Raw genomic sequence first — 72,089 nt, 5'->3', positions numbered from 1 at the left:
ATGCATTTGCTTTCTCTTGCACTAAAAAAAGTTGTTTTTTGACTTCCCACCTTCTCCTCTTTTTTTGAACAAGTGCTTTGTATGTGTGTGAATGTTCCAAGTAACCTTCCTTGTCTTTGCTTGCATCCAACCTTAGCAAGTGTTTTTGAGCTTGACTACATTCCATGTCGAACCATTTCTTCTTGGTGCTACCTTTCTTAGATCTTTTGCAAGACATGTGTTTCATCGAAAAGAATTCCCTCACACAAGATCAAATTACTTCTTTGAAAACTTTCCACTTGCATTCTAATGTTGGGCTCTCTTGATGCTCTGTCATGCTTAACATTTGGTCCACCATATCAGCATATATAAGTGCTCGTTTGAAGTCTAGACGTAGGTAGAATGATTCACATCATGATTGGAGGATACATGCTCGAGTCTTTTACCACACTTGAGATCAATACATAGCATCCTATGATCCGATTCCAGATTCCATTCACCAAGTGTAAAGTTTTGTATGCATTCTAGAGTGGCTTCCGAAAACAACATATAGTCAATCACACTATTACCATTGTGCTTTCTACATGTAAAGTCATTGGTGCCTTGCCATAAAGATACACCATTTTCAATGAGCATTCTAATACTATTGCACATATGTAGAAGTGACTTTCCATAGTGATCCAATTCTTTTGCATCATTAGAACTTCGATTATACATGTATGAGTCATCCATTCTTCTTGAGACATGCGGCATGTCAACTTGTTGTGTATCATGTTGTAGCGTATTTGTGCGAGCATTCATGTCTCCAAAGAAAATGACTTCACCTTGGCCCTTGTAATGAGCAATGTCTTCCTCTAGTTCAAGAAAGGGCAGATCTCTAACCATATCCAAGCGAGCATAGAAGTTGGAGTCATAGTGAGGAATGTAGCAACCAACCACAAACATAACTTGACCATTGGGTGGGTTGATTTTCAACCATAAGTAGCGTTTATACTTATCTTCTTTGAGAATAGAAACATCTTTCAAACCCTTTTTGATCATACATGCTACGCCTCCTTGGCCTCTATGTTGCTTTGCATTTTTGGTCCACATCAAAGAATACACATCATATTTGTCAAATCCAAGAATTCGTTGCGCATCATGCTCCCATGTTTTGACAAGAAGTACCACATTGGAGTCATTGGTAAGCTCATCAATGCCAATTCCCACATTCCATGGATAGCCGTTACACTTCCAAAAGCTTATTCGCAAGCATGAGTTGGTCTCATAGATCATGTGTCCCTATTTGTTGGGTGGACTTGCATCCTCCTCAAGTGACTTTTCTTCTTGAGATGACACCTTGACCTTCTTGGTTCTTTCCTCATATGCTTTGTGACATACATTTTGTTGCATAAGAGTGCAATCCTCATATACATTACAACCCGTTCTATTGAGGTAGATCCAACTATTGTCAAGGATGATCTTTCTCTTCACCTCATCAGCCATGGTACATACAATGGTTCTTTCTCCCGAGTGAGGGAATCCTTGTTTTCCAACTCGATGTGCACCATAAGCCATGATTCCAGACATGCCAAAGTGTGTAGCAAAAAACTCTTCTATAGCAACCGCAAGAGATTGGAGAGAGAGAGAGAGAGAGAGAGAGAGAGAGGGAGGGAGGGAAAGAGAGAAAGAAAGAAAGAAAGAGAAAGAGGGAGAGAGATGGAGATAGAGAACTAGATAGAGAGAGAGAGAGAGAGAGAGAGAGAGAGAGAGAGAGGGAGAGGGAGAGAGAGAAAAACAGGGAGATAAAATAAAGAAAGTGGGAGAGAGAGAGAGAGAGAGAGGGAGAGAGAGGGAAAGAGAGAGAAAAAATAAAGAAAGAGAGAGAGAGAGAGAGAGAGAGAGAGAGAGAGTTAATTGGTGGACCTCTAACACCTCTGCCTTTTATGCTTTGTTGCTACCAAAACCAGATATTTTTGTGAGATGTAACTCACAATGGTCCCTTCATCGGGATGCATATTGGTGGAAAAAAACTCTAGCTGGTGTATGGTTGATTCCTAACCAGTTTAAATTCAAATTTATTTTGTGGAGAGTTCTCACAAGTGTATTGGCCACTACCATGAATCTAAAGAAAAAGGGTATTACCTCTAGGAAATGCATCAGATGCTCTTGTCCTAAACTACTAGGAACGTATTCCAATCATGCAAGCCTATCATGGAATGGTGGAAATGGGCAAAATGGATGTGGTATGATGCTTGGGGGATCTCCATATCTAGGTATCAAATGACTTTTTTCAAGCTCCAAATCTCAAAAGATCGAGCACTTGAGTTTGCATTACAGTCCTTTAGAGTATGGTTCTTATGGTTTGTATGGAATATGAGAAAGCAATGTACATTTGATTGGAGCCAGAGTGTCAATCATACAGTTTCCCTGTTTGTCATTGTGATGGAAGATGCTCTCTCTTTAGCAGATCAAGCCTTCAGAGATAGAGCGGTATGGATCATACAAAAGTTGTCAGTGTGACAACAGGTTGTAAGTTACTATAATATAAAGAGCAAGCTTTCCCAAAGAGAGAGAGAGAGAGAGAGAGAGAGAGAGAAATAGATAGAGGGAGGGATAGAGATAGAGAAAGAGAGAGAGAGAGAGAGAGAGAGAGAGAGATAGCCAGTAGTAGAACCTCACCGTAGACTACTTATCACATTACATTGGCCAACAATCAGTTTCAGCCCTCAGAATGGCCTAGTGTTTTTAGTTTTCAACCCTAAGCAGCTGGCATTTTTGCAGATCTCAGCCCTTGCACGCCTTGGCATTGTATTCTTTGTACCCAGACATTGTTTTTTTTTGTACCCAGACATTGTATTGGATCCACCATGATTGTGTTAGTTTGATCTCATAGATCATTTTGGCCTTTTGAAGATGTTTAATAGAAAATTCGCCTCCCTTGTCCAATACGTACCTCCCATGAAGAATTCACTCGACAACCTTTTAGAAAACCCAAAACCTCTCCCTTTTAACCTACCCCTACTCAACCTCCCCCTCTTGTATTTCTCTCTTTTTAACCACTCCAAAAAACCCCTCCCCCTCTCCCTCCTCTACCAATCCTTTCTGTCTACCCTCTCTTCTCCAAACCCCCAACTATCCTCTAATTTCACCTCATCCTAGCACCTCCCACGTACCTCAATCTAAACCTCTTCACAATATAGCTTGCCCAAAGCCTCCAAACACTTGCAGTGGAGGAGGTTGAACTAGGGAAGGAGCGCCCTACAACTTGGGTCCACTTGCTCTTTTCTCAACCTCCTCTTTTCTCTCACATTTGGACCCCTCCTCCATGTACTTTCCCTCTCCTCTCCCACCCTTCCCCTTCGGGTAAAAAACGTTGTATTGGCTTCTTCTCACCAACCCTCACCTCTTTAAAGTTTTGGTATTAAAAAATATCTCTGCCTTCTCTTGTGAACACAAAGTCACCAAACTCTCTTCTCACAATCTCTCAAAATGTTCCCTCTCCTCCGTCGAGCAAAAATTTCTTGGTCTTGGCCTCAACTATATTCCTCCCTCTCCTCCACCCCCTAAAATCTTACTCTAACCTAAAAAGATCAATCCAACTTAAATTTTTCTTTAAAAATGCTTCCCCCGTGTCTCCTCTCTCTCTTTATCTATCGCTAATCCCTCATGGAATCCTCCCTCTCCTTCCTCTACTCTTAACCTAGCCTTCAGGCATATTTTCACCTTCCTTAAACCCCTTCTCTCTCTTGCCCCCTCCCCCCCTTTCACTCAAAACCATTCTTATTTGAAACCATATCCTCCTTAAAAAATGACCTTAGTATTATTATCAAGTCGGCCGATAAGAACCTTGGACTGGTAATCCTCTCGAGGGCATGGTATAACAATGAAGCACTTCTCCACCTATCAGACCCCCTTACCTACTCCTCAGTATTTTCTCCTCCCCTATCTTTTGTATCTTCCCTCCTCGTCTCCATTGTATCAAATTACCCCCTTCTCCCCTTAAATGAATGAATCTTTATTCTCTCCTCCTATCTTGATAAACCCAAACCCAAGCCATGCCCTTTCTTTCTCCTACCTAAGATCCACAAACCCTCCCTTGTAGGTCGCCATTTTCTCCTACAAAGGATACGTTTTTGGAAAATGTTTCTAAATGGCTCGATGCACAAATCTACACCGTTCTCTTATCTAAAACCCAACACCTTAAAGACTCCCACTCCCTTATCTTGGCCCTAACCACCACCCCCTTTCCTCCCCACATTATTTTGTTTACTTTCGACGTGGAACCCCTCTATCCAAGCATTCCCATACAAGAAGGTCTTTTGGGTCTCAAAATCACCATCCATGACATCTTCCCCTCGCCCAAAGTCCACTTTATCCTATCCCTAACCTCTCTTATCCTGTCCCTAGCCTCTCTTATCCTAAACCATCACTACATTTCTTTTAATGGAGATTGTTGGCACCAAATCAAAGGAACGACAATGGGTTCTAACTTTGTCGTTGTCTACGCTTGCCTTTTTCTTTGTGCCTTAGAAGAAGGCATGAATCTCCTCTCCTCTCCCTCTCTTCTCTATTTTGAAAGATTTGTAGATGACGCTTTTGGCATTTGGGATGGCCCTTCTTCAAGTTTGAGCAAGCTTCTTCAAAGCTATGGGTACCCTCTCCAAGATCATATCAAGATCTCTTCCATCATCTCCGTTCAAGAGGCGGTTATTTTAGACATCCATTTTTTCAAAGGATCCTCTTTTTTCACCCATGGAATACTTGATTCTAAGTGTCATCAAACAAGTCTCAATTCTATGTGTCCCTTGGCAGTCCTGGCACCCTACATACCAAAAGATTTCCTTCATTCTTTTAGAACTTGAAAGATACATCATTCGAGAAAGCTCTATTTCGGGTTTTATCACTATCCAAAACCTCTTCTTTGCTAGGCGAAGGTCAAAAGGTTACCCACCCTCTCTTTTGAAGGTTTACGTACGCTTCATTTTTTATAACTCTAGATCTTCTCTCCTTCAAAGAATCCAAAAAACCAAACCGCCACCTACCATTGTTAAAATTCCCTTCTCACCTCTCACCCGCACACTCAAACTCTCCCTCTCCATTAACAAACCTCTCTCTAGGCTTTTTAAAGCTAATCCCGAGCTTGCACACCTTCCAAAACCAATTGTGTGTTGGCTTAATGCACCAAACCTTGGCTCCCTTCTCTCGAAAAAACCCAGTCATACCTAGTGTTTCCCTCCCCTCCCCCCCTCCCCCCCTCTCTCTCCATCTCCCTCCTTTTCCCCTCTTTTTTTTGCTAAGATCTACCCCCCATATATTTCTCCTCTTAGAGTTTCTCCCAACCTTCGTACCTTACAAAACCTCATTAACTTTAACTAGCCTCCAATTTTGTAATCCTTTAAGAACTCTCTCTCTCTCTCTCTCTCTCCCCCCCCCCCCCCCCCCCCTCCCTTTTTTTAGTACCTCCTAAGAATTTGGGGAGTAACAACTTTAAAACTAGCCCTATCCTCCCTTGAATACAGTACTCTTTACAGGTTTTTGAACCATGCCCTCCTAATTACATCCTCTCCTTCTACCAATTTTTTGCACCACTCATGAGCTAATCTAGCGAAACGCGTTTGGTGTAAAATTGGTGTTTACTATCACCCTACCCCCCACCTTCCAAAAACCTCTTTCCCCATTTCTCTCTCTCTCTCCTTTTTGCAAGTCTCGCTCGCTATGATTTTTGATGAATTAAACTTGTTTTAGAGGAACCTCACAATTCCCTATATGATGTCCAGCATAGCGCTTGTTACTTTTCCTTCTTTCCGTTTTTTTCCTCCCTTATTGGCGAGAACCCACCTCTATGTATCGATTACCTCTTCTTAATTAAACCCCTCTTTCCTAGGCTTTTAAGGGCTTTTTACGGCTTTGACCGCTTTGCCCTGCATTATTGGCAACGACTACATTCTTTCCCATCTTGCGTTCTCCCATGTGCACCCCCTACCCAATCATATCGTTTTGCTGAATACCTCTCTCTCTATCCTGCTTGCCATCTCCCCAATGCTCGAGCACTTGTTTTACTGCCTGTTTTACTACCCGCCTACTCCCCCAACGCTCGTGTGCCTTATTGTTCATCACAGGCCTTACTGTGTGCATGCCTGCCATCTGCCGCATTATTCGCAGTGCATTATTGCTATACTGCTAGCACACGCCATCGCCTCCATCACTCATTGTTTTACTGCTCGCCTTCTCCCCCTTTGCTTTATGCCTCAGCATCTAAGGACCTCTCCACACCGGCCTACTACATAGGTGGCCTACTACAAAGGTGGTCTACTACAAAGGAGGTCTACTGACGGCTAGGACCGCGGCACCGACCTATTACAAGATTATTCTGCACGCGACTAGGACCCACTCTATAACAATGGCTAGCAATCGCTTCATTCTTCTTTATGTCATCCACTGCAACTGCAGTCACGCCCTCCACAAAACCTATCTCTCCACTAAGGCGGTCAACAGAGGATTTTGTGCCTGCTTCTTAAGCTGGTTTCTTAAGCCTCACCCCCTAGATCCAAATTCTGGAAGGCATGACAGAGGTAGCCCTCTGTCTAGATGCTCTCTGAAGATGCTTGAGGCTGCGGCACCTCTACAGTCCCGCTTGGAACAGTCACAAAACTTGTCTCTCCACTAAGGAAGGCAGGGCAGGGGTAGCCCTCTATCTTGACGCTCTCTATCAATGCTTGAGGCCACGAAAACTCTGCAGTCCTGTTGGTGCGTCCATGGTCAGCAACCCCCTAAGTGTTCATGATCTGCATCCCCCTAAGCCTAGATGCTGGGACTTCAATGCTTCAAAAGTCTCAATGTCGGCAGCTCTCCGCACTCTCAATGACTCTCGCTGGCGCTTACGACCAAGACAGAGATTACGACTCCGGCATTGGCGGCTACCTTCTCGACTTGATGGCTAGCATCTTGACTAAGTGCTTACTTCACTGAAGGCATTCATCTCAATGTTTCTTCTAATTCCACCACAGAAGCCATATTGTGCATCGGTTACAGTTAGGTTGGTTTCTTAATACCCCCCACTCCCACCTGAAACTCGCGTATTGGGTACCCGGGGTATGGAAACCCCTCCCCCACCCTCTCCCACTACCTTAGCCCCTATTCCCACTACGATGGTAATCAAAGGGGCTTCCGGTGCTCCACCCGCGAGTCTTCCCTCCACCATCTTTGTAGCTAACTCTACAAACCCTCCAAACCTCCAATCATCTTCTTTCGCCCCCGACTACATCTCACATTACACCAGGCTTGTGTGTATGTGTGTGTGTGTGTGTGTGTGTGTGTGTGTGTGTGTGTGTGTGTGTGTGTGTGTGTGTGTGTGTGTGTGTGTGTGTGTGTGTGTGTGTGTGTGTGTGTGTGTGTGTGTGCGTGTGCGTGCGCGTGCGTGCGTGTGTGCGTGTGTTCTAGTAACAATATAGCATAAACACCAAAGAATCCTTTCAAATTACAAAAGACACTAGAAACTATGTCAATGAAAAGGTGGTATAATTCCCATTCATATTACAGAAAATTCTTTATACACAAGTACAAGAGAATCAAGAGCTTGAAGATATATAAATCTGCCATCTTCAAGCCAAGGAACTTTGAGAACCATAGTTGGGAAGGTAACCCTCACCTACACCCATGTAAACAACACAACTTTTAGTTAGCATTGGCATTGTATACAGGTGATGCATGGGTATCCACATGCTATAGATGTCACCCAACTAGATTGCTTTCAACGATAAATAATTAGAAACTTAGAGCTAATCATATATTCTAAGATGGTTTCGTTTACAAGGGGGGGGAAATTTTGGAGCCCCATTTGCTTTGCAAGCTCTCATGAGATAAGGCCGAAGACTAGTTTTATGAGGCAGTTTAGCTTCGAAGTGGGCCACATATACCTATTTTTTGACTTTACAATGTTTGGCATTGATTGCCACTATTTTTTCTGGATCAGTGACAATGCTCATACGTGCAGTGAATCTATACTTTGGAGTCACCTGTAACATAAACAGATATTAGTAAGTAATTCCTACACTTCCTTAGACGGAGTCAAAAATCACATGTAAGGTAGTAAGTACGAGTGCTAATCCCCTAAATCATAATACATATAGATGGGATATTCCATAGTTGCTCATTAGTTCAAAAAGCTAGGGGAGAGTGCCGCCAAGGCCCCTAACATCAATGCAATAAGCGACCATTGATGGCCTCATGAGCATCCCATTTACAACCGTATCTACCATATTCCACAACCCTTCATAACCATATTCGGCCACAATCAATCTTAACCCTGTTCACAACCAACCTTTCATGGCCAATTTGAGCAATTTTGCAAAAGCTTCTATATCCACAACACTAAAACGTCATAGACCTTATCTGAGCAAGAATGGTAAGCTCAATAACAAACCCAGAGGCACATCATCAGCATCATAATCGTCGTGATGACCCTAATAGAGTATACTAGGCTGCATGTCTTACACCCCACAAATAGGTCAACCCTATCATATAGGTTCATTCACCAAGTATTAACAAGAACTTATATCATTCCATTTTAGCTAAAAAAGAAATTCAAGGCAACAATTATCCAGTATTTGAAAGAGGATACCACCTTTTAATGTTTTTTTTAAACATGCCTATGAAAAGACCGTAGATATGCATTGACAGATATCCCTAAACTCAAAAAGGAATTACAAAACCAAAGCCGAAGAAAAAAGGGTGCTCATATACATGCTTATGATAAGTCGCTGATAAATTTGAAAGCATTTCCTAAAACCATAAGGCAAGTAAAAAAAACTAGTGTCATAGCTATATAAGGTTCAGTAGAAGTTACCATTCGTGTACATATTCCGGCATATGCACGAGGAATATTACCATAACAACACGTCCAAACAATTCGGACAGTAATCCATGTCAATGCCATAAGTCACCTGATATTGAGTCGGAGCAGCTAACTCCACAATAGCCTGCTTATCCTTGCCTTTTGCCATGGAGCCGACAACTTAATGCTACACCCTTTGCAGGTAAAACCCTCACAATCCCAATGTACAGAGAACTACTCACAAGTACACACACACACCGCAGAAGCACATAGTACCAATTCTAAGTGAGCATGGAAGCTCACCTTTTCTAGGGTTTGGAGCTAGTGGCCACATTCCTCCAGAGCAGTATGGTGGGCCCAGCATCAAGAGGTACAAGATACAGTAGCACCTCCTTGTACAGAGAGAGGGGGGGGAAGAGAGAGAGAGAGAGAGAGAGAGAGAGAGAGAGAGAGAGAGAGAGAGAGAGAGAGAGAGCCCTTAGAGTGCATTGTAGCATAGACCCATGAGTGGGGAGCCACCGTGATATTAAGCAAAAGAGGATATGGTATACAGAGCCAGGAAACCCACCAAATGCTCATAACCCCATTTAACTACTAAGGGTTATATACCATTAAGGTACCACCCACTAATATCCTTTTAGGATTTTTTAGTGAATTCAAGCCATTATTCACCAAAGGTTCTCCAGTCCAACAGTCCTTAGCTAATTATACTAAGAAAATAGCAACATGCCACTCCTATAAACTGGAAGGAATTTGTACTTTGTAACTAGCCGTGTGTGTGTGTGTGTGTGTGTGTGTGTGTGTACGCACGCGTATGTGCACGCGCGTGCAAACCGAGCAGTTATGGTTCGATCTTGTGCACAAATAATTGGAGAGTTCTTTTCTAGTGGGGTTGCTTAAAGAAGCTATGTAAAGTCTTGATTGTTTCTTTGTGTTTAACTATCTCCTATATATGCATGAAATGTGAGATACATATTATTTCCCAATAATAATAAAAATTTCATTTTGCCATGGATAGCCCTACATTGTAATATCTTGTGACATTGGGGATGTGCAGGCCAATGGAAATCTCCCAAGCTCAACATCCCAGTGCAAGAGAACTTCTGTATTGTAGCAAAATATTTCAATGTTGTTCATGGCCTCTTGATTGATAGAGTGACCCCAAACTAGTGAGGTGGGACAAAATCACAGATGTGCAGTAGTTCATTGTATTCAAAGAGCTGAAGGATTGCAGCAAATATCACAATAAATGCAGTTCTATACATCATGATATGTTTATGGACTCTTTATCAATGCATGCATATCTTGTCAAATGCCATAACAATGAAGCAATTGTGGAAGAGAAGCACTGACGTGAGAATGGAGATGCAGGTCCCTCTACTTCAAAGAGGGTTACAAGAGCTGCAGAAAGAAAGGATCTTGGACCTTCTTACGAGGCTTCACGAAAGGTACCTCCTTCTCTTGAGGTTCCTATGGAGAAAGCATCTACAAGAAATAAGAAAGATCAAGGAAAAGGAAAAGCAAAAGCAAAAGGCCCTATGTATAGACTACAATTTGACATTGAAGCTGCCACAAACTTAAAACAAGTATTGGAGGAAAGGATTTTGAATAGTAAAGTTGAGTTTACCTTGGGCAAAGTTCTTGGCATAGCTAAACGCAATTTTCATGAAGATATTATAGATATCATAAAAAGAAAGAGGCAAACTCTTACTGAGTCTATTCCTCCACAATCCCAAGGTGAAAGAGAATCATCGAAGGCACAAGGGATACATGTACAAGAGAGTGAATTTGATGATAGTGTGGTAGGATGCTACCGCTCTTCTAGAAGAGATATACATGCTAGATTTGTGGATGATGATGATGAAGATGAAGACCCCTATAAAATCCACTAGTCCAAAATTCATTGGGCAAGAGCTACAACTAAAACTTTAGTCAAGGTGGGTGATCTTGAGGAGCGATATGTTGCATTGATAGATCATGGCTCCAAAATCAATCTTATGTCCAAGAGTCGTTACATGAAGTGCAAGTGGTCGACAGATACAAACCATGGGTGGATGATTAGAGCTGCAAATAGCCTCTTATCCCCGGTCAAGGGAGTTGGAAAGATTGTAATCACTACTTTGAATGGCAATTCTTTCACACTTTTTGATTCACTGTATATACTTGGGATCAAAAAGAACCTTTTGTTAGTATTTGTGCTTGCTAGACTTGGTCTTTTTGTGAAATTTCTGGATGATAGATGTATAGTACATGATCTCCATTTTGGTGATGAATTTGTTGTATCTGGCATTTTATCTCATGGGCTGTATAAGCTCACTTTGTAAGACAAGTGTGGACAGAATTTTGCACATGTAGTTGTGGATTAAAAGGCTATTTCAATGCTAAACTTTGGCATGCATGTTTTGGGCATCTGAATTCTGCCAGTTTGGTGCATTTGCAAAAATTTGATATGGTTGTTTCTTTGCTGCCTCTTGAAGCACCCTATGAAGCATGTTTGTGAAAGATTGCAGCTTGTGCATAGTGATGTTAGTACCTTTACTTCATGACTTTCATTGATGATTACTCTAGGCATGCATGGGTGTATCCACTTAAATCTAAATCAAAAGTATTTATGTCCTTCAAGCAATTTTTGTCTATGGCTGAAAATATCTCTAAATGTACTATGGGCATTCAAATCAATGGGAGGAGCATATGTCCCATGAGTTTAATGCATATTTGGCTAGTCGTGGGATAAAACACCAATGTACATTACCATATACACCTTTGAAAATGGTGTTCCTGAATGGAAAAATAGGTCACTTACAAAAATGTCACTATGTATAGTCAAAATTCAAGCTTTGCCACGTTTGTTTTGGCTTGAGGCTATCACGTGTGCCACTTCTTAACATGTTTCCTATGAAAGCTTTGATGAGAATGAGCAAGCTAGAGGTATGCCAAAATGGCTAGTACATACTTTGCATAACAATAAATTGGATTCACCTTATCTAGTCGTACTCATTCAAGTTCTTGCCCTACAAATTATGCATCAGATTATGCTTTGGTTGTTTTTAGCTTATGTGATAAGAAGAACCTCTATCTTTTGATGAAGCACAGAATTCTAAAAAATGGGATGGTTACCATGCAATCAGAATATGACGCACTTATAAAAAAAATGACACATGTACTTTATGTGACTTGCCTCCTAGAAAAAATTCCATTGGTCACATGGGTTTACAAGTTGAAACGTAAGCCGGATGGTGAGATTGATCGCTATAAGGCTTGACTTGTTGCAAAAGGTTATGCACAACAGAAAGGCATAGATTATGAAGAGACTTTCACTCCCACTTGTCGTATGACTATTGTGCACTTTCTATGTGCATTGATAGCTCATTTTGGATGGGATGTACATCAATAGATAAAGTTACTGCTTTCTTGAATGGTGACATATTTGAGGAAGTCTATGTAACACAGCATCGCAGTTTTGTCATAAAAGGACAAGAAGATAAAATGTGCAAATGTAAGAAATCTTTGTATGGGTTGAAGAAATCTCCTCATGTTTGGTATGAGAAAGCTGATACTCATTTGGTTAAACAAGGCTTTTGTAACAGTCCAACAGAAAGCACTTCATATGTAAAACATGAGAAGTGATGTATTTCTCATCATTGTTCTATTGTGGATGATTTGTTGATCACTGGACCTAATGAGAAACATATTGTTGAATTTAAGGCTGATTTGAATGCTACTTTCAAAATGAAATATTGGATGCCTTATTCATGTATGCAACACGAGGCCTGATATTCAGCTTGCAGTCTCACAAGTCAACAAAATTATGCATAGCCCAGGGTCTAAACATTGGCAGACTATCAAGAGAAATTTTTTGCTACTTGAGTGGCACTTTGCATCTTGAGTTGTTTTATCCCAAGGGGGGATCATGTTTTACATGCTTTTTTGGACTCAAATTGGGTTGGTTGTTTCAACACACGAGTGTCCACAAGTGGTTTTTGTTTCATGCTTGGTAGTTCATGAATTATCATGGTTAAGCAAGAAGAAACCTACTATGGCAACTTCCAATTGTGAGACTGAGTATCTAGGACAGTCTTCATAGCTATGATTGGGTGTGTATGGCTCAGACTCATTATGGCCAGTTTGGGTGTTGGACAGAATGCTACCAACATCATCTACATTGATAGAGCGCATTGGCAGTTGCTATGGTTGAGTGTGTATGGCTCAGACGCATTATGGCCAATTTGGGTATTGGACAGAACACTACCAACATCATCTACACTGATAGTCAAAGTGCATTGGCAGTTGTGAGGAACCCAATTTTTCAAGCTCGCACAAAGCACATTGAGGTTCATTATCACTATGTTCGGGAGAGACTCTTAGCAAGAGGGATTACTCTCTCTCTCTCTCTCTCTCTCTCTCTCTCTCTCTCTCTCTCTCTCTCTCTCTCTCTCTCTCTCTCTCTCTCTCTCTCTCATAAAAGAAGAGGCACTAGAAATATCGCTAGTGCCTCGTTTTTTTTTTCAATGGCTCCCCCCATCCCCCCCCCCTCTCTCTCTCTCTCTCTCTCTCTCTCTCTCTCTCTCTCTCTCTCTCTCTCTCTCTCTCTGCCCCCCAGCACACCGCCCCTCGATTTCCTCCAATCCTAGAGAGAAATGAGACAAAATGTTATATCAAACAAAATGGAATTGAATGTTACATTAAGAATTTTCAAAAGGCCAAAATAACCTATGAGACCAAATTGATGCAATCTTGGTGGACCGAATCCAATGTTCGGGTGCAAAATAAAATGAGAGAGAGAGAGAGAGAGAGAGAGAGAGAGAGAGAGAGAGAGAGAGAGGCGGGGGGGGGAGCTCCCCCTACACTCCCTCCCTTGAACTCCCCCTACACTCCCTCCCTTTTCCTCTTTATAAAAAACAACACTCCACTCTCTCCCTCTCACAATCTTCAGCTTTCAGACTTTTACACAGACATTGTATCAGATTCATCATTTGTAAACTCTTTTGTCTCATAGGTCACTTTGGCATTTTGAAGACGTTAATATATAATTTCATCTCTCTCTCTCTCTCTCTCTCTCTCTCTCTCTCTCTCTCTCTCTCTCTCTCTCTTTTCCCTCTCCTTCCCCTTATTCCTCTTCTTCCTCCTAATCCCCCCTCCCCCCCCTTGCTTCTCTTTCTCTCTCTCTCCCCCTCTCTCCCTCTTTTACAAAAAATGAGAGGCACTAGCAATACCGCATGGTGGAGAGAGATGGAAAGGGGGGGGGGGGGGGGGGGGGAGGAGAGAGAGAGAGAGAGAGAGAGAGAGAGAGAGAGAGAGGTGGGGGGGTGGGGAGCCACATGGGGTGTAACTCACTTTGGGATGGGAGGGAAGGCAAGGGCGGGATGGTGGGGGCATAGAGAGAGAGAGAGAGAGAGAGAGAGAGAGAGAGAGAGAGAGAGAGAGAGAGAGAGAGAGAGAGAGAGAGATTATAGAGTGAGGGGGACAGATAGAGGAAGTAGAAAGTGGGAGAAGAGGAGGACCTTAAGGAAGGGAGGGCGGTTGCTAGAGGAGGAGATGGAGGAATGGAGAGCGGTTAGAGGAGTAGATGGAGAGAGGAGGTGGAGGAGAGGGAGGATGTTGGAGAAGGAGGAGCAAGGGAAGAGGAGGAAGCGCATGGGCGACAACAGGAGGAAGGGGAGGTAGGGAGAGCGGCCCTCAAAAAAAAAAGGTTACTTCGTTGAGCTCGCTCGAATACCTAACTCCCTCACTAGGAGTTTTTTTCCCCCTTGCATTGTATATACGCCCATCACTCTTGGGCTAACTTATCTTTCCATTGCACACTAAGTCATACTACTCCCTGTTATGTGCGTTGAGCTTCTTCGTCTTCTCCAAGTTGTGTGTGTTTTCTTGCAACCCTATTTCCAACAATTTTACACCTTTTTTTTTTGAAATAATTGAGCAAAACTATCCAAATACCACAATAGGCATTACAGCCTACCTAATTGTTCAAAGTGGTTTCCATTGCAAGAAGAATTCGCGGGTTTGAGAGGTCATTGGTATGTCAAGAAAAATGCATATAGAATGTGGACAAAGGAACTCCCAGCTAATTATACATGTGGTGGACACCAAGAATGTAGTCTCGGTTGATAAAGCAATAGTTTTCAAGTGTGTGTGGGAGAGAGAGAGAGAGAGAGAGAGAGAGAGAGAGTAGGTTTTATTTATTAGCGCATTGCAATGATGGTACTAATGCAAGGAAGGTGAGCTTTTGAGTGTGCGCAGAGTTTCTTTTCGCTAGGCTCTATATATCTACAGTATCATTTTAGAATGCATGCAATTAGTGCATTAAATCCCAAGCATATGGTTTTAAGTGCCATAATTTTTACGGCTGCTCAACGTGTACCAGCTCCCCTTTGGGGTCTACATTAGGGGATCATTCAAACATTATGTATTTGAAGGGTATCACTTTTTTATTGAGCCGTCCAAAGTTCATTTTGTGAATTATGTTCATCCAATTCACGCTCACAAAAGTTCTTGGTGACTATAGCAGCTATCCCTTCCTTTGTATAGGAAATATTAAGTTCTCTTCGAGTAACAATGGAAGTGTGCTCTTAAATGGGATACGTTAGATCCAAATCCTATAGGACACGGCGGGTTATTAACTGTGAATTATCATATATTGAGCTACAATTATTTCCATAGATTAGGGGATTTTTTTGCTTAACTTTAAATACTTTAAAGTAGTCAAGATACCAACTTCATTGGAGCAGTAAAAAAATGTATTATGATTAAAAATCCTGCGAGAAGATTACATTTCCAAGATCAAAAATAGCAATCATTTTCAACATAGGCCTTATGGATAGACCATGAAAGCTAAAAAAATATATAATAGATTTTGCATTTCTAGCAGAGCCAGTCTATGTATAGCATCCTTGTCCAAGTCACCACATTCAAAGAAGTACACCAATCATCTTTTCATACACTGTCCAAGGACGTGATATTGTTGGCGGACTTCGTGTTTGCTAATACAACATAGTTTTGCATCACATAATGGGTGTCAATAGTCTTGTTAGAACTATCATGAGAAGATTCAGTATGTATGTATGTATGGGACTCATTTGTATATCCATGATACTAATGAGAAAATTCAATGGTTTTACTCCTCATGTACGGATTCAGAGTCAACGAATGTAAGATGTGTGTGGGTGTGTGGGTATGTTGTGTTACAAGGCTTTGTAATCCAATAGGAGTTTTAAGGCATTCTGAGCCAGTATTGAACAATGTTTCTATGAACATTGCACTCTAATTGGAGTTTTAAGGCTTTTGAGATAGTATTAAGCAATGCTTCTACGAATATTTTTCTCCGATAGTAGTTTCAAGTCTTATTGAACCACTATTCTAGTACATGTTTTTTCACATGTTTTCAATTAAGTTAAATCCTTTTTGAATGAAAGTCAAATTGGTACATCCTAAAATCGATCATGTCAACAAAAAAAAATGATTGTGTGTAGGAATCTCATCACAGACAAATTCCACATCATCTATCACTCACCTTGATATATATCAAAACTAGAATGCACTTGCCATTCTTACTTTGAAGTACAAAATATTGAAATACAAAAGAAGTTTTTTACTTACTGTCTGGAGATAAGGAGTCATGCGTCTTTTGAACATGAGAAATTGTTCTTTTGTGAATAAGTGATATAATTATAGAAACAACACACACATCAAGGCACAATGGTAACTTAAGTTTCTTATTGGCACAATGATACCTATTAAACATATTCAAAACTCATATCTTTTTACATGGATGCATGTGAGAGTGCTATCCTTTCTTAAACCTCTTTACAATGCTCTTTGATATTGAAGATGAAGATGAACGGCATCTACTTTTGTAATTTTAAGTTCTTGATATATATGAAAAGTGAAATGCACCTGCCACTCTTACTTTGAAGTACACAATTTTGAATAACAAGCAAAGTTTGTATTCATTAACTTGAGGTTCGGAGTCATGTGTCTTTCAAAGATGGGAAAGTGTTCTTTTGTGGATAACTGATATAATTGTATAAAAACCACACATATAAAGACACAAGTTTCTTGAGTTAGCTGAAATAATGATTTTTTACACTTCATCACAGAGCGATGTCTATGTCCACCATCAAAAAATCCTCTAAAGAGGTCAAGAACTTTAAATTATAAAAGTAGATGTCATTGATCTTCATCTTCAATACCAAAACAACAATTTTCCTAAGCAGGTTAAACAAAGGATACAACTCTCACTTAGATCATGTAAACAAAAAATCAAGCGATTAGTTTTGAGTACGTTTAAGCTATTTGGTTGTTATCCATGTCAAACTTAAAAACACTTAAGACTAACTAGTATCTTAAGCAATACAAGCTTTTGTGATCTAAAGTATTAGGTGAAAAACCTTTATTTACGATAAGCCATTAACTGGCAATGACTCGTGACTTCCTTTTGATACATTTTCATGTTCCAATTTTTTTTCAAGTATCCTTTGCATTTCATCTTTTTTAGACATATAGACCCACAAAAACGTTTTGTGATAGTAAGAAAGTAGACATTTTTTTTGGCTTATTAGACCCACAACCCTCATATCCTTATTCAAAAAAAACATAGTTCTATTGTCTAGAACTTTTGAGTTTATCAAATGATACACATGTATGTACGACACTTTGTTTATATGTGTTTTTTGGTGTACATGCCATTATTGCATGGGTGTTACACGAATATTAAATATATGTATGAGTGTGTGTGTGTGTGTTAGGGCTGTACGGATGTCTTTGCAATTTTCGTTGGTTGCTAATGTGGCACTGTACAAAGTTCCACGATATACACTGGCAGCTTTTGGGGTGCCAGTTTTGGACAAAACGCTTTTGAAACTTGAAGCTTTTCATGTATTGCTTTTGGTGCTTTGCATTTTGGGGCATCCCTTGTAAGAATAAAAGAGCCCTTGGGGTCTCACTCTGTAGAATATCTGGACGCAGAGTCTAAGAGCAGAGGTCCCTCGGGAGTTGTACTTTGCAATGATTAATGATAAAGAAATACCGAAGGGGCGCCAAACTTTCAGGCCAATACCTTTCGGCACGGAACTACGTTGGGCCGTGTCGACACTCTCTCTCTCTCTCTCTCTCTCTCTCTATTAAAGTTCAGTGACTTTGAAGTTTTTGTTTGTGTGTTGCTATTGATTTGACTCTTGGAGTGTCCAAGCTTGTTATTACAGGAGAGACTTTATTCCATCTGGATGACATGTGACAAAGGAGCAAAGTGACTCCCCTCTTGTGCAGTCCCATCTGCACCAAATTCAACCCTGCCGATTCATGGGATCTCTCGGAATAGTCGAAGCTAGAACAAAAATCTCAAGGTAAAGTTCCAATATATGAGGAGTATATTCTAGGTTTTCCTCCTCCATCCACTTCGCATCCAATGTCGGATAGTTCTTGACTAACAAACATCGTTCACTTTACCTCTCTCTTCCCTTTCCTCGTGAGCCAGTATTCTAGAACAAGAATCTCCTTGCTCTCTTCCACTTCGGGTTGCTCCTCATGCTCCCTGTTGATTGGCACCTCACCCTTGATTTCAATAGACTCACATGAAAAGCATTGTGAATCTTCCAAGTATGTAGCAACTTCAGACTGTAGGATACATTATGTATCTTCTCTTTAATCTAGAAAGGGCCATAGTGTTGCATTTAGCTTTGGAAAAAGCCGCTCGTTTCCCTTTCATTTCTTAGACGTGCCTTCTCAAACCATAAGAGCACCAAATCATCTTCCTTCAGCTACAAGTTGCGTCGATTCTTGTCGGTTGCCTTCTTATGCCGTGCTTGAGACTTCGCAAGAGCCTCGCGAACCTTGGCAAAAGCAATGTTCAAATCTCTCATATACTAATCCGCTTCAAAAGTCTTATCTTGGGTTAGAGGAATTTTTTGATCTACCAGCTCATTCCCTTTTCCTTTCTTTCCTTGTGCCCTAGCACCTGTGGGTAGCTTCACTAGCTTCCCCTATCCATTGGCACATTTAACTCAACATCAGAGATGCACTATTATATGATCCCTTTCTTTGGAATCCTTTGATGAACTTGCATCTCATTATTTTAGTTCGTTGGAACCTTCGGATATGGTACCATCTGATTTTTCCAAAATCCTATGATGAGTTGTCACTCGGTTCACGTGATTCATTCTCTTCAATCTGGCGGACTCTTGCCTTGTTGAGGTGGATATTATCCTGTTCATAAGATAAGTCAATGAGTCGGCATGCATTTTGAATCGTTCCTTAGCATGTCCCATAAGTCTCTGAATGGAGTCAGAGTTCTAGTTCCGACAATAGTCTGAAATCTCTTTTGGAAACCAAAGCAAAACTGCTCAATCTGGTCTCTTTGGTAAATAAGTATTCCAAAACCTATGGTAGTAGTCAATTACCTCAAAATGGTGCCTTCCCCATCAAAGAATGAACTAGGCAAACCCCACCAAGGGCAAGTACTTTTTCCATTAAGTCTTTTGATCCGAAATATAAGACTTTAACAAATCCAAAACCACTGAATTGGCTATCTCAAGTTGCCCATCTGTCTGCGAGTAAAATGAGAACGAGAATTGCAACCGCGTGCCAAATTCTCCCAGATTGCTCTCCAAAACAAGCCAATAAAGCGTGGATCTTTGTCCAAAGTAATGGACTTGGGTATGCCATGTAATCGAAAAACCTCCTAGAAATACTTTCGCCAAATGATCGGGCTAAACTGTCTTCTTTATTGGAATGAAGTGGGCATGTTTACTGAGCAACTACGAACAAACTCGTCCACGTCTTTTTTGAGCCCCGGCAATAAAAGTAACGCCGCGATGGCGAGAAAAAGGTTCACACTGGCACTTTGTTAAAACCTTTGAGTCCTTCAAAGGCTGTATAACACACAAAATCGTTTTTGTGTATCAAATAGTCGTCCCATATATGGAATAGCCTACATATGTCTCTCCACTCGTTATCCTGTGAAAAATAGCTACAAAATTTGGATCGGTTGCATACCGATCTACCAGATCCTCGAAGCTTCGATGATGTATCACGAAAATAGCCATAACCAAGGGCTTTCTAGACAACGCATCTGCCACTGAATTTTTATGTCCCTGAACATGGACTATCTAGAAATAGAACTGTGACAGGATGTTAGCCAACCTCATCTGCTTTTTCAAAATTTGCTTCTTCGCACTTAAATTCTGATGGGTTGTGAAGACAATAAAGACGGACTCTCCTTTCAGTTTTACATCAAGTACAATCTCTTTGCCCTTCTCATTCTTCAAGATGGCTTTCCTTGCCCTATAATCGACCATGACACTGTCCTTGTGGAATCAAGGGATTGCTAGGAGGACGTCACACCCTTCCAAAGGCATGAAAAAGTCCTCGTGCCCGAAATACCCCTAACAATGCAAACATAGTTTGCCAATGGCAGGTGTAATGGCAACATGCCGTCCAAGTGCCGCTAGAACAGCCTCGACCGGTGGGCCCATTTCCTTGGGCGTAATTCCAAATCAAGCCGCCAATTCAGTTGAAGTTGGTCTTGGCTTCTCCATCAAAGAAGATAAGGGTTTCTTGCTCTCACACTTCGGCCCATGCTCTGCAAAGTTTGCTATTTTCATTCATCTGACCAGGGTCAACAGTCCCCACAAAGTCTGGTACCATTCCTGCTTTTGTCTTTCCTTTTCTTTCGCGCTTGGCTGTTGTTGTGTAAATCTCTCGCTTATCTTCTCATGGTCCTCTCGTTCATCTTCTTTTCAAGAGTTATGTCCAGCTCTTTCTCCAAGTACAAGTTTCGCTTTTATACACTCGTCTGTCCTTTCGCTTTTATACACTCGTCTGTCCTTTCAGCTTTCCTCCTGACCTGATAAGAGAATCAATGGCCTGGTGCCATCTCAAGTAAATCTCATCAATTGGGTAATTCTTTAGGTGTTTCGCAAATCTCAGGTCTCTGGAGTACTGGATCAATCTTTTCACACACGTGTCAACCTGCAATTGACACTTGTACTCCGCTCTAACAAACTTCTTTGCCGAAAATTTGCCCCAAATCTTCATTCTTTTCTTCAATTCCCACATCAGATTTCAGCTTTTCTTTGCCTACCCACCAGAGGTGTTATCTCTGTCGAATTTTCCATGAGAACCCATGTGTAATATGGGGTTCTTTATGGCTTATGCCCTGTAAGACAAAGCGAGGAAGACATGCAGAGCTCTGATAGCATTGTAGCAGCTTGGATGCTCCAAGCGAGAAGTCAATACCAACACACAAATAGATAGGGTGCACACATGCACTAGAAATGGAGCGACAACCGGTGTCAATTCTCCCTAGATCCACCACTAAACTAGACTGTAGCTCATTGCTTCTCCATCGTGCAACTGCCGCTTTAAACGATAAGTCCAAGCCCTTTCCTTGCCGCTTGCTTCGGTTGTAAGGCGGTGGGCACGATCTAAAGAGTATGCGGGGTTGAATAGCACGCTGAAAAGACTCCATCGATCATCACAGGCTCGTTGCGGTTGCATGTGCATTGGTTTTGACCCGGTGGCAGAGAGGTCTGTATGCAGTCGCCAACGCATGTGCGCAAGAACTAGAATACCAGTCGATGTAGATTCTCTGATTTTCCACCGGTCAAAGCATGTGCACACACTAAGAAACTTCAAAATCAATGAACTTTGAGAGAGAGAGAGAGAGAGAGAGAGAGAGAGAGAGAGAGAGAGAGAGACGGCCCAACGTAGTTCTGGCCCAAAGGTATTCCTTTCGATACTTCTTTATCAAAGTACAACTCCCAAGGAACCTTGCTCTCAGACTCTGCGTCTAGATGCTCTTCAGAGTGAGGCCCTAAGGGCTCTTTTTTTCTTACAAGGGATGCCCCAAAAAGCAGAGCCCCAAAAGCAATACATGAAAAGCTTCAAGTTTCAAAAGCGTCTAGTCAAAACTAGCGCCTCAAAAGCTATCAACACATATCACAAGATTCCATACAGTGCCACATTAGCAACCAACAAAAATTGCAAACATCCATACAACCCTGCCACATCAACACGTCTCACCATTCTTTGGTCCTTGCTTTATTTGTAGGGTTCTTGTGTCCCTTGGGCCCCATCAGGCTGGCTCAAGTTGGAACAACTCATAAGTTTCTTTCAGATTTGTTTGACTAGACATTGCCTCGTCATCATCTTGTGACAAATATCAAAGCTTTTGAGAAAGTTTTGTTTGATTTTACCTTAATAATGGCCCTTGAAAAATACTAAGTTTATATCAAAATATCTATTTGTAACTTTTTTCAATTCCCTGTACGCCTTGAGCACAAATCCTTAAAAGGTTTTGCTGACATTTTCTATGGTTCATGAGAACAAGAATTTACATAAGAGTTACTTTTAGCCACTAAAGTGGCTTATGTTCACACAAACCTAATGTTAAGGGTTAATGAGTCAACCCTTCTTAAGTGAGTCAAATTGATACTCTTAAAACAATAGTGACTCTATGTAAGAATCCCATCACAGATAGATTCTACACCACTTTAACACCTGCCTACACCGCCGTAAATCACTTTACAAGAAAACGGCCAAGGAAAGGTAGTAAAGATGCCTATAATGAATATTGGTTACCATTCCTGAAGCTTGGACGAGTTAATCACCTTGAAAGAACCCAAATTCTTAACAAGAAAACTGCATTCAAAAGTCAACATAGAGTGAAGATTATGTAATTCGAGGAAACATTCAATCATCTACATTCATTACATCCAGCAAAACCAATGTTTCATCTTTATAGAACAAAAACCAGATTTTCCAAGTCCCAAAAAAAAACATTGCACCTACTAACATCACAATTGTCCGAGCAGATAAGAGACTGGCCAGGCCAAAAATGGTGATAATTCTACTATGTTAGGGATACGGCGTCCCAGCCCAAGGCTACCATCAATCAAAAAACGAGAACCAACGGAACCATCGATCCAAGCACAAGACTCAGCGTCTTGTGCCCATGAGATAAGAATACAAGCATTTGTGAGAGAAGATAACAAGAACTCGCGTCTGGATATTGGAGCCTTGCGGAGTTTCTACATTAATCTTTCTTCAATGAAGTAAAAGATCAGAACTACATGAGCACAAGCCCGTGTAGGCCAAGGATGTAGCAAAAGACTGGCAAGTTAAATATGGCAAGTCAATAGGCTTAGTAGGACTTGAACCTACAATATTACCATTATGAGCGGTACGTTTCAACCAATTAAACTAAAAGCCCACTATTGGCCCTCTCAGGTAATGGAGTCAATAAATTTGTTAAGGCAAAAGAACAAACACCTTAACATGATCCGTGATACCAACTATGCAACCCCAAACAATGACCTGGTTAAGGAGTCAATAGATTTGTTAAGGCAAAAGAACAAACACCTTAACATGATCCGTGATACCAACTATGCAACCCCCCCCAAACTAACGCAACGGTCGCTAAGCAGTGCCGTGAAAGACTTGAAGAGTGGTCAGTAGACATCTAAGAAGGGAAGTCATTAATATTTGACAATGAAAACTTGAAATTATCGTTGGGTAAGTTCCAACCCACACGAAAGGCATAACGATCTAAGCGCTGTCTCAGAGAAAGACTTAGTGAAATGGACATGTCTGTAAGAATGCGGACTACCCGCACCTAGACAAAAAGACCCGCTTCACTGTTCCCTGCAGTTGGCTTCGGGCTCTTCTTACGCAGCTCGGATAAAAGGCAAAAAAACCAGCTTCTTTTTTTACGCTTTTATAAACAAAAGAAGTCGTCACACGATTCACTATTGTCTTTACTGATACAAGATGTGTTTCGACTTTTCCTGTTTACAGTCAAGTCCCAAAAGCTGCCATCAATTTGCCACTACCAAAACAAAAGCTCAAAAGACACCATGCTGTTCGAACAATTTTCATTAGATTCTTTGCAAAATAAAGATGTATATATACATACATATATACATACATATATATACTTACATACATATAGATACATACATACATAGTCCCACACCTGCATAATCTGTCTCTCCCACCCCCTCTTTGTTACCTTCAAAACACACAGGCTTATATAATAGTAAATGTAAACTTTTTTGTTTAAAAAATGTTCAATATCAGCCTCAAAAGGGCCGCTTCCAATACCTGCATAATCTGTCTCTCACATCCCCTCTTTGTTACCTTCAAAACACACAGGCTTATTACCTACCTTTTGCACTAAGCCCTGCGAAAACCAATGCAAATAAATGAGATTTATGTCTACTGAATGTAAACAGCATATTCGAATCTCAGCTGTCTTCAAACCCATGTAATGCTTCTTGATGTTGGAAAAAGCCTGACTTGTCAATTGCAAGAGTGAGCAAACCACTCAAGCACCTATACGTACGGCCTTGAATAATGACTCCTCTATTGGAGAAGATTATAGGATTTAGAGATGATCAAATCGAAAAATCAAAGGTTGCGAATGTTACTATGTTGCAAAGGCCCAGGCTATCTGTAAATAATTTAGAGGCATATTGAGACGAGAGGTACATCAATGTCGTTGCCATCATCATCTTCACAAGCAACAACTATGTCAAACTGCCTTCGCGATGGAAAAATTTCCAGTTTAGCTATATCCTTTGCAAGGTCCAGCACCTTTTTATCAAGCCTGTCACGATGCTTAGGGAAAATGTTGTTGTAAAGAAGACTCTGCCCACACGATATGCTGTATGCCGTCAAACCCTTGGCTTGAAACCAATCCAGCAATTCTTGAAGTGACATATTGCCGCGAACTATCCATCGATCCCAGACAGACCAGCTTAACTCTTCATGCTTGAATATTTTGGGACCAACAGGCTCCGCCATGGAGAAAAATGGTAGAGCCAAATTTGCGAAGGTATTACGATATTTCTCGAGCTTGTGCCCAAGGATAACCTTATAAAGTTCCAAGCACACTAAGCCAGTTGCCAGAGCAGTGGTTGTGGCAATAGCAGGAATAATACGCCCTGCGATGAACTTGGCTTTCAATTTGTCAACCTCTGGAATCCCGTAGTTTCTGGCCCGCATATTTGCAAGCCCGGCGATCAAATCCATGTGGTAGTTAGTATCATCATCCTGCAAATCAGAAACAAAAACGTAAATACATATAAACCAAGTAGCACCACATAATGTGTTAGCAAAAGCAAATGGCTTGCCTTCTCAAAAGGTAAAGGATTCATCCGGAATCCTGGGGGTATACTGCTGGCATTGTCATCTAGGATCTTAATCAAGGAGTCTATAACCATGGAGTCGTCGGACGCTGGGGTACTCAGACTCGTAGCCTTCTCATCTGTCACAATCTTTACTCCTTGTTTTGGACTGAAGGAAGGTAACTTGATTTGGTCAGCTGCTTCTGCTAATTTACTAGACTCCTTGGCCCAGTCAGGGACATCAATGCCATATGTCTGAGCCCTTAAATATGCAGCAGAGGCTAAGAAAGAAAGATGGGAATGATCTTGTGTGGAAAAATCCAGTGGCTTTGGGAACCTTTTCGGAGCCGACCAGAAAAGTGCACCAGAGCTTGTTGTCGCATCCTCTGGAAAGGTGTAGGTCAGTTGTTTCACTCTGTTTGAAAAGTAGTCTTCAAACCTGAGACATTTTTAAGTTGTCAACACCATAAATCATTAGCATCAAGAAATGATAGCTTCCCAAAGAGTATCCACTATAGTAACTACTCACTTTTTTCTTGCCCACAGTAAACAGTCTTCAAAAGTGCGGCAACGCTCTGTTACCAAGCACTCGACGACCCTTTCCAATAGCTCTCGAGCCTGAGCATCACCTGCTGATGCCATAGAGCCTTTGTACTCCTCTGGTTTGGATAAATATGTGTTCACCTCGGCAGGAGTCTTCTCCAGTAAGCCCTCAAATTCAGATCTTGCCCAGGTCAGGCAGTGGCTTATGTTGTGAGGAAACGAATGAAGCGTGCACATTGGTGCCTGCTTCTCAGGAGGATCTCTTGATGCACCATAGTTCTCGGTAAGATGAGGAATTACCATCTGAGTATTGCACTTTGTCCCTAATGTACCAGACTCTAGAAGAGGCTTTTGGAAGTATACACAACGAGAGTCCACATAAAGCCTTGCATTGACGTTGTCCAATGCATTGATTACCACATCTATACTTTCCCAAAATGCATCATCAAACACATTCTCAGTTTCAGGGCTGACCCGGTTCTGCAGTGCCTCAACTTTAAGGCTAGAATTGATGGCTGAGGCTGCTGAGGCAGCAACCGTAGATTTGGCTTGACCAATATTCCAATCACGAAACAAAAACTGTCTGCTCAAATTACTCTTTTCTATTACATCATCATCCGTTACAATCAGTTTACCTTTGCTTCCACATGCCACACCCATTAAAGCCAAGTTCTTCAAAAATTCACAGCCAAGGGCGCCTGCACCAACTACAAACACCTTCGCATTTTCCAGTCTTTGTTGCAGCTGGTGACCAAATACAGACACTTGAGCAGAATATCTACTCTCTGCAGTTGTCCTATCAGGTCCCTCAACTTCAAGTGGCAGAGATTCCAACGAGTCAAAATAGAAGAACTGTAAAAAACACCATGGAAACCATTATTGCACCTGAAGTTGAACTGATGTTTGAACAGCGCTTTTTTGAACAGGTCAAAATCAAATCAAAAATACAATTCAGCTTTCAGCATGGGAGGTGAAGGTTCCCTTGTTTTATGTACAAATTGAGAGGCATCTTAATGCAAAGACAATCTTGCAATTTAAAGACGCAAAGAAAACTAAAAACATACATTCACGTGGTGCAACAAGAAATAAATCCACTATGCTTGGCACTTGAGCTATGTGTACACACACACACACACACACACAGTGTTATAGTTTAAGCATCTCAATTGAATGGCCCAATGTATTCCTAGTTAATTGATTGTCTTTGGGTATTTATTTTCCTTATTTGACATGATTCTGGGGAGGGCAATTTCTAGAGGAGGCCCCCAGGTTAATATATAAGTGCATCCAAGCCCCCATTGCATAATCATTAGTTCATTGCCCTCCTGGTTGGGCGGTTCAACTCTCTCTCTCTCTCTCTCTCTCTCTCTCTCTCTCTCTCTCTCTCTCTCTCTCTCTAGACAGTCTCGCATTGCTACACGACGACTAGTGCGGCGGAAGAAGCGAGCTTTCTTGGTCCAGATGGAGCAAGATTTATATCAGCTCTTCCTTAGTAGAGATTCAGGAGAGGCTTGGCGTTGTGAGCGGGATGAAAACACACACAGCGCCTCTATAACGACCCGACACACACTCTTGGGAAGATACACACACACACTATGGGGCACCACTCGGCTTAGACAACACACCTGGCCGAGACAGGGAACACACCTCTGGAGTGAGAGGAGAGAGACTATCCACTTGCCCACTCCACACAGACACACACACACACACACACACACACACCCAAAAACCTCAGCTCAAAAGAGGAGAATTTCTGATGTTTAGATACAATTGAGCTTGGGCCAACACCAATGGGGCAAATAGCTCACACAATATGGGTAAAATAAGCCAGATACAATCACAAACTAGAGCAGAAACTTCGCTCATAGGAGAAACTTACACAGAAAAACAGCAGGAAAAGAGTGAGGAATTTGGCAAAATGGACAGCGCCATCGCGTCCGGAACGGCCCAAAACCCCAGTCTACAATGTCAAAGTGCTCAAATCCGACCTCGGATGAGCAGTTTACGGCCAAAACAGGCTCCAAAAACCCAAAAAACACACCTGCGGCTGTTCCTCCTCTCTTCTCCACGTTTTTTCTGGTCTTCTCTCAGTTTTTTCAGTTCCCACACTTAGCTTTATTAGTTGGGCACCCTTGGCCTTTTAGATGACCTCAAACGGACCCCGAACAGGCCAAAAACTGACCTCGCAGTGCATAGTTGTCACCTTTTTGCATCATTCGCACACCTGGCACTCAGCTTTTTTCCAATAATGCATCTCGCCACCACGTGAAGTGGCCCCAAAAAAAGGTCCTCATGATGACCTTTCTGCATAATTCTCACAAGCAAACACCCACGTTGTGTCCGTCCTCATCTGCGTGCAAATATTGACCTCGTTCGCCCTCCTGACGCCACTAGATGCCATCTGACGCACCTGCTGACCTCACGTCGTCGGCCCGCGGATAGCTTCCTCGAGAAGTTTTACGCGCTACCAACTCCTCATTATTGTATAAAAAACACACTGGTACTGGTAATAGTGAAAATCGCTGCACTATGTACATGTTGTCCTACCTGTACACATGTGGGCCCCACGTAACCACCTGGCTCTGGAAAATGGGCAATACTTTATTTGATGCACCATGCATGGGTATGTACATATGCGCAATCCCTTGCTCCAAAAAACTCTTGACATAATTTGCCCATCCCCTAGCCTGCTAGATCATTCATGATCAGCAGCAGCAAAGAGAGATATGAGACTCGCCGCATCACAAGTCTCCTCATCCTTCACCAACATTTCTTGCTCCACCGACAACTCATCTTGTTCCACCATCATCAATCTAGCATGATACAATTTAAGACGCAATCCATTTACCCTTGACTTATGTAGAACACCATCCAGGTTAGCCAGCTGATATGTGCCATTTGGAAAACACTCTACTACCTTGAAAGGGCCTTCCCACTTAATTTGAAACTTCTTTTGGAAGGTGTTGTCCAACTTACTGTTGTAGCGCAAAACCAAGTCATGTTGCTTGATACCCTTACTTTTGACCTTTTCATTTAGCTTTGTCAAAGCCTTATCCTGCCTCTGCCCATAATGCTCCAAAGCGCTCATCCTATCCAACTGGACCTCTTGTAACTGCAAGAGCCTCTCTTTGAATGCATCACTAGGCGGCCCAAGCAACTTCTCTAACATCTTGACCGCAGGCAACTCTACCTCCACAGGCAATAGTGCTTCCTTTCCATACACCAAATGAAATGGAGTAAACCCTGTACCTGTCTTCACCGAAGTACGGTAAGCCCATAATGCACTAGGCAATTCCAAATCCCAATTCTTTCCTTGGTGCTCTGTCACTTTCGAAAGAATCTGTACCAACTCACCATTGAATCTTTCATTCAAGCCATTACACTGCGGGTAATAAGGAGTGGTATGCTGGTGCCTAATCTTCATCTTTGCACATAAAAAATCTAGCAGTTTAGCTCTAAAGCCAGGCCCCTTATCTGAAAGTAACTCCAGTGGCACCCCAAACTTGCAACATATTGCATCATACACAAATTTTGCCACATCCTTTGCAGTGATCTGTTTTACTGCTATAGCCTCTGCCCATCTAGAGAGATAGTCCACTGCCGTCAAAATATAGCTTTTGCCCCTGCTTGTGATAGGTAACGGGCCTATTGCATCAATTCCCCACTTTTCAAACACATCAAACGCCATAATGGTTTTTCGTAGCTCTGGCTTCAACACTCTCTTCCCAAATGCTTGACACCTATTGCAAGACCTACACCAATGGTGAACATCCTTGTGCAAACTAGGCCATACATACCCCTCTTGCAAAATCTTATGCAAGGTGATCTTTAGAGCAAAATGGCCACCACATGCGCCTTCGTGATTCTCTTCCAACACTCTGTAAAGCTCCTCCCGCCAAGGTACACGTCTCAACACGAGATCAGCCCCTTTCATGTATAAGACATCACCAATCAATTTGTACCTGTATGCTCTACGCACAAAGCCATACTTCTTAGACTTCTGAATCTCCTTTGGAATGATTCCTGTTAGCAAAAACTCCTCTTCTTGAGCCAAACTTTCCCGGCCATGATAAAGAGGTAAACTGGTCCTCAACACAAATAGCTCCCCAATCATGCCTTGAGCTGCTTCATGTGCCTCTCCATTTAGAGCACGTTCAATGTGTCTGATACTCCATGCTTCAAACTTTTTTAACAGGCCTTTAATTCTGAAGCACATTTCCTTCAATGAGGTGTTCTTGCTCTTCCACACACCCAACACTTGCTTCACCACTAACAAGGCATCACCTTTTATGCTCAACCTTCGAACCCCATGCTTCAAACAAATGTGTAATCCGGCTTCCAATGTAGCATATTCAGCCTCATTGTTACTATGAGCATCCAATTTGAACCCTCTCTTGCATACTAGCTTCCCCTCTGGATCATAAAGTGCTATACCCCCTGAAGCTGCATCATGGCTCTTTCTGTATGAACCATCAAAGAACAACACATGTGCATTGCTGATCTGTGGCACTTCTTCAACTACCTTTCTCACCACCTCTTCCTTAACAATAAAGGGATTCTCCTTGTAGGTCAACAAATCAGCTAGGGTAGCCCTTGTACTATCTTCCACTAGAAAAGAGAACTCAAACTCTTGCAGCTCAATTACCCATTTCTTCACCACATTTGACATGTTAATACCATTAATTAACTGTGGCAAAAAGGCATAACTCGTCAAGAAAACAAAAGGCCGTGGTAGCAAGTAATGACGAAATCGTCGACAAGCAAATATTACACTAGCCATCACTAGCTCTACTTCCGATAACTTTCTCTCCGCTACCAACTTCACTCGGCTTGCACAATACACTGGCCTCATATAATGGCTGCCCTTCCCCTTTTGCAATAGCATGGCTCCAATGGCATCATCCCCTACTGATGGATTTACATAAAAAACTTTCTCCCAATCAGGAGCCTGCATGGCTGACAACCCCCCTAACACCTCTTTCACCTCTTGAAACACTTCTTCACACTTGTCATCCCATTGCAATGGATCATGCTTTGCCACTTGTTGTAATGGATAAAGAAGCTGCGAAGACAATGGAATAAACCGTGCCATGTACTTCACTTTGTGTATAAAGGTTGCCAATTGCTTCGTACTCATAGGTGATGGAAGAAGAATAATAGACTTCACCTTATCTGGATCAGCCTCAATGCCATTTTCTGACACCATATGGCCCAATAACTTCACCCTTGGCTGTGCTAGATGACATTTCTTTGGATTTAGTTGTCCTCCACATTCATCATATCGAGCCAATACCATCTGCAACTTCTCATGATGCTCAGCCCTACTGCTATAGACACAAAAGTCGTCCATAAAAGCCTTAACACAACTACCAATGAATGGTTCCAGCACCCAATTTGCTCTTTCTTGATAGAAAGATGGTCCATTTGACAACCCAAACGGCAACACTGTGTAGCAATAGCAGCCCCATGGCGTAATAAATGTTGTTTTTGTGCGGTCTTTAAGAGCAATCTTCAATTGAAAATAGCCTGAAAAACCATCACACACACTGTACCTCTCATAACCTGCCACTGAATCCAAGATCTGATCGATGAATGGAAGAGGATATGGGTTCTTCTTAGTGGCTGCGTTTAAGGGTTTAAAATCCACACAAATTCTCCACTTCCCATCCTTCTTTGGACTGACTACAACTGGACTCACCCATTCTGTGGTCTCCACTGGAACTATGAACCCTGCCTTCAATAACTTGTCCACCTCTACCCGCAAGGCTTCCATTTGCTCTTGACCCATCCTTCTTAGCCTTTGCCGCACTGGCTTAGCACCTTCTTTCAGCTCTATATGCATCTCTTCACCCTTGAACCCTCTGATCTCTTCATATGAAGTAATGAACAAATCAGGAAAACTAGCCAGCATATGCAAATATATATCCTTCTCCATAGCTGAGAGGTCTCCACTAATCATTTGCGTCATTAATTCCTGCTTCTTTGACAACTCAACTTTGGTTTGCATCAGCCCTTCAATCACTTCATAAGGCCCTTCACTTTCATCTTCAACTTCCTTCGCAAATGCGACTAAACCAATCTCCTGGATTTCTTTGTCCATCAAAAGAAATGCAACATCAACATCCTCATCACTGCTGGTAGTGCTATCACTATCCTCATCTGTCACCGTGGAAGAGTCTTCATCACTAGACTCATCCTCATCTTCATAAAGCTCCTCTAATCGTTTCCTTGTGTCCATATTATAAAGCTTCTTGGTACCTGTCTTTCCATAGAGGCTAATCGTACCATGTCGCCAATCTTGAACAGCTCCCACTGCACGTAACCATGGTCTGCCCAGTATAATAGGATATGCTCCCAACCCTGCTGGCATCACATGAAAATCAACCACTGCCTTTGCATCATATGCCTCCACTTCTAAGCTCTTTACAACACCCAAGCATTTTACTTTTTGATGGTTTGCCAATCTGATCCGAAAACCTGACACCCCAGCCACTGTGAGACCCATCTTCTCAACGCATGAGTGTGTTATGACGCATATTTGGGCTCCGCCATCCACATAACCTTGTCCCAAATTTTTCCTTTTATGCCACACATCTACTATTGGACAAATGTCTGGTAGCTCGTCCATTGCCAACACCTTCACTGAACCTCTCTCTGGCTCTTTCTCCATTGGGTTAACCATCCTCTTCCACTGTCGCTTTAGCTTAGGCACCATCTCTATAAGCTGCCCAAAAGTAACATCTGCCTTCCTGCTCGTCAGATCCTCCTTCAAGTCATAGCTTAATTGCCCATCCCCTAGTGGAAAATCTGAAACATGAAACTTTCGACGAGCTCTCCTTTTCCTCTTGGCCTTGACATCCTCACCTTCATGGCTCTTTCCTTTCTTCTTACTAGGACCTGGGGCACTTCTTCCTTCCTTATCCTCTGTGGTCCTCTTCCCAATAGGCATCACTAATGTATCCTCTAGCTTTGATGCCTTCTCCAAGGTGACTACACTTAGCACTTTTGTCTTTCCCTTTTCCTCCTGGGTCAGTCCACTGGTTCCTTCGTCTCCCTTAATTTCGATGCCATAATCATTTGATCTAGTTAGCACCTGTCTTGGCAATGGATACATGTCTCCCCCCATCCTTGGTGGCTTATCACATTGCGGGCTGATGTGACCCAACTCTCCACAATTATAACATGTGGGCGTCTGCCTCCAAAACCTACTATTACTTTGTCCAGCACCATTCCTAGGTCTTTCTTCACCTCCTGGCTGATTTGCAAACCGCCCTCGACCTCGATTATTTCCCACTTGACCTAGCATGTTTAGGCTGAGATTCTTCATCAGATCAACCACTTGCCTCATGTCTTGCCTTAGGCCATCATCTTGCACTGCTGTAGTGACCACTGCTGGCATAACCTGAGTAGTAACAGGAACCACTGGTTCATGATGAACCCCTGACATGCGCCCTTGTAAAGACTCTATAGGCTGAAATTCAGACCTCATTGGCAAAGACTCCACCCCTAACTGGCTCATTTTCCTCAGCTTCCACTCTTTGTTCCTTGCTACCTCTAGTGCATCTTCATATGTCCTAGGCTTCTTTAGCTCCACTCTCCAACGTATATTCTCCCAAAGACCAGCCAAGAACCTGTCCTTCTTCATCATGTCAGGCGGGGGTACCTGTGGTGCTAAAGCCTTGCACATTCGCTCCCATGCCAATGAAAACTTACGTATGTACGCATCTACTGGCTCACCTTCCTTTTGCACCAAAGCCTGTACTTCTTGCCACACTTTGTCAGGGTCTTCTATCTTCACAAACTCCACTTCCAATCCATGCCTTAGATTGTCCCAACTCAATCTTATAGGTGGATCAGCCATACGCAACTCCTCTTCAAATGCTTTGGACCAAGCTCGTGCATCACTCTTCAAACAAATTTGGAGAAGGCGTAACATTTGCGTAGGGTCATGAATCTGGTTGCTAATGCAGGCAACCTCCATCTTTTCCAAAAATTCTTCCACATCTTCATCACTTCTTCCATGAAACTCGGGATAAGAGAAAGCCATGGCTACCCAAATTATGATGCTTTGAGAACCCCTTCGAACACACGTGCAAGAACCCAAAACTTTTCACTTCCCAATCCCAAGAAACTTCAATGGAGCTCAACTTTAGATAAGGACAAACACATGCACATCAAATGAGTTTTCATAGTTGATCATCGGAATGACAACAGGCAAAGGACATTCCAGGATCTCTCTCAATCTTCTTGGCCCAAACATAAAGACTATGCGCTGCTGGAAAAAGATCTTCCTGGACACATGAACATTAATCTGAATTCTTTGCGTTAAATGAAAAGGAGTGAACTGAGGGCCATTTTGATCATCCATTAAAGCCAACCATGAAGCTCCCAAGAAGGCACACCTGACTCAACCTCTGATTTTGCCAAAATTTCAGCAGCATAACAACATAAATGGCTCAAAATACCAAAAAACCAGCCATCATAACTTGGGAAAATTTCGACAGAGTTTCCCCAGAAGTAGAGCAGTAGGAACCCAAAATATAGACTGTCTATGTATGCATAAACTGTCAACAATAGAACCCGAGCATCAAGTAGGACTCACTAGTACATAGCCTATGGCGAGGTCACGAAAAGGGTGCTCCAGCTACCTGTATCACCGAAAGGATCTCCACATTTGAGAATCCCCCAGCTCAATAAAAACCTCACGCTATCGACCCTCACACGAAAGCTAATGCAAATCGCGTATAGTCAAGTCTCAGAAATGACTATCTTCCAGACCAAGTCTCAGAAATGGCTGGGACTGCCAAATAAAACCATATATGGCTCCACAAAGGCGTACAATGGCAGTTTCCACAAGTAACGTACAATCCAACAGACAATGCGCTCAAATAGGCGCCAAGTGATGCATTCCCACAACAACTGCAAGTGACATCACTGTACTCCAGCTACCTGTACCTGTGTGAATCACCTGTACCTGTCCCTGTCCCTGTTCCTGTAACCTGTAACCTGTAACCTGTAATCTGCAACCTGCAACCTGTAACCTGTAATCCCGAAGCTCGGAGCTCGAAGCAGAAGGTACTCGAAGAAGATCCTCAGTGGGGGCACCAAAAGAATGTGAGCGGGATGAAAACACACACAGCGCCTCTATAACGACCCGACACACACTCTTGGGAAGATACACACACACACTATGGGGCACCACTCGGCTTAGACAACACACCTGGCCGAGACAGGGAACACACCTCTGGAGTGAGAGGAGAGAGACTATCCACTTGCCCACTCCACACAGACACACACACACACACACACACACACACACCCAAAAACCTCAGCTCAAAAGAGGAGAATTTCTGATGTTTAGATACAATTGAGCTTGGGCCAACACCAATGGGGCAAATAGCTCACACAATATGGGTAAAATAAGCCAGATACAATCACAAACTAGAGCAGAAACTTCGCTCATAGGAGAAACTTACACAGAAAAACAGCAGGAAAAGAGTGAGGAATTTGGCAAAATGGACAGCGCCATCGCGTCCGGAACGGCCCAAAACCCCAGTCTACAATGTCAAAGTGCTCAAATCCGACCTCGGATGAGCAGTTTACGGCCAAAACAGGCTCCAAAAACCCAAAAAACACACCTGCGGCTGTTCCTCCTCTCTTCTCCACGTTTTTTCTGGTCTTCTCTCAGTTTTTTCAGTTCCCACACTTAGCTTTATTAGTTGGGCACCCTTGGCCTTTTAGATGACCTCAAACGGACCCCGAACAGGCCAAAAACTGACCTCGCAGTGCATAGTTGTCACCTTTTTGCATCATTCGCACACCTGGCACTCAGCTTTTTTCCAATAATGCATCTCGCCACCACGTGAAGTGGCCCCAAAAAAAGGTCCTCATGATGACCTTTCTGCATAATTCTCACAAGCAAACACCCACGTTGTGTCCGTCCTCATCTGCGTGCAAATATTGACCTCGTTCGCCCTCCTGACGCCACTAGATGCCATCTGACGCACCTGCTGACCTCACGTCGTCGGCCCGCGGATAGCTTCCTCGAGAAGTTTTACGCGCTACCAACTCCTCATTATTGTATAAAAAACACACTGGTACTGGTAATAGTGAAAATCGCTGCACTATGTACATGTTGTCCTACCTGTACACATGTGGGCCCCACGTAACCACCTGGCTCTGGAAAATGGGCAATACTTTATTTGATGCACCATGCATGGGTATGTACATATGCGCAATCCCTTGCTCCAAAAAACTCCTGACAGCGTCTATTCCATGAGAAGTCTCCCCCACCAGTGATTACTTCTACAGAGATATGGGGGCAGTATGCAACATCTTTATACACTGTACCTGGACAACCACCATTACCAGACCCACCACAGCCATGTCCGGCTACGAGCACCTTCTTTACCACTGAGATGGTAAAGGAGGCCATTGACAGGATGAAGACCAGACGGGCACAGGATCATGAGGGTTTGGTAGCAGAGCACATTATACATGCTGGGGATTTGTTGGCAGAGATGCTTGCACGGCTATTCAACCGTGTCATGTGTGAGGGTCTCCCTGAGTCTTGGAGATTATCTACTATTGTACCTATCTTCAAGACAGGTGACCCCACAGTGCCGGGGAATTACCGTACTATCATGGTAGGACACACATTGGCACGGTTATATGCATCCATCCTCGAGCATAGGCTGAGCAGTTGGGCAGAGATTATGGGCATACGAGCACCTGGGCAGGCTGGTTTCAGAAGGGGTTTCTCCACACTAGATCATGTCTTTACACTCAGAGCTATCATTGAGGAGGGTCGAGCACATGGTAGACGGATATACTGTAGCTTTGTGGATTTTCGCAAAGCCTTTGACACAGTGCCGAGGGCCAGATTGATGCACCGGCTTATGGAATTGGGGGTACCCACAGAGCTGATGTGGGGGATCATGGCATTGTACAGTTCAGTGATGGGTCATGTACGCACATCAGAGGGGATATCCGACATAGTTCACTCCACCATCGGAGTGAAACAGGGATGCCCACTGTCCTCTACTTTATTTGGTATGTATGTTGATGGGGTCTCTGATTATATTGACAGAGGAGGAGATAGAGGTGCTCAGCTTGCAGGGACATGGATCCCTCTTTTATTGTATGCTGACGATATCGTGTTGATATCAGAATCGCCAGAGGGTATGCAGAGACATTTGGACGCATTGCATAGTTTTGCAGAGGATAGTGGATTGTCTGTCAACCTTGGTAAAACCAAGGTCATGGTATTTAATACCACGCCACAGTGGGTTAGGAGATCAGCACCTACTTTCACATATGGACAGGACAGTATGGAGTACACTGATGCATACACATATCCTGGGGTGGTCTTTAGTGGACCGAGGTTCACACTGAAAGTGGCAGCAGACACTAGATTGACTCGTGCCTATGCAGCCCTAGGTGGTTTAGAGAGGATTTGTTCGCAAGTTCAGCTCCAGGAACCTCGAACAAAGCTCTGGCTTTTCGATACTTTGGTCGCTTCAGTTATGCACTACGCGGTTCAGGTTTGGGGACCGTCTATTGACAGTGCTGGATGGACTAATATGGAGAGACCCTTGATATCTATGATTTCTAGGCTAATTAGAGCCAAGGCCTCAGTCCCACATGACATCATACGAGCGGAGCTGGCTGCCCCACCTATGGAGGTTGAGGCACTCACAAGATCAGTATCATTTGTACACAGCTTATGGGACACCACCAGGGACAGGTATGCCAGGCTTGCTCTCGAGTCATCCAGACAGCTGGCATTACAGGGAGATACATCATGTTGGTATGCACAGATGAGCTCATGGTTTCAGAGGCATGGTTTCAGCATGGACAGGCTGCCCCCTTTCCAGTATTCTATTGATGCACCATCCTTGGCTCTTACACGGATGGAGACTACTAGACTCATTCGGCAGGATCTTATCCAGCTTGATAGCAAGAGGACATGGATAGAACCATCACGGGAGTTGGGTACGAAGAGGGTTTTCTATAGAGAACATCTTCTTCAACTCACGACAGACGGATTTGTCACACGGCCCAGTTACATGGACACACATCTATCTCATAGGTTGCGATGTGCTATTGGCCAGATTCGCACATCTTCACACCAGCTTGGGATTGAGACAGGTAGATTCAGAGGCATACCAGCAGACAGTAGGATATGTCAGTTATGCCATGCAGAACCAGAGACAGAGTTTCACTACATATGTTGCTGCACAGTCTACTATGAGATACGGGGACGCTTTCATTGTCTATTCAGAGATGGTTTTGACTCGTTAGACAGAGTCATGAGATATCAGGATCAAAGATGTCTCGGATTATTCCTACTTGAGATTCAGAGACATAGAGACGCTCTATTGAATGGGCAAAGACAGAGACAGTCCCAGAGACGCATCTCAAATTTCTTCAGTCTGAGTACCACAGAGTCAGAGGGGACACCACCACCAGAGAGCTCGGTTCCCACCCATACACACATCAACGGTACTCTCATTGATCGAGCTATAGAGTTAGGGAGATCGAGACGACCGCGACTGAGGAGGGGAGCCACGCAGCACCGGCGGAGATTGCGGCAGAGGATCCACAAGATTCTAGCACGACACCCAGAATGTCGATCGGGATAGGCTTCATGCTACTGCTATATTGTATCATGGTGACACTTATTCCCACTTTGTACCTTTATGGCACGATACCATTGCTCAGCCTACCAGCCACCCATAGGAGTCGGTAGCACTCCTATCAGTTCTTTGTTTGTAGTTTTCTTGTTTGTACCCAGACTTGGTACTAGACTCATCAGTGTAATCAGTTGGTCTCATAGGTCATTTTGGCCTCTTGTAGACGTTAATATATCATTTCATTTCATTTCATTTCTCTCTCTCTCTCTCTCTCTCTCTCTCTCTCTCTCTCTCTCTCTCTCTCTCTCTCTCTCTCTCTCTCTCTCTCTCTCTCTCTCTCTCTCTCTCTCTCTCTCTCTCTCTCTTCTCCAAGACGTCGAATTTGACATGGTGAGGAGCTCACTTTGTAGATAGGCGCCGGTGAGGAGCGTTTTTGAATGCTAGCCTCTTTCAAGGATCTTCGCGGCGGCTGGTAGCGATTATGATTCTGCTCCTTACGTTATAAACGTTGTCGAACGGGGTGGTCGCACCACATGCCAACGGAAAAGAACAGACTAACAACTTTAGGCACTTCAAATAACAACCGAGTTGAAAGAGATGCACGACACACGAGACGGGCGGCGGTAGAGTTCCACCCCAAGAGGCCACTGGCCTCAAACTCTGACGCCCCTTTCGATATTTCATTATATTACTTCAGCTCAGTACAAGCCGGTGTGAGCGGGATAGAAACACACACAACGCCTCCAAAATCACCTGACACACACTCTTGGGATAACACACACACACACTATGGGGCACCACTTGGCTTACACAATCTACCTGGCCGAGATAGGGAACACACCGATGTAATGAGCGGAGAGAGACCATACATTTGCCCACTCAACACACACACACACACACACACACACAATCAGCTCAAAGGAGGAAGATTTCTGATGCTTAGATACAATTGAGCTTGGGCCGACACCAATGGGATAAATAGCTCACACCATATGGATGAAATATGCTAGATACAATCACAAATTTGAGCAGAAGCTTCGCTCACAGGAGAAACTTACACAACCAAAACAGCAAGAAACAATGAGGAATTTGGCAAAATGGATAGCGCCATTGCGTCCGGAACGGCCAAAAGCCCCAGTCTACAATATCAAAGTGCTCAAATCATAGTTACCAAGAACGCGAAACCGGAACGAGAACGGGGAACGGGAATGCGGAACAAAATGCCATTCCCTGTTACGGGTACTCAAGTTTGAAACACGGAACAGGGATTCGGAACGGGAAGTTGGAATGGGAACGGGGAACGGAGACCTGAAAACGGCCATTCCCTGTTACTATGGCTCAAATTCGAGCTCGGATGAGCAATTTATGGCCAAAACAGGCTCCAAAAACAACGAAAATTGAGTTGCGGCTGTTCCTCCTCTTCTCTTCACGTTTTTTCTGGTTTTTTCTCAAGTTTTTCAGTGTCCACAGTGCACACTTCACTTTATCCCTTGGGCACCTTTGGCCTTTTAATTGACCTCAAACGGACCCCGAACAGGCCAAAAAATGGCCACGCAGTGCGTTTTTGTTACCCTTCTACATCCATCTGCACACCTGGCACTCAACTTTTCTCAATAATGCATCCCGCAACCACGTGAAGTGGCCCCCAAATATAGTTCTCATGATGACCTTTTTGCATAATCATCACAAGAAAACATTCCCATTGTGTCCTCATTTATCCACATGCAAGTGTTGATCCCGTTCGACCTCCTAACGCCACTGGATGCCATCTGACGCACCTGCTTACCTCATGGTGTGGGTCTGCTGATAGCTTCCTCGAGAAGTTTTACGCTCTACCAACTCCTCATTATTATAGAAAAACACACTGATACTGGTGATGATAAAAATCGATGTACTATGTACACGTCCTACCTGTACACATGTGGACCCCACATAGTCACCTGGCTCTGGACAATGGGCAATTCTTTATTCGATCCACCATGCATGTGTATGTACATATGCGCAATCACTTCTTGCAAAAAACTCCTCACATAATTTGCCCATCCCCTAGCCTGCTAGATCATTCATGATCAGCGGTAGCAAAAAGAGATATGAGACTCGCCGCGTCACAGGTCTCCTCATCCCTCACAGACATTACTTGTTCTGCAGACAGCTCATCTTCCATCACCATCATTAATCTAGCATGATATAATTTAAGACGCAATCCATTTACCCTTGACTTATACAGATCCCATCAAGGTTAGCCAACTGATATGTACCATTCGGAAAACATTGCACTACCTTGAAAGGGCCTTCCCACTTAATTTGAAACTTCTTTTGGAATGTCTTGTCCAGCTTACTGTTGTAGCGCAAAACCAAGTCATGTTTCTTGATACCCTTACTTTTGACCTTTTCATTTATCTTTGCTAAAGCCTTATCTTGCATCTGTCCATAATGTTCCAATGTGCTTATCCAGCTGAACCTCTTGTAATTGTAAGAGTCTCTCTTTGAATGCATCACTGGACTGCCCAAGCAACTTCTCTAACATCTTGACCGCAGGCAACTCTACTTCCACAGGCAATAGTGCTCCCTTTTCATATACCAAATGAAATGGAGTAAACCCTGTACCTGTCTTCACCGAAGTACGGTAAGCCCATAATGCACTAGGCAATTCCCAATCCGAATTCTTTCCCAATTTGAATTCTTTCCTTGGTGCTCTGTCACTTTTGAAAGATTTGTACCAACTCACCATTGAATCTTTCATTTAGGCCATTACATTGTGGATAATAAGGAGTGGTATGCTGGTGCCTAGTCTTCATCTTCGCGCATAAAAAGTCTAATAGTTTAGCTCTAAATCTTGGCCACTTATCCGAAAGTAGCTCCAGTGGCACCCCAAACTTGCAACATATTTCATCGTACACAAATTTTGCCACATCCTTTGCAGTGATTTGTTTTACTGTTGTAGCCTCTGCCCATCTAGAGAGATAGTCCACTGCAATCAAAATATAGCTTTTGCCCCTACTTGTGATAGGTAATGGGCCTATTGCATCAATCCCCCACTTTTCAAACACATCAAATGCCATAATGGTTTTTCGTAGCTCTGGCTTCAACACTCTCTTCCCAAATGCTTGACATCGATTGCAAGACCTACACCAATGGGAACATCTTTGTGCAAATTGGGCCATACATATCCCTCTTGCAAGATCTTATGCAAGGTGATCTTTAGAGCAAAATGGCCACCACATGCAATTCTCTTTCAACACTCTATAAAGCTCCTCCCGCCAAGGTATACGTCTCAACACGAGATCAGCCCCTTTCATGTACAAGACATCACCGATCAAATGTACTTGGATGCTCTACGCACAAAACCATACTTCTTAAGACTTCTGAATGTTCTTCGGAATGATTCCTGTTAGCAAAAACTCCTCTTCTTGAGCCAAACTTTCCCGGCCATGATAAGGAGGTAAATTAGTCCTCAACACAAATAGCTCCCCAATCATGCTTTGAGCTGCTTCATGTGCCTCTCCATTTAGAGCACGTTAAATGTGTCTGATGCTCCATGCTTCAAACTTTTTTAATAGGTCTTTAATTTTGAAACACATTTCCTTCAATGAGGTGTTCTTGCTCCTCCATACACCCAACACTTACTTCACAACTAACAAGGAATCACCTTTTATGCTCAACCTTCTAATCCCATGCTTCAAACAAATGTGTAATCCGGCTTCCAAAGTAGCATAATCAACCTCATTGTTACTATGAGCATCCAATTTGAACCCTCTCTTGCTTACTAGCTTCCCCTCTGGATCGTAAAGTGCTATACCCCCTGAAGCCGCATCATGGCTCTTTCTGTATGAGCCATCAAAGAACAACACATGTGCATTGCCGATCTGTGGCATTTCTTCAACTACCATTTTCACCACCTCTTCCTTAACAAAAAGGGGATTCTCCTTGTAAGTCAACAAATTAGCTAGGGTAGCTCTTGGATTGTCTTCCACTAAGAAAGAGAACTCAAACCCTTGCAGCTCAATTATCCATTTCTTGACCATATTTGACATGTTAATGTCATTAATTAACTATGGCAAAAAGACGTAACTCGTTAAGAAAACAAAAGGTAGTGGTAGCAAGTAATGACGAAATCGTCGACAGGCAAATATTACATTGGCCATCACTAGCTCTACTTCCAACAATTTTCTTTCTGCTACCAACTTCACTCGGCTTGCACAATACACTGGCCTCATATAATGGCTGCCCTTCCCCTTTTGCAATAGCATGGCTCCAATGGCATCATCCCCTACTAATGGATTTACATAAAACGCTTGCTCCCAATCAGGAGCCTGCATGGCTGATAGCCCCCCTAACACCTCTTTCACCTCTTTCACCTCTTGAAACCCTTCTTCACACTTGTCATCCCATTGCAATGGATCATGCTTTGCCACTTGTTGTAATGGATAAAGGAGCTGTGAAGACAATGGAATAAATCGCACCATGTACTTCGCTTTGTGTATAAAGGTTGCCAATTGCTTTGTACTCTTAGGTGATGGAAGAAGAATAATAGACTTAACCTTGTCTGGATCAGCCTCAATGCCATTTTCTGACACCATATGGCCCGATAACTTCACTCTTGGTTGTGCTAAATGACATTTCTTCAGATTTAGTTGTCCTCCACATTCACCATATCAAGCCAATACCATCTGCAGCTTCTCATGGTGTTCAGTCCTACTGCTGTAGACACAAAAGTCGTCCATAAAATCTTTAACACAACTAACAATGAATGGTGCCAATACCCAATTTGCTCTCTTTTGATAGAAGGATGGTCCATTTGACAACCCAAATGGCAATACCGTGTAACAATAACAACCCCATGGCGTAATGAAAGTTGTCTTTGTTCAGTCTTTAAGAACAATCTTCAATTGAAAGTAGCCTAAAAAACCATCACACACACTGTACCTCTCATAACCTGCCACTGAATCCAAGATCTGATCAATGAATGGAAGAGGATATGGGTTCTTCTTAGTGGCCTCCACTTTCCATGCTTCTTTGGGCTGACTACTACTGGACTCGCCCATTCTGTGGTCTCCACTGGGACTATGAATCCTACCTTCAATAACTTATCCACCTCTTCCCGCAAGGCTTCCATCTGCTCTTACCCATCCTTCTTAGCCTTTGCCGCACTAGCTTAGCACCTTCCTTTAGCTCTATATGCATCTCTTCCCCTTTGAACCCTCTAATCTCTTAATATGAAGTAATGAACAAATCAAGAAAACTAGCCAGCATGTGCAAATATAGCTCCTTCTCCATAGCTGAGAGGTCTCCACTGATCATTTGTGTCATCAATTCTTGCTTCTTTAACGATTCAACCTTGGTTTGCATCAGCCCTTCAATCACTTCGTAAGGCCCTTCACTTTCATCTTCAATCTCATTTGCAAATGCAACTAAACCAGACTCATGGATTTCTTTGTCCATCAAAAGAAATGCGACATCAACATTCTCATCACTACTAGTAGTACTATCACAATCCTCGTCAGACACTCCGGAATAATCTTCATCACTAGACTCATCCTCATCTCCATTAAGTTCCTCCAATAGTTTCCTTGTGTCCATATTATATAGCTTCTTAGCACCTGTCTTTCCATAAAGGCTAATCGTACCACGTCTCCAATCTTGAACAGCTCCCACTGCACGTAACCATGGTCTGCCCAATATAATAGGATATGCTCCCAACCCCGCTGGCATCACATGAAAATCAACCACCGCCTTCGCATCATACGCCTCCACTTCTAAGCTCTTTACAACACCCAAACATTTTACTTTCTAATGGTTTGCCATGATGCGCAGACTACATGAGATGGGGGTGCCCATAGAGTTGATTTGGGGGATTATGGCTTTGTACAGATCAGTGATGGGACATGTACGCACTCCGGAAAGGGTATCTGATTTAGTTCACTCTACTATTGGGGTGACGTGCTGCCCATTGTCTCCTACTCTATTTGGTATGTATGTTGATGAGGTGTCTGATTACATTGACAGAGAGGGTGACAGAGGTGCCCAATTGGTAGGGACGTGGATCCCATTGTTGTTATATGCTGATGATATTGTGTTGATATCTGACTCACCAGAGGATATGCAACAACATTTGGATGCACTACACAGTTTTGCAGAGGATAGTGGATTGTGTGTAAACCTTGATAAAACAAGGCTATGGTGTTTAACACCACACCACAGTGGATCAAGAGATCAGCACCTACTTTCACATATGGTCAGGAGATTGTGGAGTATACAAATGCATCTACTTACGTGAGGGGCCGAGATTTTCTTTGAGAGGAGCAGCAGAGACTAGACTGACTAGAGCTTATGCGGCTTTGGGAGGATTGGAGAGGATGTGTTTGCAGGTTCAGTTCCGGGAACCTAAGACAAAGTTATGGCTCTTTGATACTCTCGTTGCCTCTACTATGCTATATGGCCAGATACGCACATCCTCACATCAGCTCCAGATTGAGACTGGCAGATTCAAAGGGATACCAGCAGATAGCAGGATATGCCGCTTATGTCATCTAGAGCCAGAGACAGAGTTACATTACATATGTCATTGCACACTGTACTATGAGATACGAGCCCGTTTTCATTGTCTATTCAGAGAGGGTTTTGGGCCTCTATCTAGGGTCATGAGTTATGAGGATCAGAGATGTCTTGGACTGTATCTACTTGAGTTACGCAAGCATAGAGACACTTTACTGAGGAGAGCTGGAGAGAGACAGTCCCACAGACAGATTACAGATTTCTTTACACTAGATAGTGGACAGCCAGAGGAGCAGCCACCACCTTCCAACAAGCTTCAAATGGGTGGTCATTGTTTCTAAACATTCTAGTAGATAGCCAACCACCAATTAAGCATAAACAACGGCTTTCACTTGGGGTTGTGAATTCCTATCAATTAGCAATACAAAACTAGGGCTCAAGTTAAAAACACTGCAAATACAAAAACTCACCTGAAACAAAGGATGGAACTTGCCAGAACAAGCCTTCACAACCTCTTGGCCGACAATTCCACCGAACATGGCTGCCATTGGATTGAGAACAGCACTTGCCCCATTTGAAAGGTGCCTAAGAATCTGCTCATCAATACTCTCTAGCTTTGATTCCCCAGCTTCTCCATTACTTTCCTTGCAAAAAGCTAGGAGTTTAGCAGCATCGTCATCACTAGCAGGGGCAGGAAGGCGACCAAATTTGACTTTGAACTGATCAAGAGCCTGAAAAGCCAAGTGTAACAAGGAGGACCGATCAAACTTGGCATAATCACTGAGAAGAAACTCCCCAGGATTCTTAACCGCTTCACGAAATGATTTGAACTTCAGCATTTTGGGTTGCTTGACTTGAGTGACAATGCCACCTTTTTCATAAGCCACAAAACCAGTCGTATCTTCTTCAAGAAGAAAAGAATAAGGTCTACAACTCGTTATCCGTCTTGGCTTTCCATCATTCAGTTCCGTCATTCCATGAATTTCACTGAACACCACCATGTCCCCATCGTGAAACTCCAGTCTCTCATCATCAACACACGATACAAGTGCCGGATCATCATTGCTAATGGATGCAATAATCCCTGTCTGTGGTTCTTCTCCATCAACATCAAAAACAACAAATTCAGGTCCAAAATCACAGAACACGCTACCAAAGAGGCCATGCACATCTGCCTTAATGAAAGCAATTGGAGGTGTTTGGCTTCGACAAAAGTCATCAAATGCAGCAGCTTCCTCATACGTGAGATTGGTGAAAACTGCGGCCTGCAAGAAAATGGAACCAGATAACCATAACAGCACTTACCGTCATATGCCAGTGATCCTCCACCACTATCTGAAACATACCTGAAATTTTGAAAGGAAACTGTGGGTAATGTCAGCAGACTGAACTGTAACCAGAACAGCTGCATTCAATTCTTGTAGCTTGTAAGCACAAGCAGTTGCCCTGGGTTTCCCTATGTCAGATTCTGTTAAATAGAAGTTGGCTCCAAGATCGCATGCCTCCACAAGTCCAGGGTCATGTAAGGTTACTGACCTGACTCCAGCTAATATGATATTTTTGGCTGCAGACAAGGACCCACATAATCAGTAAAACCACCTCACACAAATTCACGTCATTTATTCATAGGCATACAAGTGGTCATGGGACAGCTCATGATATGTAACTGGAAAACCAGCACTCCCTAAAATAAATTAAAGATAGAAAAACAAACAAGGTATCAACACAAATCTAAATTGCAGAGTGCAATCAGGCAGCTTCTTAAGTGAATATCAAAAATTTATTATAAAAAAAAAATCATCACCGCTCACAAACAAAGGACAAAAAAGAGGGCGTTCCTTAAAAGAATCCCTAGAGAAAGATGATTATCAGAAGATTATCTAGAATGCATTGGGAATCTTCCAAGTACCTGGCAACTCTAGTCGAAAGGACACATCGATGATCTTTGCAGAAATCTTGAAGGGCCCATAGTATCTCATACTTAGCCTTGGAAAAAACTTCTCCTTACCCTTCATTTTCCTAGGCGTGTCTTCTCAAACCTATAATCACCCTCCTTTAACTGCAAGAGGCGGCGATGCTTGTATGCTACTTTCTTGTGCCATTCTTGAGATTTCTGCAAAGCCTCCTTAACTTTAGCATAGCAGTTTCTAGATCCTGGACAAAATGGTCAGATTCAAAAATCTTGTCCTTGGTGCGCAAAATATGTGGAACCTTTTTGCCACCCTCAACAATCTATGGTGCCTTCCCCCTCGAAGTATGAACAGTGTTGTTGTAAGCAAACTCCACCAATGGCAAATACCGCTCCCACTAAGACTTATGTTCAGAGATATAGCACTTTACCAGGTCCACAAAGCCATCATAACCACTCTAAAGTCTTAGGAAAATTAAAAAAAAAGGTCCATTGCTATACTCTCCCATGCACCACATCTATGCTCTCAGAGCATGTTAGAGGTGGTACTCATGTCAATGGTCTCATGGGGAGTAGAAGTTGTGTACCTCCGGTCTATCCATTGAGTTCTATGTCGGACCACTCTTGGTTACTTGTTTTGGCAGTTTTACAAGCTGCACTATTAATCGCTTATTATGATTAAGTATTACACCAATTTTGGTTCATTTGTCTATGTTGATGGGCTTCTGACCATGGGAGCCCCCCCCCGCTCATGTAGGGGGTACACAAGCTACCCGGCCTCCAAAAAATATCCGACCCATAAAGAGACGACTAATAAAAATGGGAGACAGTCAATAAATGGCCCAGTAGTAGCCAACCTCAACAAAATATGGAAAATACCTATGAACCCTAGACACTCGAGAAGTCTCACAAGGCCACATACAGCCACAAAGAAGCCGACTCCCACTAGATGTCACGTGACACATCCAACCCTATGTGTCCGTGGACAAGTTACACCACAGCAGGGTTCAGTCAATCCAGTCAGTTTAGACTAGCAGTGATCTAGCACTTTTGTGAGTCTATTCGTAGACCGTGCATGCCCAGTCACTTAGAATAGATGCATATCCTCCGGTTGCACACAGCATGATCATCGGAATTCCCATTAGAATCCATTAGCATCAGTTAGGGGAATTTTCTAGTGCATTTAGCCTATTTTCCTATTTTTGGTTATTTTCACTTATTATTTTTAAGTGACTTTCCAACAAAAGTAGGTAGGGCAATTTTGTTAAGTTAATATATAAGCAAACCCAAGTTAGCACTTTCTGGCAGAAGAGGTAGCATGAGCTTCCCGCTCAACAGGCAACTTCTCAGCAGTACATCCCCCCCCCCCCCCAGCACCCCTAGCGTTTGTGGACCTCCACCTTCGCGGCATTCCCAACAGATTTCCATCGCCAGCATCTCCCACCCCTGGCGTTTCCTCCCACAGCATGTAGCATCGCCATGAAGCTTCCCATGCCTGGCGTTTTCCAACTGCCATAGCCAACGTTTTCTCAACAATTTACTAACGCTAGGACCTGCTGCCATTTCAGCGTTTTTGGATTTCAGATTCAGATCAGCCTAGCGTTTTGCTAAGCAATAGGACAACAGGTCAGCGTTTTTGGTTTCAGCCCCTAACCACCGCAGATACACACAGTTTTAGCCTTAGACACAGAAGCAAATCAGCCCCCAAGTTGGTTGCAGATGTTCCCCCACTTTCAGCCATAAAAACGCAGCCAAAACAGTCATTTTCATCCACCGAAACAGTCCCGAAATTCAGCGATTAGAAGATCTCAGATTCCAGCCATCAAGTCGTCGTCATCACCACCGTCGTCGTCGTCGGCGTAGTCCATTGCATACGCATTGTACACCTTTGTGCAATCAAAGTAGACCACTCTCGACGACGAGAGTGGGGCCTTCGGAGGAGGGTTTTACAACTCTCGGGTGTCGTATCTCTTCTCTCTCCTTCTCTCAGTCTCATTCACTTGCACGCACAATATCCACTCACTTTGTTCGTGATCACAGCACTCTACAAGATGGAAGGCTCTCTCCTTCCCGAAGAACTAAAAGGAACCTTGAGCAATAAAGATCACTAATCTTGAGAAAATACAACATTCATTCCGCTGCACCTAACACTAGATCTAGACGAAAAGACTGTAGATGACCTCCAAATCCTAACAAAAATGAGTCCAAGACCTTCATGCAACCGTTCTAAATAATCGGGGCAACATGTCATGAACTTGGTCCAACCAGTACGTTGAGTCTAAGGTACGGGTCTGAGACTATGTCCAACCATTCCAATAACCATCATAACAAATCCTAGCTTTGGTTCAACCATAATACTTAGTAGGCTACCGAACAACCTCTCAAGTCAGCCATGAAAATAAAAGCAAAGCCGAAGTCAGATAAGAAGAGCTCTCTTCTTCTGACGGAAGAGGACATTGAACGCGCTATAGAATGATAAACTATCGAGATGATGAAGTATCGAAATTGGGTTAGAGTAGAGGAATTTCAGCCCAATAGAAGTGGGACAGCTTGTAGAAATTTACAGGTTTTTCTCAAGTGTAAGAAGAATAAAGAAATACCGAAAGAGGCGCCAATCTTTGGGGCCTACAGGGTTTCAGTGTCTACTTGGGAGCATTCTAGCTGCCAAGTGATGCTTTGTTTGAAGTGTTAATTCCAGTCACAGGTTTATTCGTGGAGTTTCTCCGTGTCGTAAAGTTAAAGTAAAGTTTATCAAGAAAAGATTCGGGTGAAAGGTAAAGTCTACCACCCTACGGGCCGGTTTCATTATGACAGATTATGATCTTGGTTGTGTGCACGCACCACAAGCAAGATCCAATGACCTTTTATAGGTTGCATGAATGTTAGAAGTATGAACATTTTTATCCTGCAATCAACAACGATAAACCACCGGCCTCAGACTCACTCTCCCTCAGAAGGTGGTCCATGTCAATCTCTTGGTCAAAGCCAGAATCCTACGTGTCGTGGATAGTTTTCTATGACTTGTTTTGCATCTATGATCCTCTACATGGCTCTAGGATGACCTTCAGGTTTAAGACTAACTTGATTGTGCTTTGCAAATCCCGACCGAAGGGACTAAAACCTAGAAAGAGAAGTACCAAATTAGGGGTTTCCATGGAGGGGCCTAAGCTATCAAAAGACAAAGAACTAAGAGTTCTTCCAACTTTTAAGTTCCACCGAGGGGCCTAACCTAATAAAAGAGGGGGGACACACACAAGACTGGCATAAACAACTAATGAGGTGGCACAACAGTACGAACCCCCACGTTTTACGTTGCATGATGACATGTGGCAGACTATACAATTTTCCATGATTTGCGTTGACACGCTAAGATGGCAAGTCATACGGATCTCCACTTTTTACCCTTGGCAAATTTGGCAATTTAAAGTGAGCTTTTAGGAGCAGATTAAGTGCTTTTGAACATGTTTTCAAGGCTCTCCTTTTGAGCAGAGTATATAAGGCTTAAGCACCCCTTGGGGTCCGTCTTTGAGGCATCTGGAGCCAGAGTTGGAACCATCGGGAGTTGTATCTTCTAGAATAATAAAGAAAGAAATACCGAATGGGGCGCAAATCTTTGGGGCCAACACGTCTTGACTCGGAACTATGCCAAGTCGTGTCATTCAAGTGTTATAGTATTGACAAGTGTAAAGTTAACGGTTATCCCTATGTTATCCCTATGTTGACAAGTGTTTCGACGGAAGTGGATGCACGCTACATGCGAATGCAAATGCAAGAGGGCTAGCGATCCTTTCTTCAACTCCTTCCAAATCCGATGTCACGAGGCTGTGGCAACCACTAACCTTAGTTGTTGGTTTCTTTCCCATGATTTTTATTTTATTTTTGGGACCATCTTTTTGAAGTCACAAATGGCTGGACATTGTGTGGCCAGTGTGAAACGGCCAACTGCCGAGAGTTTCACCCGCAATCAGGACGGGCAGATCGGCACAAGATGGTCGGGCAAATCGACACTGGAATCCAAGCAGTAAAAGGGTGTCTAGGCTCAGTTCATAGTCATTTAGGCCTCTCGCTACACTTTATAAGTCGGTGGGTACTAGGAATTTAACTCAAAAGAGGCAAAGTGGACACTTGGCGGCTGCAAATGCAATTGCCAGTCTCATCTCAAGAGGGGACGCCCAAACTGAGAGTGGAGGCTGATTTTTGTTCATCAAGTGAGCACAAGTGTGTGTGAGTAGTGGGTGCAGGTGATCACAGCTTTAATGGAAAGCTTGCCTTCTCCCTTCCTCTATGTAGCGAGATGATTCCGCTCTTGCGCACACCTCTCTCCCCCTTTGAATACAGAATCGTAATGCCCAGCTCAAGGGCTTTCCATCTGTATGTACAGTTGTGTGGGTTCGTGCGCGTATGCCGAGACAAGAGCCTCTTATCCAAGTAGTAAATTAGCTAATTGCTAATCCCCCGCAGGTACAGGTGAATTCGGAAAGTAGCCCTACATGTGTGGGAGTACGAGGGCTTGCTACGGATGCGACTGGCATGCGAAACGGAACTAGAAACAGTGAATTACAGCCTCTTGTGTATTTTCGCAGGTTTAGGGTTTTGACCCTAATTGGCCCCTAATACCCCCAGGAGCTTTGAAGAAGTGATGGGATTGTTGTACAGGTGATCTGGTGCATTTTCGAGGCCAAAAACAGAGAATTCAGCGTGCTGCAGATTCTCGCCAGGTTTGGGAAAGTGCTCGTATGCGCCGGGGAAGTCACCTTTTGCATGGGGATTTTATCTATGAAGCCTCCTACTACGGTTATGCTGCGAAATCAGGCTAGATTAGGCCATTTTCAGCCCATTAAAAGCGAGACAGCTCGTAGGAACTTGCAGGGTTTTTTTCTCAAGTTCACTAAGAATAAAGAAATACCGGAAGGGGCGCCAGTCTTTGGGGCCTACAGGGTGTCGCAATCTGCTTGGGGACACTCTAGCTACCAAGCCATGTTTTGTTTTGAAATGTTGAATTCCAGCACAGGCTTATTCATGAAGTTTCTTTGAGTCGTAAAGTCAAATAAAGTTTATCAAATAAAGACTCGGGTGAAAGCTAAAGTCTACCGCCCTACGGGCCGGTTTCATGGTTCCGTTATCGTGACAGAATCACTTTTCCTTAAAGAGTGAGCCTTGGTTGGTTTGCAGCGAAGAGACAGAGCATAGGAACTTGGAATTACACTATGGCTAACAAGACAAACGACGCCAAGGAAGAGGGTTCCTCTTCACAGGACAGACAAGCTATTCCTCCTCCAGTGTTCGAGCGTGGCGAGAGTTCACGGCCACTCCTGTCTATACCTTTTGTTGATTTGAATGCTCCAAAAGGTCAAGGGTATATGACTGGGCAACTAGACGAGGATGCGTTCAGGACACAGTTGGTTGCCGCTGTGAATGTGTTTTCTCGGTTGGTGCAAAATCCTAGGTTTATGGAATTTTTGCAAGCGCCACCAATGTTACATTAGACAAGGCAAATGCCTCATGCAGTAGAGCTTGTTGAGGCTCAAGCCCAGGTCCCTTGTGCGTCTCAGACTCTCAGCAGAGCAAGGAGCACTCTCATGTTGCGAAGTCAGTTGGGCTCCAAGACAACTTCCTTTTGTCCACGAAAAGGTGGTTAGGATGTCACAGGTTTGGACACCCGAAGTCCGGAATCGGACACGACACACGAGAAAATCACTTAAAATTGTCACAAATTGATGACGTGGCATGACCACCCACAGACAAACCTGATAACAAGGCACAGGCAGGAGCAGTACGGCTAATGGCACCCGAATTTTGCCCTGACTGCTAACGTAGCAGAACAGTGCAGATTTCCGTGATCTACGCTAACATTGCTAACGTGGCAACTTGTACGGATTTTCGCATAGTGCTGCTGGCTTTTTTGCCAGCTTTTGGGGACCAGTTGCTTTTGGACCTATTTGCTTTTAAGTTTATTGCTTTTGAACCAATTGTTTTGGAATTTGACAACTTTTAGCATCCCTTTATAAGAAAAAAAGGAGCCCAAGGACCTCACTCTTCAGGGCATCTAGACGCAGAGTCAGAGCTGAGGACCCACAGGAGTTTATACTCTGCTCAAAGATTAATACAAAAAAAATACCGAAAGGGGCGCCAATCTTTGGGACCAATCTGTCTGGGCAAACTGCAATGCTTTCTTTCGATCTTTCATCCCGAAAAAAGTGAAAAATTTGACAGTCGTACCGCCATCCTTGAAATCTTTGGGTTGGTTAGGCGCGTATCCCGTGTACTGATAGTAAGGGTATCCATATGGGCTCCAACCATTGTAGCCTAGTAAGAGCCCCGTACAACTAAGAGTGCTTAATGCTTAGAGAACATTAATCACAACACTTCAAAGAAACAAGAGGTAGAATGAGGGTTAAAGATGGGCAAACCCCCCCTCCCCCGCCCCCCCCCCCGAAGGAAATAGATTTCTACTCAACTCAAGTACCTTAGGATTGAGCTCAGTTACAATCAACCCGAGAGTGAGTTTAAGTACACTCACACTCGCAGATCATGCAAGATGCCATGTGCACATGCATAAAAGTAAACATAAGTAGACTTCTCAAACATATGTACAAAGATAAAATTTAGCCGCTACGTATGCTAGAGAAGAGATCTAGTGTCTTGGTTGCTTGTAGGATAAATAGAAGAGTGCAAAACTGAAGGGAAAGAGCAGAATTTTCAGATTTATAGGTGTGTTGCCCTGAAAAACAGCAAGCTAGAGAGAGAGAGAGAGGACCTCTTGAGGATGAAGGAATAGTAAGCGTAGAGAGAGATGGTGATGGTAATGAACGGGGTTTCTTGGGCTAATGGTAGAGGAAATTCAGCAACTAGGAGATCGGAAAATGAGAGGGAAAGAGGCTTTATTTATAGAGAAGTTGCTTCAAGAGAAGAGGATTGTGACAAATGTTTAGTAAAAGATAAAGTTGGCATGACAAGTGTCCACACACTTGTCTCTTCCTCTAAAAGCTTTTTGACAAGCCACACACTTGTCTCTTCTGTCTCATCTTTTGGAAAGTTTGTGGCAAGTGTCCCGCCACATGTCCTCCTTTTGGAACCTTCCTTCTAGAATCTCCCTTTTACAATCTTCTAGAAGCTTCCATCTTTGAACTACTAAAAACACACATTACTATGGGTATCAATTAAAAGCTCTTTCCGAGTACAATACGGTTTTTGCTTCAAAACATGGATTTAACATCTCTATGAGAAGATAAAGCATTCAATGCATTCAGCCTACATATGCATAATGAGCAATCTTCATGATCGTGCCATCTTGTTGATTGTAATTGTCTTTTCAAACGGATCTAGCCCACACTCCAAGGCATCAACCCTTTCTATGTGCAAGTATGATCCCAATATGCATGAGTTACAAGTCACAGGCGCCCTATTGGGTTATCTAGGAGGGAGTGTGCACTATCTATGTTCTAACCCGCTGTGGGGTTCCACCTTAACTGTGACTACTCATCGGTGATCATACTACGGTGCATTGTTCTAGCTATCTTGTTTTACAATAGGAAAACACACTTGTAAAACTTAAAATTAATAGAAAAAGGATACAAGTTCTTTTCTATTGAGGTGTGACAAGACTGCTAGCAGTGGTGGTGGTGGAGGTGGGGGCAATGGCGGTTGCGCTGGATCAGTGTCAAATGGCTGCACCATATTCCTGAAGACTCCTCCCATCGGAATAGACGGCTGGGAAGGTTGCCAATTGGAAGCTCTCATACAATTTGGTGCCGAAGGAGGATGTACCACCTAGGGCATCAGAGGGGGTCACATGTAATTCAAAAACTGTTGAAAACTTTGCAGCATCGGAAGATTCTGTTGAGGATGCCGAGAAAGAATGTCGCAAAGCTCGTCGAGAAGAAGCTGCAAATATTATGTTGAATCCATGAACACCACGTCTTGGGTTCTTTATGGCTTATGCTCTGCAAGACACAGCGGTGAAGACGGGAGCGTGCCTGATGCGCGATGAAGTAAGGGTGGGAGTGGATAACAAGTCCGGGGTCGGAGCACAAAGATTCTTCAAATAAAATTCCAGTAGCCTTTGGAAGCGCCGGTTTGCTCTGTCTGCTCTTTTGTAGAACCGGTATGCTTTCAGAAAAGCACACGCTTGATGCTATGATACCCCTGTCACAAGATGAGCACCACGTGTCAATAGAAAAGAGCAGACTGAACAAACCTTTAGCACTTCAATAACAGCTGAACTGAAAAGAGAGAGAGTACACGCGACACGGAGTGGTGGAATTCCACCCCAGAGAGTACTGGCCCCAAACCTTGACGCCCCTTTCAATATTTCTTTATATTACTTGAACTCAGTATAATGACGGTACTCGCGCTCTACACCTTCTCACTGAAGCGTGTCAGAGAATGAGCCCTCTGCACATATTTAAAGGCCCTTGGTCTCCAAAGCAATTACATTAAAGGCAATAAACTCAAAAGCATCTGGTCCAAAAGCGCTGCATCCAAAAAGCTATCAGCACGTTTTGTGGAAATCCGTACAGCTTTGCCACTTCAACAGCCAACGTGAAACGCGGAAATCTGTACAATCTACCACGTCAACAACCAACCTAAAATCTGGAATTCCGTACATGATGCCACGTCATCAGTTTCTACGCGCTTGTGTATGTGGGCTTGCTTTTTTTAATGCTCTTGGGTCACTATAGCCCTATCGGACGAGGTCCCATAAGTTGGCGGTAACTATTCTTTAAAAATAGGCCACTCAGCAAGACTTTAAAAGTCGGTAAAACTTCTCCTTCTGCTTCAGCTTCTTCACTTAGAGTTTAGGTCTTTGAGCCGAGATCTGCACATTGGTTCCGTTCTTTGGTGGCTTGACACGTCAACAGTTTGTGACATGAATCTAGGTCTTTTCTTGAGTTCCTTTTAAAGCTTTGGTATACCACCCAGTACTCGCAGTCCCCTTGAGGTGCTTGGTCACATGCCTCATCTTTAACTCTTTTGAGAAGTTGCCAACGGCAAAGGCAACTTTAAACTGTTGAATGAAAGCGGTAGCCGAAAGCATCAAAACTTGACTACAGTGTTCTCAGGTCTGTAGACCTTCTTCATATCCTTGCCGAAAATGACGGAAGTTCTTGGCTATGTGTAAGGTGCAGCGGAATGAATGTTGAGCTTTGCTCAGGATGAGTGCTCCGAACTGTGCTCAAGGTTCCTTTTACTTACGGAAGGGAGAACCTTCCGTTTCTTTAGTGAGAGAGTGCAATGGACAAACAAAGTGATGAACATTGTGAATGAAGGTGCTGAGATTGAGAGATAGAGAGAAGAATACGACACCAGAATGTTGTCAAACCCTCCTCCGAAGGCCCCACTCTCTATGGCGAGAGCGGTCTACTTACGATTGCACAAATCTCTACAATGCTTGGACTTGTCGACGATGAGGACGACGACGAGACTGGCTAAAATCTGAAAATGCTAAGGGCTGAAATCTGCAAATCTCTATCTGCTGAATTCTGACTCTATGTCGATGACGATGTCGATGGCGACGATGCGACGACGACGCGCTAAAAACGTAGATGCTAAAATCTGCGTTTTCCGGGCTGAATCTTCAAACTTCGCAGGATCTGACCGTGCGGTGAGGATCTGCTGCGGGAAGGTCAGATCAGCGAGGTTCGGGGTTCTACTGCGATGTTTGACTGCTGAAAACTGAAAACGCTGAGTCTAATGGAGGTTCTATCGCGAAGCTCTGCAAAAACGCTGATGGCTTAGGTTGATGCAAAAACGCTAGGATGAAAATGGTCCTGCTGCAGTGAATCTGCTAACGCTAGGGCTTCTGCTTCTTGCTATCGCCAAGAATCGGCAAGATCAAAAACGCTGGCTGATCTGGTCCAAAAACGCTAGGTGTTGCAGTCTCTTGCAAAACGCTAGGCCTCTGTGGAGTTCTACTGAGAAGTTGCCTGTTGAGCAAGGTGCTCCTGCTGCCTCTTCGCCAGAGAGTGCTAGCGCTAGGTTTGCTTATATACAAACTTAGCAAAATTGCCCTACCTACTTTCCAACAAAAGTCATTTAAAAATAATAAGTGAAAAATATCAAAAATAGGGAAAATAGGTCTATGCACTGTAAAAATGCTCTTGATGGGATCTGATGGAATGATGGTCATGCTGTGTGCAACCAGAGGATATGCATCTAATCTAAGTGTCTGGACATGCACGGTCTGCGAACAGACTCACAAAGGTGCCAGATCACTTCCTACTTTAGACTGACTTGACTGAACTGAACCCTGGTCATGTTGTAGCTTGTCCATGGGCACGTAGGGTTGGATGTGTCACGTGACATCCCCTCCTTTTCAAAGTGAGGTACTAGTACCGAACTGTATGGCGTCGAGGGAGATCACCAACAACATCCGGAATCTTGGAAAGGAATCTTTGCCGGCCCACTCAGATACGTGGGGCATGCAATACTTGAACTTCATAAAGGTCTGCAATGCTTTCTTCTTTGGGCCGCGCTGAAAGCGACACAGTCTTCTTTGGCTCCTTCGATGCTTCAACTTCGTCTAGAGTCATGCTTCTTCCTTCTTCAAGAATCTCCATGGCTGAAAATTCATGAATCCACTTCCAACACAAAAACATGAACATACCTATTCCATGTAAGGTGACTGGAAAAAATCTCGGCTTCCTAAAAGACGGTACATGCAATGTAGATGAACTAATAGACAAAGTGCCAAACCGTTCACCACACACACGCAAACAATGAGATCGAATCGTTCTCTTCTGATCTAAATCAATCAATTGTGGCAATTCACAACGGAAATTCCCATGCTTGGTGAGCATACTTTCTTGTGCTCTTTCTACAACTGTGTCGTGCCAAGGAAGAGACATGGAATGTGACTCCCTTGAATGCATACTTTTCAGCTTTTCATGAATAATCCGCATACATCCGTGCTCATTCATGAGTGAAACGTGCTCAACGTACAATGTCATGCCTAGGAAAAGGGATCACATAAAGACGCTGATTAAAATACAAGAAATGATCACGAATGAAACACTCGAACAATGCATGCTAATTCATCATTCGAACACATAGTATTTCCTGTAAGGGTTCTTTGGACCTAGGCTCGAGAGCCAAAATCAGTTCTTCCTGTTTGATCGACACAACCTGGGGGTTTGCTGTGGACCTCGACTCAAAAGCCAAGATCGATTCTTCGTGATCGATCGAATCTGCAACGAGGTTAGCTTCGCTAGAAAAAGCATCAACTAAACCATCATCCTTGTGAACAATCACGTCTTGATCATACAAATCATCATGCTTGTGAGAAATCACATCTTGATCATGCAAATCATCGTGCTTGTCATTGGCATCCAAACCATGCTCATCATTATCATATATATACCTAGATGAATCCAGGATATACCCAGATTCACCCTTGAAGGAAAGTGCAAGGTATAGACTCATGGTAGTCACCCACAAGACAATATAACCATCAGCTCCATCATGCATAGTATTGACTAAATACCACGACATCCCCACTAACGTCGTCAATGGTATTTAGTCAATACTATAACTCATATAACTCATCATGCTTATCATCATGCAAATCGTGTCATGCTTTGGAGAAGAAGAGACTGAGAGAGTCTCCTTTTCCCGAATCTCTTGCATCTGTGCCTGCACTTGAGAAAAGAGTCGCAACATCTCTTTCACGTGTCGATCGTTCATTTCTTTTCTTGCTTTGTTCTCGCGATCAAATTCTGCTTTTTTTTTTCTTCGGCTTCCAAGCGTGCTTGCTCGTGCTCACGCGTTATGGCTGCCATTCTTTCTTTGTGTTCGATCTTTCTTTTTGCTTTTTGTGCTTCGCGTTCTAACTTCATGTCCATAAACAAACGCGGCAACTCCTCCGTAGGAGTTAGTGCAATCCTTGTCGTAGATGGGGAAGGGGGAGGGTCAACAAAACCTCCTGGTGGGGAAAATTCTTCTTCGCCTCTCTCATGCTCATCACCTCCAAGCGAAGTATCCATTCCGCTTCGAGTGATCACCATCCACTAAAGTCGTGGGTTCTTGTGGTCTTGGGTTCTTAAGTTCACGAGGAACCTGGGTTCTTGGGGGTCTTGAGTTCTTGGGGTTCTTGAGGTTCTTGAGGGTCTTGAGGTTCTTGTGGTTCTTTCGCTTGCAATCTGTGTTAGAGAAGGATCTTCTCTTCACTCGAGTTATATTCTTCCCTGTGGGCGCACCCCTTGGCGGCCTTGCGCTCACACCAAGGTTTCTTTTTCCCACCTCACGTCGATTGGCCGGCCGCTAAGTGCACAGTCCGCTCTCAATGAGTGAAAAGAGGCACAAAGGGAGGCTGGACAAGACCTTCTTTCTTGGGTTTCCTGTCACTCTTCAAAAACACGATTAGGAATCGACACACTCAAGAGAACTTGGGTTACGTGCGACCGCAACAAGCAAAAAAAATTGTGGTTCTTGTGGTTCTTCCTTGAGTGATACAGAACACTGCCAAAGCTCTGATACGAATGTAAGGTGCAGCGTAATGAATGTTGAACTTTGCTCAAGATGAGTGCTCCGAACTGTGCTCAAGGTTCCTTTTACTTACGGAAGGGAGAGGCTTCCGTTCCTTTAGTGAGAGAGTGCAATGGACACAAACAAAGTGATGAACACTGTGAATGAAGGTGCGAGATAGAGAGAGAAGAATACGACACCAGAATGCTGTCAAAGCCTCCTCCGAAGGCCCCACTCTCTATGGCGAGAGCGGTCTACTTATAATTGCACAAATCTCTACAATGCTTTGACTTGCTGAAGATGAGGATGATGACGAGACGGGCTGAAATCTGAAAATGCTAAGGGCTGAAATCTGCAAATCTCTATCTGCTGAATTCTGACTCTATGTCGATGACGATGTTGATGGCAACAATGCGACGACGATGCGCTGAAAACGCAGATGCTGAAATCTGCGTTTTTTGCGCTGATCTTCAAACTTGACCGTGCGGGGAGGATCTGGTGCGGGAAGGTGAGATCTGCGAGGTTCAAGGGTTCTACTGCGATGTTTGACTGCTGAAAACTGAAAACGCTGAGTCTAATGGAGGTTCTGTCGCGAAGGTCTGCAAAAATGCTGATGGCTTCAGGTTGATGCAAAAACGCTAGGCTAAAAATAGTCCTGCTGCGGTGAATCTGCTAACGCTAGGGCTTTTGCTTCTTGCTATTGCCAGGAATCTGCAAGATCAAAAACGTTGGCCTGTCTGGTCCAAAAACGCTAGGTGTTGCAGTCTCTTGCAAAACGCTAGGCCTCTGTGGAGTTCTGCTGAGAAGTTGCCTGTTGAGCAAGGTGCTCCTGCTGCCTCTTCTGCCAGAAAGTGCTAGCGCTAGGTTTGCTTATATACAAACTTAGCAAAATTGCCCTACCTACTTTTCAACAAAAGTCACTTAAAAATAATAAGTGAAAAATGTCAAAAATAGGGAAAATAGGTCTATGCACTGTAAAAATGCTCTTGATGGAATCTGATGGGAATTTGATGGTCATGCTGTGTGCAACCAGAGGATATGCATCTAATCTAAGTGTCTGGACATGCACGATCTGCAAACAGACTCACAAAGGTACCAAATCACTTCCTATTCTGAACTGACTTGACTGAACTGAAACTTGGTCATGTTGTAGCTTGTCCGCGAACACATAGGGTTGGATGTGTCACGTGATACTATGGTTCTGGACTTGCATTTATAGGTATTCTAAAAGAAGTGTGAGGTGAGATTGTGAATGATAGAGAAAGTTCTTTTAAATTTCTCTGAATTGCATCAAAATTCCGCTCACTTATGAAATTTGAAGAATCTCAAGCATTCCGCTCCTCCGATTCTATAGGTTCTCGAGCATCATACTCTTGTCGGCTTCTTGGAGAATCCCATGTCTTGTCGACTTCCCGTAGAGAGAAAAAATATATCCAGCTCTGCGAGCTTTTTCTACAAGTCTTGAGGTTTCGCTTGCTTGCTTCTCTCTTGGCATTTCATGCATCTTCCAAGAGTCGTCCTCCTTTACACACACACAGAGACCATGCTCTAATACCACTGTCACAAACGGGAGCACATAACTAATATCGAATATAGGACAATCGGTTGGCGATGGTGATGTATGATGAGTGGGCAGATCGGCAGACCATGCTCTAATACCACCACTCACATTTTAAACACAGGCGGTACAAATATGTCATACTTGAATCACAGCTTGAAAACTACAAACACTACACGAGAGAAAATATGAAGACACGAGAGGTACAATTCCTTTCTCTGGCACCTAAAACAAATGCCCCTAGCGGGATTCCTTGATATATTAATGAAGAAAAAAGACTGGAAAGCTGCTCTCTATTCGGAGATAGCACTCTCAAATTTGAGTATAACTAGTAAACTAGTCACTTTTTTACTGCTCATGTCACAAGAAAATAAACAAGCGCCAACTAAACACATCTTACTAGTAAAAGTAACCTAGAAGACAATCGTCCCACATTGCCGAAAGCTTCTACTTCATAGTTATGTGAAATAGGGAAACAAGAACAAGTTTTGGGAAGTTCCCGATATCTATAGCGAGTGATGGGGGTAGAAACATGATTAAAAAACGGAAAGGAAAAAAAGTGGGAAATGAGGAAAACATGGAGTTTATGGAAGTTAAGGGTAACTATGACACCAACATCTCAATCATCTAGCCCTGCCACATCATCATGCAATACATCATCAGCTAGCATCTACAGAGCCTTCAACCGTCATATACACGATTGCCACATCATCACTTTGTGATACCTTGTCCTAAGAGTCAAAGCCTGAGCATTGAATCATAGCTTATAAATAATCGAAAAACTTTTGTGCCACACTTATTTGTCAAATGAAAATTTAGAAAATTTACCAAACTACCACTTGAATTTATGTAATTCCCAAAATACTCCTCAAATTTCTAAAATTTCCAAAAATACCCTTGTACCAATGTTGGATGGATTGCTCCAATTTTTGGATAGGTTATTCTTATTGACAATAGATATCTATTTCTAAGTGTGTTAGTCAAACATTTCCACCAATGAGCTCACAAATAGAGACATTTGTGTCTACAAATAATGAACCATTTAATCTCAAGAGCCCACAACCATCTAAAATCCTAGTTTTATCGTCTTCGATTGAGAAAGAACCAATCTTCCTCTGAAGAGTTGCAAAAAAAAACAAAGGTCTTTGGAGATGTTTGCAAGATTAGCAAAGGGTATTTTGGGAATTGTAGGAAAACTTAAGAACACTTTCAGAATTTTTGGTAAAGTATGGGGGCTATTTTGGGACTTTCACAAGTTTCGGGAGTATTTTGGTGTTTTCCCCTAATATTTTTGACTCCAAAAACAATCATAGCACTGCACGGAACCAATCCAAATACTATATGAACCCAGTACTTACCACAAATCCACATTTCATCTAAGTAACCAACAAACAAAAACCACTAACAGTAGCAGACAAAAAAATACCAGATGCACCGACAAGGATCATTGAAATCAAGCAAAAACTGTTATTTTCAGGAAAAAGTTGTTACAAAAAACAATGCACTCAAGGGCTTATCAAAATAGCACAAACTGTTTCTATACCTATTTCCACGCCACCACCTTGGAGACCTGAAATTAGTACATTAGCACCAAGAAGCCGTCGCATGGTTTCTCTGCCATACACCGCAAGCTGACGACTGTGAAGGTCCTCATCGATCTCCATTTCAGAGGGACTGCCATCAGCTGCCATGATGTGGTCCTGGTTTAAGACCTCCTGAGGATGTGGTTTTTTCAACGTGTTCCCCAGCTCTCCCCCAACAACTCTCTTTCTAGGAAGCATATAGTGGAAGATACTGCAAACAACGCCACAAAAAGAAGTATATAAGACCACTCCTCTTTCAAAACCACAAAACACTTACAGATTGAACAGGGATTAGCAATAACAAATTTTCCCCGGTAGAGACGTCACAGGAAAATGACATCTGAATTTGCAAAACCCCAACAACCTTACAAGCATAAATAGAGCATAAACGTGACAAACAGCCCTCGCTTACATAAGAGTTTACAGAAGGACCCTGCAAAAAGAACCACATCAAATTGTAGATGCAAGGAAAGAGCGACACGTATGAGAACAGGATGAACGCACACACGCAGGAGAACTACATGAATGAAAACAGTAAAAGAAAATCACGCACACATGCAAGTGCACGCCCAATCACGCACATGTATCACAGAAGTGCAAAAAGCCAGACATAATGTGAGCTAACGACAACAACTTGCACGACGTTTGCGGAGAACTTACCCCAAAATAATGGAGAAGGCAATCGCCAAGAGAGGAAGCCTAAGCAGATTGGCCAGGACAAATCTAGCAGAAGGATGAAAACTGCACTTTGAAGCGAGCCGCCAAGCAAAGCTCCCACGGAAACAAAGAGAGACACGATTACTGAAGAGACCGCGAAGAAAGGAGAGAAGCTTCCTTGCTTCGAGCCCAGAGACTTTTGCGTTCAATTTTGTGTTTAGTTTACTTCATACTGCTTACACCCGTGACGCAAGTCGGACAAAGGTAAAGGCAACAAGCTATTTATAAAAATTTTAACATCTAGAGGCACTGCAGCGATTCTACGGAGCTTCTTGTGGGCGTTGCTCTTTGAACATCTATAGAACATAACAAGACATACATAGATTGACATCAAGCATCTAGCATTGAAGTAAACAACTACAAAGTGCATTGGCAAACTTTTAAAAAACAATTGCATGTGTATTTACTACTCTAAATCAAGCGTAGTCAATTTTCTCTTATTTCTCTTAGGACCAGAGAGAGAGAGAGAGGTAAATGTTGTCACAGTCGGAGGGAGCAAGGAGTCTTGGCTATCGATCACAGAATCTGGTGCGAAACATATCTGAGGAGGAAAACGCTAAGATAAAGGGTTATCCTCGTGCTACAGAATGGTTATGCAGAGAACAACGTTGGGCTATAATATATAAGAATATACGTAGATTGACATCAACCACCTAGGAATAAAGTAAACACACACAAAATGCATATACATAAGTTGAATTGCCCACCTATGAAAGTGTATTTAGATATTGAGCATGTACTCATGAGGAAAACATGTAGCTAAACTAAACTTACGGAAGCATTGACAAACTCAAAAAATACAAAAAGCATTAACTCACTATAGAAATTAAATTGCACTATCGACCTGATAATCATGTACGGACATCGTCCGATTGTCCAAGCCAGAGGACATGTTTGTGTCAAGCTACATAAAACCAATGTGAATAGTTAAACATTTTGTCTTGCAATGAGGCATCATAGAGTGGAAATCCTAATTATAGATTGCATGCCATGCAAAAGTGCCATACAAAGTATGGGGGAGAGTTGGCACTGTGATCCCTCCAAAAATTATAAGAAACGGAATCCATGTCCCATAGGATTTATTTGTTGGACCAAGCAAATGCATAGGCATGGGGGACTATGATCTCCATCACCGTCTCCTTTGTGACTCCTATGATACTAGCTTTTAATGCACTTGTTAACTAGCACATGTGAACAAAAAGCATGGAGCATGGCACCGAGAGGGTATAGGGTGGATAGTTGTCCATTGGGCATGTTGCAGAGTGGTTGGAGAGGGGCTTTCAAGAGTGGTTGGCCGGTGCAGGTTGCAGAGGTCAACTTGCAGGTCAGATGACTTAGGGTTAGCGTTGGATTGTGGACTAGGGACGAGCGAGCGATGGATCGATGAATGAGGGGGGAGGGATTGGGAAGAAACGATTTGAAGAGGAGGGTGCGAGAGGGTAATCTAAGCGGGGGTTCATGATGGGTATCCTAATTCTCATCCTTTTCTTGATCATCGTCATCGCCATTGCTAGTAGTAGCAGCAGTAGTGCCTTCTCTTGCGTCGAAGATGGGAGTTGCCTTGCAAGCAGAGAAGTGGAGGCAGCACTTGGTCAAAGAATAGTCGGTTGTGGAGAGGAGAAAATAGAGACAGGGCCACCAGTAGACATGGCTGCACACAAAGAAGATGATGGGATTCGAAGCTTGTGGCTTGCTACAACGCAGACATAAGAAGTTGGGCTTTGAAACCCCTCTAAAGCCCCTTGTTGCAGATCTTGCACACAAACCGGTTCGTCGCCACCAGCATTCGCAACAATAGCGCAATCACCTACTCATCAAGATCTAGACATCACCATAGAATCATGACCATTTAGCCTTGTCAAGATCACGTGCAAGAACAGTTAGCCTCGTCGAGGTCACTTGCCCCCTAGCTAGGCATAGGAATCTCTAGCAAATCCTCTTTCTCTTCACTACCACTGTCAGCCCATTGCTATTTAGACCACCCGCACTAGTGGCAGCACTTAAGATTTGATGTTGTGATGAGCTTCCACTCGTGTCGTTGATGATCTCATCCCTTTCTCTGAAAAAAGGAAATACAGTAGTGGATAATAAATATTGGGAATGGGTGGGAACTTGGAATAGTCATGAGTAGATATGGGACTTGTTTCAAAGTGTTATCTATCTTGTACACATACAAGAGTAATCATACCAATTGTAGTTTGGAACTGCTGCTCTAATTGCACCTGTTTCATGCTAGGAATTGTCTTCTAAGGTGTGTTCTAGAATAGAGAAAAAAACTAATGAAATTCAATCCTATTATAGTTCGGAGAATCAGGAAATGATAATGCATGATAAAATAGATTGTCTTGTGATGGTTCTAAAACTTCACATCTCACCGTAAAACCCTAAACATTTCTTAATGTGACCCTTAGAGTCTTACATAAACATGAAGAAGTGGATTACTATGTGCATATTTTGAAGTAAGAAAGAATCCTACAAAATTACCCTTACTTGAACCAGCTTGCTTTCAAGAAATAAATTGACTTATCTTAAGATAATGAAGATAGACAACAATCAATCAACAATTTCTCAATCCATGATAAATCAAATTGGTGATATAAACTAAACAAACTCCGACGTAATGGGATGAACAATTGATATATAGGGATTCCATTGCGTGTATTTGTTTATCTTAATAGTAGAAGGCCCCTCGAGAGATTCCATCGCGGAAGAGGATGAAACCCGGCCAAAGTCTTTGAAGACAATTGTGGCTAAGCATCATCATCATTGACTTACATATGTTGAGAGTATTCCCCCACATGGGGCCACTTGATATAAGCAATTATACGAGCTAATTGTGAGGCGTGCATTACCCAGAAAGTCTCGCTTGACAAGCGAACACCAATTCAATCTATTGTTGTGTCGTGTTTTGAGATTGTCTCGAGGGCATACAATATGATTGCTAGTAGCATGACAAAGTTAGCGGCCCCGATGACATAAGGTAGCCACTACTACTCACAAGCTGAGCTATTGTTGATGTCAATCATGTTTCCAAGTTATATATATATACATATATATATTAATTATAATAATAAGAATTTTTTTCTGCATGCTAGGGACATACCTAGATTTCTATTCATTTTGCAGTAAGCCCTCAATGTATTGGTTTGGCGAGAGAGATTTGTGGTGGACGTTGCAGGGCACGGCTAGAGTGACCTGCGTAGGTGGAGTTTAGACGTAGATGGACATGTATGTTTCTGGATAGCTTGTCCAGTATGTTATGGAGAAGGTATTGTACTAATCGCTGAATAACTTCGTCAATTTTTGCCGCTGGAAGTAGCGGTACTGGGAGGGGAAAGAGAGAGAGTGAAACAAAATGAAATGTTATATTACGTGTCTTAAAATGAAGTAAAGTAAAAAAATTAAAATCTTCAGGTTGAAATCATCATCGTCGTCGTCATCACTACCCGAGGATGCCCGGTAGCGGCCTGTTGTCGCTGAGAAAGTATTGCGTCCATCGCATAAGAGATTTATCAATGTCTGTGTCTGTAGGTAGTCATATTGGGAGAGAGCCAGGGAGATTTAATCAAGATTCTATGACTACAAACCTGTACAATCTCCATGGTCTCCAGTTGACAATGGAAAGGACCGGCCCAACAGAGAGAGTGCTGGACACAAAGAATATCATGGCATACACAACACATGTTACTATAAGCTCAGGCTGGTCAATCGCATGGCATGTAAGCTGCAATGCTTGATACGGAAGTGAACTCTTGTCTAGGAAAAGAACACATTTCTTTGAAGACGTGAGAGCGATGCCTGATACTGAGATACCCCGAGACCAAAACGATTAGCAGTGGACTTTTCTTCACCCATAAGAAGGATGGATATCCCTGCTATGGAATCAATTATGTGAGCTGCTGGCAGAAAGTCCAAAAATGCGAAGCCGATCCCTCGCCCTGCATCAAACCTCACCTTCAAAGCAAGTGTGCACACCTCCCAAGATATGCAAAATTGCAAGGCGATCCCTGCATGAGAGGGAAGAGGAGATGCACGGATCTGAAGAGAGGGAGAAAGAAGGAGAGGGGGGGGGGGGGGGGGGGGGGGGTGCAAATAAACAACAGGAGAGGACAAGCTCAAAGCTCATATTCGTAAGTTTTCACTCTCCAAGCAAACTTGACTAGCCTTACACGTGCAAAAGAGAGAGTAACAGACTGTGATGGCAACAGTTGCCATGCAAGTTAAAGTAGGGAAGCTTTTGGGTGCCATTGCATGGCAGCACCCTTACTCATGCAATCACCCAGTAGTCAACCTCCACCCACTTCCTATGTAGCTCCAGCACTAGAAAAAAACACACCCCTCCATTTTTCTAGATGCTCGGCATGCGTTCTAGTGCCGCCTGCATGCCTTTTTGTGTGTGTGTGTGTGTGTGTGTGTGTGTAGTTGTTGGTTGGCAGGCTATTGCACGACTGGCTAAGAGAGAGAGAGAGAGAGCATAGGGGCTGTGGGCTGCTATAGCTACGCATGAGGGGAAAAAAAACTTGGCGGTTGTACAACAGCAGCCAGTATGTGACTCCAAGAGTTGAGGGCAGGGTAGGTAGAAAGAAAGAGAGAGACTGTGTGTACGATCGCATGTGTGTGGGGTGGGCCATGCAAGGGTGGTAAAAGGTTGGCCAAAATTGCGTGCCCACTCTATGGCGGCTTCGGGTGGTTGTTGTAGAGAGAGAGAGACTCGCCGACTAGGAGATAATGAAAGAGAGAGAGTGAGAGTTGGAGAGAGAAAGAGTGCTCGACTGTACTCAAAGACACTTGATGCTTCAAGCTTGAGCATAGTGAGTTCATGAGCTTGCTAAATCGTCGCTGCGTAGAGCACAAACTGTTTGGCTTTTATTTGCTGCTGACCAACGTTAATGTTCGATTGCCACCATTATCACCATGCCTCGACTCGCTGCTCATTTTGTCAACAGAGCGTCCATCGACTAACTGTTTGATGTAAAGAATGAGGATGCAAGAGAGCTACACAAGACAAGCACAAAGCACACAGAGATGGAAAGCTTCTTCTTCTTCTTCACAGAAAAGAGAGTACAAAATGACTAAGTGCTAAAGCTGAAAAAAGTAGCACATATGTACATGCGGTCACTAAGTGTGAACTCGCTAGAAGTGTACTAGGCTGGCACTATAAGTGTAGTCCAGCTGTAGAATCACTGGCAGAGATCCTCCGTGTCGGTCACCTAACACTCCAGTGAGTAAATGCCGTAAGCGGCCAAGACCCGTAGTGGATGCCAGCTCAAGGTGTAGAGCTCGACATCTCAACACTCCCCCTCGAGCTCTGCATGTCGCAGAGTCCAAGCATAGTCCAGAAACGTCGAAGCTTCTCAGCTCCGAGGGCCTTGGTAAAGATATCTGCTATCTGCTCCTCTGTGCTGACGTAGACCAAGTCGATGTCGCCCGCCAACACTCGCTCTCGAACGTAGTGGTAATGGACCTCTATGTGTTTGGTCCTTGCATGGAACACTGGGTTCCTAGCCAACTGCATGCTGCTGAGGTTGTCACAATGGATGAAAATCTGCTGGTCCACCTGCACTCCCAAGTCCTCAAGTAATGTGCGTAGCCAAGCTACCTCGCACGTCGCAACTGCTGCACCTCTGTACTCGGCCTCTGTGCTCGATAAAGCAACCGTAGGCTGCTTTTTGCTGCTCCAAGTAACAGCAGCACTCCCAAAAGAGAACATGAAGCCACTCATAGATCTCCTATCAACAATGCTACCTACCCAATCTGCATCTGTATACCCATACAATGCTAATGGTGCATTTGCTACATAGAACAATGCGTAGTCAAGAGTACCTTGCACATACCTAAGTGTGCGTCGTACTCCATCCAAATGTGGCTTCCTCGGAAGCTGCATGAACTGACTCTCCAAGCCTACTGTGTAGCTCAAGTCTGGCCTCGTGATAGTCAAGTAGATTAGACTACCCACAATCTTCCTGTACATGTTGACATCCTCAACAACATCACCCTTCTCTACACTCAGCTTTGCATTCACATCCAAGGGAATAGTAATTGGCTTACAATCAGCCATACCATACTTTGACAACATGTCCAAAGCATATTGTCTCTGTGATAGCCATACACCCTCTGGAGTCCTGATCACCTCAATGCCAAGAAAGTAGCGCAACTCGCCTAAATCTTTCATTTCAAACTCCTGTTTGAGAAGACCCTTCACATGGCCAATCTCCATAGCATTGTCACCAACAATAATAAGGTCATCTACATATATGGTAATGACCACAATCCCCACATCACTCTCACGTACATAGAGTGAATGATCAGCATGAGCTCTCCTAAAACCAATACTGACAAGATACTTGGCAATCCTGTCATACCATGCTCTAGAGCCCTGCTTCAAACCATACAAAGCTTTGAGAAGTCTGCATACATAATCTGGGTAACCTGGAGCGACATAACGAGGTGGCTGATCCATATACACTTCCTCTTGCAACTCACCATTCAAGAAGGCATTCTTTACATCCATTCGATGCATAATCCATCCTCTAGATGCAGCCACTGCTATGACAGCTCTCACAATCGTCATCTTTGCCACTGGAGCAAAGGTCTCCTCATAGTCTATGCCATACGTCTGTGCATAACCCTTTGCGACCAGCCTTGCCTTGTGACGCTCAATGTTACCATCAGCCTCATGCTTGGTTTTATACACCCATTTACAGCCAATAGCTTTCTTGCCACTTGGCAATGGCACCAACTCCCATGTGTCGTTTGCTTCCAATGCAGCCATCTCTTCATTCATTGCATCATCCCAATGCACATTTCCAACTGCATCCTCAAAACATGTGGGCTCCACATCCTGTATCACCTTAGCCATGTAGGCTTGGTGATGCGCTAGATACCCATCATAAGTCAATTTCTGAACTGGATTTCTGACTCTATTAGATTTGCGCGGTCCTGGGTCACTCCTTTGCCCTCTAGCATCTTCTTGTACTTTCCTTACACCAGGTGTCCTGACAGTCGGAATTCCAAATTCCTCATCAAGACTTTGTTCAGAACCATCTGAATCCATGTCTACATGTGAAAAATCTGATGATGCATCAGCCATAAAGGGAGGTTCATCAACCTTTTCCTTTCCTTTTCGTGATACATTCCCTGTACCTGTTGGTGGAGTAACCTGCGTACGTAGTCTACCATTCCATGGTTTCTCAACAGAGCCACGAGAAGAGGATTCTTGTGGTCCACTCAAAACCTGTGACTGTGGCCTCACATTTTGTACAACCACATCATCTTTTACATCAGCCCCAATAGTGCCATGTGCATTACTGTACCAGCTGCTCATCTCATCAAAGACTACATCTGTGCTCACTCGTAATTCTCGTGTAGTAGGATTGTAGCACTTGTACCCCTTTTGTTCAAGGGAATATCCCACAAGAATACATTTCTCTGCTTTAGGATCCAATTTCCTATGCAACTCATCTGGTACATGCACGTAAGCTATGCAGCCAAACACTTTCAAGTGTGCCAAATCAGGCTTTGTACCTGTAAACTTTTCCTCAGGTGTTACATCATGCACCGCAGCTGTAGGTGTCCTGTTCATAATGTACACAGCTGTATTTACGGCTTCAGCCCAGAAATGATGAGGCATGTTCTTCTCATTCATCAATGCACGTGCAACCTCTGCAATGTGCCTGTTTTTCCTTTCTGCGACCCCATTCTGTTGTGGAGTATATCTGCATGTAAACTGCCTGCGTATACCATGCATTCGCAGAAAATCTGAAAAATCATTGGAGAAGTACTCTCCCCCTCCATCTGACCTCAATGTCTTGATTTGCATATTTGTCTCCTTCTCAATCATGACTTTGAAGTCTTGAAAGTGACCAAACACTTCACTTTTGTTACGCATGAAGTAGACCCATACTTTCCTTGTATGGTCATCAATGAAAGAGACATAATACCTGCAACCATGTATACTTGCAGTATCGGTTGGACCCCACACATCTGTGTGCACCACCTCAAGTGGCTTTTTACATACATTGCGCTCATGTGGAAATGAGCCCTTTGACTGTTTTCCAAACTGGCATGCTGCACACACTTTATGCATACCATCCACCTTGAATTTGGGCAAACCTTTTACAATCTGTTTTGATTGCATGCTGCGCAATCTCTGCTCATTGACATGGCCAATGCGTTTGTGCCAAATGTCAACATCAGCCACAACACCTGTGCCGTGTGCAAATAATGCAGCTTTTACCTCAGGCATGTCTACATTCAGCGTAAACATTCTACCCACACATTTGCCCTCTGTGATCAGCTTACAGCCATTCTGGAAATTTCTACATAATAGCCATTTGGATTGAAGCGAACCTGCAAACCCTACTCAACCATTTGTCCAACAGAAACAAGATTCTTTGTAATGTTTGGGACATGAAGTACATCTGCTAAGTACTTTGATTTCCCACTCTTCGTATTTAGAGGTATGTCCCCTACATGAGCAATGGGGTGAGCTATGTCATCTCCTGTCTGCACATAGCGTGACACATCTAGTTTGCGCATATCTCTAAACCACTCTCCACGAGACGTCATGTGATTAGAGGCACCTGAATCCACATACCAAACATCATCTTGGGTGGAATTCTCTGCAGTCATTGTATTCATTACATGCTGCATAACAAACATGCGCTCGTTTTTGCTGTCATTTGCATCTCTGCTAGTAGATGCATAGTTGCCCTGTTCTCTCTTTCCACTTGCTTTTCCCTTTGGACAGTCACGTGTCATGTGACCTCTTTCACCACAAGTCTAACATTCTCTGCTATCTGGAGTATGTTGCTGCCTGCTTGATCCTGCACCACGACCTCTTTGACTCCCCCTGCCTTGAGACTGGTTTCCCCTGCCACCTGTATTGTTTTGATTTGATTGGCCTTCCAGAAATTGGCCCCTGCAACCCCTTGGGCCTCGACCACGACCTCTACCTCTACCTCTGTTGGAGTTAGAATAGAAGGCCTGTTCAGAATTATTTCTGCCATGAGAAGAAGATGTGTCAAGGTTCTTCTCCTCAAGAATAAGCATAGAAATCAAATCTTGGAACACGGGGATGTCGTCTCTTGTATTCATGGAAGACCTAAAATGTACATACTCATCTCCTAGACCATCCAAGCATGCACAGACAATGTCATCGTCTTCCACTGAGACTTTAATAGATCCAAGAGCCTCAATGATACTCTTGATCTTCAAGGCATAATCATTGATTGAGAGGTTGTTCCTCTTAACCTGATTTAGCTCCGACTTTA

At 43.2% G+C, this 72,089-nt stretch overlaps 1 protein-coding gene across 2 annotated transcripts; it reads right to left on the bottom strand.

Moving 5' to 3' along the window:
* Positions 1-23,974: 23,974 nt before the first annotated feature.
* Positions 23,975-62,970, bottom strand: LOC147442165 (ubiquitin-activating enzyme E1 1-like). 2 transcript variants are annotated; one of them, XM_086528448.1, is made up of 7 exons: positions 62,761-62,970; positions 62,061-62,311; positions 45,935-46,152; positions 45,059-45,853; positions 25,445-26,310; positions 24,922-25,354; positions 23,975-24,841 (listed from the first exon to the last, which is right to left on the bottom strand). In XM_086528448.1, the coding sequence occupies exons 2-7, from the start codon at positions 62,296-62,298 to the stop codon at positions 24,251-24,253; spliced, it is 3,141 nt and encodes a 1,046-aa protein (XP_086384574.1). In that variant the 5' UTR covers positions 62,299-62,311; positions 62,761-62,970; the 3' UTR covers positions 23,975-24,250. The 2 variants fall into 2 exon arrangements, with proteins under 2 accessions (XP_086384574.1, XP_086384573.1); XM_086528447.1 differs by lacking the exon at positions 62,761-62,970 and adding an exon at positions 62,470-62,646.
* Between the last annotated feature and the right edge of the window lie 9,119 nt (positions 62,971-72,089).

The sequence above is a fragment of the Adiantum capillus-veneris genome, chromosome 14, assembly GCF_014529385.1.
Source record: "Adiantum capillus-veneris isolate H3 chromosome 14, ASM1452938v2, whole genome shotgun sequence".
Classification (NCBI taxonomy): domain Eukaryota; kingdom Viridiplantae; phylum Streptophyta; class Polypodiopsida; order Polypodiales; family Pteridaceae; genus Adiantum; species Adiantum capillus-veneris.
This window is presented reverse-complemented; position numbering and strand designations above follow the sequence as displayed.

Excerpts from the sequence above, each read along its gene's own strand:
- LOC147442165 (XM_086528447.1), bottom strand. Across the intron at positions 46,153-62,060 it reads AGGTGGTGGCGTGGAAATAG|CCAAAAATATCATATTAGCT; the intron begins GTATAGAAACAG and ends CCTTGTCTGCAG. Across the intron at positions 25,355-25,444 it reads TTACTGTGGGCAAGAAAAAA|GTTTGAAGACTACTTTTCAA; the intron begins GTGAGTAGTTAC and ends AAAATGTCTCAG.